The 71,014-nt window shown below is 49.5% G+C and overlaps 1 long non-coding RNA gene across 1 annotated transcript in view; it reads right to left on the bottom strand.

The window, feature by feature from the left end:
- Positions 1–69,423: 69,423 nt before the first annotated feature.
- Positions 69,424–71,014, bottom strand: part of LOC137472869 (uncharacterized) — a 2,610-nt gene continuing 1,019 nt past the window's right edge. The window contains exon 2 of the long non-coding RNA XR_010998454.1: positions 69,424–70,199. This is a non-coding gene — a long non-coding RNA (uncharacterized lncRNA). The remainder of the gene's footprint in view (positions 70,200–71,014) is intronic.

Here is a 71,014-nt window from a genome sequence, read left to right as displayed (position 1 = left end):
GGTTTCTGCAGAGATCCAGGGAGTCACCTGTGGCAGATGAGCATTTTTTACACCCTCTGGCAGTGCTGCAGAGCTGAATTGCTCCTTTGAGGTGGAGGCTGTCCCAGCAGTCAGACGTGTCACGGCTGCCTGCACTAAGTGGGAGGTGATCTGCAGCACCAGTGTCAGTGCAGGCCAGTTCCTGCACCCTCTGGCTAGAATGGAGTTAGGGCTGTCAGCATCCTCCTCATCTCCACTGTCCCTGGGGGAACTGCACAGAAAAGGCTGCAGTGGGAGATGAATACTGAAACGAGTGCCTGTGCTGTCAGCAAGTCAGAGGTGAGCAGATCCCATTGACTCAGTGGAGCTGCAGTGGTTTTCCTTCATCTGTGAGAAATGTGAAAGGCCAGGAAGCTTGCTTTTCAACAGTAGCAAAATATTTTTAGAAGCTTTCTGTTCTTTGTGAAAATGAAGAATGCTTAGTGGCATTAGTTAATCATGGTACTAAAGGGAAGCTTGCAATTACTTGAGGACTGTCAGGTGAGGTGATGAGATCTGGCTGGACATGGCAGAAACACAGGTGGAACAATGTACAAATTGGGAGGATAATGCAGAATTGAAAGTGGAAGGGCAAGGAGAGAGTCAATAAGAGGTCATGTACTTCCAGTAAAAAGATATCCAACTAGAAGAAAAGCTAACTGTAGAGAAAAGAAAATGTATTTAAGTACGTTTCTAAAGTTTTCAGAGCTTCTTCATTTTGTGAATATCCATTGTGCTTTCCATATTCAGGAGAGAAAGTTCTGGAAAACAAAGTGCATGGTCCCCTGAGTGACAGTGCTGCTGAGCCCTAGTGCCAGACTGGATTGTGCAAGTGAGAAGTGAAGGCTGCAGCACTGCAACCTTCCCATCTCCTCTGAGGTGCCACCTGACATGCCAAAGATGAACCAGTAACTTGTGTGAGGGGTTACACAGTGCCCTAATGTACAGCAAACCTCTTACAGCACTGGGATCACTCCTGCTAGGAGCCCCAGAGGAGAGCAGGGTTTGTCACATGCCACACTGAACCTTTTGGCCACGTGGAAAATGCTTTTACTCCAAAACAGCACCTTCCATCTCCAGTACAGGGAGCTGTGGCAACACAGGACTTGGTGACATGCACAGAAGAGACTTCATCTCTTTATGAGCTGTATAAAAATGTGATTAAATGTGCTGTCCACTAAATGGGAGCAGCATCAGGATTCCAGCCAAAGGGTAACAGGATTAATCTCAAGAACATAAAATGTGGTATTTTAGTGAAATGTGAATCCTCCCTCTCAAACAATTGCAACAGGTGTGCAGCTTTTGCTTGTTTCCATTATATCTGCTTTGGCTCCTCTGGCGGACATTTGATTTATTCCAACATATCTAAAATAAATTAGTGTATTTATTTCTGCAAATCTGTTGGCATGGCATGCTTTCAAGGGAACTGCTTTAGCAGGCATATCACTGACTTCAGCATTTTATCAGTATTCTTGACTTCTGTAAGTGAAAAGAGCAAGGGGAAACGGGGAAATACACAAACTGCAGCAGGGAGGTAGAAAACTCTGAGATAAAATGGAAGTTAATTTCCTATTAAATGTGACCAGGTATTTAAAATATTAATTGCCATCTATTGTTGTTTCAGTCTTGGGTGCCCATGGAACATGACGAATAAGAGCATGAATGATAAAAGGGTTTGTGAGAGAAATTAGATGGAGGTGATTTCTTGCTTCATTTTTCCACAAAATGTGTCTGGGGAAAGTCCAGGAATTCAGAGAAGACTTTGACCCGCTGAGGGAATGGGAACCAGCTTGGAGAACTCAGAAAAATCCAAAGAGTTGGCATAAAAAGCTACTTCATAGTTAGTATGACAAAGCTGAAATGACCAATGCCTTGCTGAATCCCATTTCTTAGAACATAGATTCCAGTTTTAATAAACAGACTTTTTAAAAATATAAAGCAACAGTGCTGCTAATCTGGTCATTACTGGAGTTGAATGAATTAAGATACAATTAATAGTGTTATTTCCTGTAGTGATAAATTACCTGAAGTAGTTTGGTTTTGTCTTTATTACAAGTCTGTCCATTTTTAGGGAAAAAGTTGCTCTCCTTTTTTGTTTTTCCTAAAATTGTGAGTTGACAGTAGGTAGTATTGATAATATTTAATGATACTGTCAAGTGCTGCTGCTTCACTTAGAAGGAAGACCTGAAGTAATTCATTTTAATGTGCACTATGAAGTTTTGTTTGTGTTTAGCTGTATCCAGGCTATTCCTAAACATGTCAAAATTTCAATTAAACAAGGAATTATAAATGAGGGGGTGTGTTCACTTTTGCTGTTCAGTAAATTTCTTGCAGAGAAACAAATATGTGTATGACAAGTTGGGCAGCAAAAGCCTTCCCAGGAAGTAGTCCTAAGCCAGCTTTTTCTTCTTCATTTAAAATCGGATTCATTGGGTCTGTCTTGCTGCAATGCCGTCCTCAGGGTGTGTGCTCACACTTCTTAACCTTGGGACAGAAATTCTCTTGTTATAGTTACGATTTATTGAAATATTTTACATTAAAAATAGAATTTCAGGCCAGCTCAGGACAGCAAACTAGGGAAAGCCAAGCTGATGGTTTGCATTCATAGGTAACTTTCTCTGGGTGTGCATACACTCCTCTTACCCATGTAAAGAGGGAAAACAGATGTTCCTGCTCACCTTTTGAGCCATGGCCAGCCATAAAGCACCTCTGCTGCAGTGTTCCCTGCAGAGCTGCAGAGAATGGACTGGAGAAACTCTGTCAGTTCAGCGTGCCTGTTGGAAGAGGTTGCTAAAGCAGACAGCGATGTAGCCACTGGGATCAACTTTTACAATGATATTCAATAAGTCATTAACAAGATGAATGAACTCTAATAAAAAATGCAGGCTCCATGCCACGTTTTACCCAGCTCACTGTAGCTTAAAAATTGTATGTCATGATTTTATTAGGCATATTACTTAATTTTTCTCAAACTGGCCATTTTATTTTGGTTAAAACTTATTAAACAGATTTTTTTTCCCCACGCTGAAATAGGATTTCTTTTTAAAAAAAGACTTTGTATAGTGAAGCACCTTCCTAAGGTCAATAGGTTTGTGATCAGTGGGCTGATCAGTGATTATCAATAGGTTTGTGATCAGTGGGCTGCTCAGTGATTGATCAATAGGTTTGTGATCAGTGGGCTGATTGACCTAAGGTCAATAGGTTTGTGATCAGTGGGCCTTGAGGCTGCTTTGCTGCAGCAGCACGAGGCTCAGATGAGCTCTGCCAGTGGGACGGTGCAGACCTGCACTGCCTTGGAAAAGTGCTGGGAGTGTGAGGGGTGGTACATCCCAGGCACGCATCACCTGGGGAAGGTGATTTCTTTGGTGACTTTTACACTGGGGAGCCCTGGTAAAGCTCTGTTCAGTGCTCCTGCTGCGGAGCTCAGAGTGGCTGTCCCAGGACAGCCACAGAAACACAGCTCAGTGAGCTCCAGCACAGAGGCCCAGCCTCCCAGGGAGGGCAAGCCCCTGTGAGGAGCCCCTCAGCAGAGCTTGTCTGGGTCACAGGGTGTCTCTGGCACAGGGAGAGGCGCATCTCCTGCTCTTGGGAACACTCGAGAGATTTCTCAGTGAATGAATGGGGAGTGGCTCAGGGAAGTCCAACCCAGAATGCACAAACGAGGTGTTCTTTGCCAGTGATCCAGAGTGAAAGAGGCTTGATAACCATGTTCTTGCATCTGTGTCATCTCTGACCTTCTTACTTCTCATCTAATCCATTTTTGTAAGAGTTTTGTCTGGTCTAAATCATTCCAGCTTTGTGCAGCATCTGAGAAGCTGCTGGTCTTCCATATCCTACTGCTTAGTGCTCTTCCACAGAAAGTTTCTCCTTGGGATTTATTGGAGTCCTACTCCTTTCACAAAGCTCTGTAGTCTGCTCTCTCTGAGGACTGTCATTCTTCTAAAATAAACCCTAAGGAAATTCAAGAAGTCCAAGCAGGAGTAAGAAGAGTTTAGTGGAGATAGTGGCCAGTCTTTGCAAATGCAGTTCCCAATCAGTCAGTGTGCTGGGAGTTTGTGATGCATCCTTTGTGCTCCACTGATTCTTCTGAGCAAACTTGATGGAGAGAAAGTGGCCTCTTTCCCAGACCAAGAAAAAGGAAAAGAAAAAAAGAAATACAGGTGGATGAAGGCCTGTTGTTCCTAAGCAGTAAGAAGCACCTTTGGATGCTGCAATGGGCTCCTTTGTTTATTTAAGAATTCCTCCTTCCTGCGTGACTTCTGCCAAGAAACTGCTGTTCAGGCAGTTCCTTGGGGGAATGCTCAAGCTAATCCCAGCTCCATTTTGTCCTATCTTTGCCATGAAATAAACACCATTGGTGCCTGAAACAGAGTCACAAACAGCTGTGCTAATTCTGCTAAACCAGCACCTTTATTTTAGCATTATTAACTACATAGTAAATTGAGTATTTACACAACATATTAAAGAAATGCAGATTACACATATCTCACCTGTCTGGAAACCATTACAACCTATGGACTGTGTAGCTGATAAAAATGCAAGGTCAAGGTGGTCGCTCTGTCAGTGATCCATGGGCTCAGACACACTCCTGGTGCCAGGTACAAGAGTGTAACCTTCTGTAGCCACCATTCCTGTGGATTTCCCCTCTGGTGCTCCACCAAAGAGTGCAGTGTGCACCTCTGCTGCATCTGGAACAGCCACGTGGGTTGAACACATTCAGCAAGGCTGTGGTCCTGCTGTGACCCTCCAGCAACAGACTGGGATGGAAAAGCAATTCTCCAGCAGCACCAGGCTGTGCCTGAGGATCCAGCAGTCCTGAAACCTTTCCTGGGCACTGGGAGAAGAAAAACTTGTTTGCCATGGTAAAGGAACAGCTGAAAGAACCTGCATTTTGTCAGGGCTGATTTCTTCCTCCGGCTGCCCTTCCCTTTTCTATCTCCCTGTTTTGGGTTTTCTTCATTTTGAATTTAAGTTCTGATTGTTGTAGAGTTTTCTGAAAGGCTCTGGAGAAAACACATGTGTTGATTAAAGTTAAGGAAACTCTTGAAAATAAGAGTTTTGAAAGTAGAAGTGGGTTTTCGATCAGTTTTTAAAGAAATGCAGAAGAAAAAAAAAAAGACAATAAAACAATCCCAAAATACAAAGACAGTGTTTTAAGGGCAATTTTGATTTCTTTAAGGAAATTCTTCACTTAGTGATTTCTTTTGAAAACAAGAAAAGCCAGACTTTCTGTTTAGAATAATTATATGAAAGGGTGTTTGAATATACATTTAAATTACTGTTACATATTACTGTTAAGACATTAAGAGTTTTTAAATGCCTATTTTGAAATAGCCTGTACTTTTTTTCCAGAACCTGACCTAAACTTAATTACAGTCAAAGGTGGAACTCCAGCAGTTGATAAAATATGCTAATCTACTAACTTCAGTCGAAGTGAGTACTGGAAAGAAGATTTCAGACCAAAAAAAAGAGCAAATCTCAGCTAAGAAGAAATGTTGGAACTCTGTGGTTCAGAAATGCCTGCATACCAGCACTTTATTATTGCTGGCAACAGTGGCACAGCTTAGGGGTATGAGCCCCTTTTTAAAAGCACATTCCCTTCACAGTGATTCTGAAAGCCTGTCAGAAAAATCAACCCTTTTAGCAGCATTTTCATCTGTACTCAGCCTTCAGTGTCGCTGAAATCTCTGTGGGACTTAAACAAATCCTTAAATGCTGCCCTTAGAGACATTTTCCTGAGGAACGAATTTTCTGGAACATGGTCTCTAAATGCATGGAAAACCAGCAAAGCTTCTTTGTCTTCCCATTTCCCGAACTTCAGATCAATTATAAAAACTCTGATTTTCAAAAGTTCTTCCAAAGGAGCTCTTTTCTTGTCACCGTGTGTTGTCATTCTGTCAGTCACATTTCAAGCCATGGATTTGAAATCTGACCTGCAGAAGCAGCTACCTTTGTCATAAATTTAACCTGGCAGCTTCTCTGTGGGACTTTCAATTAGGATTTTTTTTTAAACGGGAAAAAAAACCAAAACCACTGAAAGTGTCAGTCCAAACCCAGTGAGCAAATGCTGGTGTATGGGAGGCCTACACATAGTGCCTTCTACTTCAGACTCCAGGATGATCAGGAACATAAAATGCCAAGCTTTGGAGGAAAAGAACTTTTAAAAACCTGCTCCAGGGACATAGAAAGAGCAGTTCCTGCTGTTTGAGGGGCTGGGTGGCTCTGAGGCCTGAGGGGCAGCGCTGGGGGCTCAGCCCAGGAGGCAGAGAGGTGGCTCTGTGACACTGCTCAAAATCTCGTGTTTTCCACCTAAAGCTTGGGAGTCTCCACGGAGGAAGTTTAAAAACCCCAGCGTATTTTAATGCTGGTTGCCGAAAGCTTGGACTCTGAGGCGGCGGGAGCTGGTGTGGCTGAAGGAGCCCAACCCTGGGGCCGGGCCGGAGCCGCCTCGGCCTCGAGGGCCAAAGGCCCTCCCGGTGTCCGTATGGAAAGGGATCGAGGTGTGGGAGCTGCCGTCCCTGGCAGCTCTGCTCCGGGCTGCCTCCCTGGAAACCTCATCGCTGTGGACGGGGGAATCCCAGGATGCTGTGAAAACCCTGGCTGCCGTTCAAAGCGCAGTGAGCCCGTCCGGCCCTGCCTCAGGATTGCCGCCATTTCCGCAGCCTCGTCAGCTGCGGTGAATGTTACCGTCCCGCTCCAGAGCGGGAATTTCCCCGTGACGTGTGGAGAAAAAAACATTTAACTGAGTTTATAGCTGGAAAAGTGGTAAAGCTACCCTTGAAGAAGTCATTAAATGTGAATGGACTCAACGATTTCTGCCCGAATCATCAACAGGCATTAAAGACACACAATGTGTGTGTGAGGGGAAGGCAGGAGCCCCGGCCGAGGACTGTTCCTGAAATCCCACTGACGTTGTAGTTTTTGTTGTTTTATTTGTATTTGTCACTGAAACGTGACTGGAAAACTGATAAAAATGCTTTGGATAGACACAAGGGGTGAGGGTGCGAAGGACCGATGATATCCCACACCAGTGTTCCTCATCCACTGCCCCTGCCTTCTGCTGAAGCCGCGACTGCGACAGCGCGACCGCGTACAGGCTGCGTTTTCTAAAGATACTTTGTTTTTATAGCTGTTAATTATGGACGGGCAACGACTGAGAAAGGAAGCAATTGTAAATATGCACAAACTTCAAAGGTTCGTTGGAATTTTTCTGGTCTGTAGTAATTCTGATGTTTTTGTGTGATCTATAAGATGACTGTTTTGCAGTAGGAGAAAAGCTTTTATGGAAGTGTTTCAGGATTATGTCTCCATTCGATGTGGGAGGGTTGGAGGGGGGCCGAAGCTGATGGTAACTTGCAGCCATCAGGTGCTCTCAGCAACTCTTCCTCTAAGTGCCAGGTTTTTTTCTAATTCATGGAATGTGAACTTCAGGTAGCTAGAAAATGGCTCAGGCTGTAATTGCCAAATTGTCTCCCATCCCTAAATCTCCAACAAACAGCCAGTGTAAACTACAATTTAAATAAGGCTGACTAGGAAATAACATTCTCCTTTTGAAAATATCAAGAGATCTTTTTATCTTTCCCCTAGAATTGATGTTAACCTTTAAACCAACTGTTTCCGTATAATATTTATATTTTGAGAAGGGAAGATTTCAAATTGAGCTTTGTAGTGTAAATTCTTGCCCTGCCCTTAGTATGTCACTGTTTTGCAAACAGTGGTCCCTGCTGAGAGCCTCTGGTTGTGAGCCACCATCTCTCCTGGCAAGGCTGAGAGTCACAGGCTGGAAAAAATAGTTTATTCACTTATGAAAATGATTGGTATTTAGGTGAGGGCATGATAAGAAGGTAGAAAAAAGGAGAGATCATTTTTCCCTAAAGAACTTAACACTCACAGAGTGCACTCTTACCCTTTGGGATTTAAGGTTATACACAGTGGGTGTGTATAGTGTGTATTAGTGCCAGCTAATAGTTGGCAAAAAGAGGTGAACACGGGTAAGCAGTTATGTTTGAAATTAACCGGAAACCTGCAAAAGAATCCAAGTATCAAGGAGGACTTTGAAAAGGAGCTAGGTACCTGATTCCTGACTCTGCATATCTTTTAGGTAAGAAATTCAATCTTTCAGTTTCCTCAGGAGCACCTTTGTGGGGTTTTTAATACAGTTGAAAGGAAAATAACCAACAAAAATGCATTTTTATTTTCTTTTGCTGCTGCATTTCTTGACTTTGTATTACATATCTTTACAAAAGAGATATTTGGGGGTATTCAGCTAAGTGATACTTTTCTGTTTGTCTGTAAAACTGTGACAAATGTGAAGTAGCAGAGCTGGGATTTCTGAGTTACAGGATTCCAGCTTCACTTGTTGATACGGAGAACTTTGTGGCATTTTCTGGAAAGGAAAGCAAAGGAGAAACTGGGGCCGTGGTTCTGGGTGCTGTTACCAGAGCCGTGGGACACAGCCGGGTTTAGAAGCGTCTGCAGGAGCAGGAGCCCCGGTGTCCTGGGCTCTGGCATTGCTCGGACTCCGGGCTGGCAGGAGCTGCTGGGAGAGAGGAGAGGGAAAGGGATGGGGAGGGAGGAATTCCTCAGGGGCCCTGAGAGGCGTTTCCCGGCCCTGGAGCAGCTGGGAAGGTTGCTAAAACTGAGGGAGGACGGAGGGCCCTGGGCAGAGGCACTGAGCTGGCACAGCAGAGGCAGGGAAGAGTATTCCTGGTCATTCTGGAAAAGCTTTTATCGGCTCTGCCCTGCTGCACACGTGCAGGGGCTGCTTCCTCCAACCATCCCGGCCGTGCTTTTCCCTCCTGACTGACTGCAGGCCTTAGGCCAGCCGAGGGTGCCTTGGAAAGCTCCCTGGAGCTGCTCTGGAGCCAGGCTGGTTCCAGGCTGTTCCTCAGTCCCGAGCGTCCCGCGGAGCCGGGTGTGTCCGAGGGCAGCGGGAGGGAGCTGCGCGGGCCTCCGCCGCTGTCCCTGCGGGGTTTGTCACCTGTCCCTGGCGGTGCTGTCGCTGTGCCCTGCAGCTCTGCGGCCCGCGGGGGGAGATGCGGCCGGGAGAAGCGGCGGGCAGCGTCTGGTGCTCCCCGCGCGGGGCTTTGCCAGCCACACGGCGATGGTCGCTGTGCCTCTCTGGAATGTGAGGCTGGGGGAGCACGGTCCCACCGCTGCCAGGTGGCCGTTTCGGGTTCTGTGCCTGTGTTAAAGGTTTCCTGCTGCTCCACAGCTCGTCCTCAGCTGCTCCCAGCCCTTCCCTGCAATCCCCGCCTCTCAGACCTGTCAGCGTAGCTGCGTTTGGAGCCCCTCCGCAGGCCGGCCGTGCTGAGCTGAGCTGTGTTGGACCCCCGCTATTAGAAGTGGTTGAGCTGCTGGAATGATTCAGGCAGGGCCGGGCTGGGAGCAGTTACTCAGCCGTTGTTTGACACTTCTCAGTCCACATCCTTTTTGTCATTGCTGGGGCACAGACTGGGGCAACCTCTCCCCTCCCGACTGAGACAGGAGCTGTGGAAGATGAGGGGGCATCGAACACGGGGAGGAAATGAAGTGCTCCTGTCACATGGGAGGCTTTGATACAGGCTGAGAGATAAATATAAACCAAAACCTAATGAAGTAGGTGCAGGCACTTGGAAGCATTATCAGCATTTTCATGTTTACTTAGACTCATGCCTAATCAGTTTCGTTGCTGTAAACTTCTCTCGAGGGAATAAATTACTGAAGAACTTCCCTTTTCAAATATCGTATTTAGTGAGGATAACCAGCAGATCTCAAAAGAACTGCAATAATCCAGGAAAAACTGGCATGTTCCCTGTAAAGGATCGTGCAAAGTTTTTTCCAACAGGAAAGTTGTTTTATAGTGGGAGAAGGGGAACAGCACTCGCGTGTCAGTTTCTCTGCTTGGGTGGGTGCAAGAACTGTTCCTTGGGCTGGCAGCAGTGGTGGGACAAAAGAGAAGGGAACTGTTTGTGGGAGAGCTGAGCTTCTCTTTTACTTCTGTGCGTTGTACTTGGTGGCTGTGTCTGAGCCACGTGAACAGATTTTTTAAAGCTGAACAAACAAACCTGAGAGTTCTTGAGCACCTGGGCTGGGGAGCAGAGGGGTGGTCATCTCTTGGAGCCTTCAGTTGCATTTTCCCTGTAATTAGCTGTCTAATTGCTTGTCCAGAGCTGCTGCTGTTGCTAATCTATTTACACGTGTAATTAATTACAGGTTAAAAGTAATCACACAACCTTTTTAGGTTGTTTGTCCTTTTTTCTTCATTTGTGGAATGTCAAACTATCATGCTGGTGAACGATTGCTGTGTTTATTTATGGACTACATTATGACTCCATTCTGGATGTGTCTGTGGAAGGACGTATGATAGCTAATTAGTTCTCAGGTTATATAAGGAAACAACAAACATGAATTGCAGCTACTTTCAGCATGGTAGCCATGGCAGGAGAACTTCAGGAGTACCTCCAGGGCTCATGCTGGCTGCCCATACTTTTTATTCTGTTTTTTAAATTAAGAAATGGGGACCCCACTGATGTGGCACATGATGTTCAACTTTCTGAAAGCTGAATTTGGAGAGGGAGACAGGGCTTACTCATTTTGTAAGACACTTTGCAAACTGGTGGGAGTGGGTAAAATGTGTGTATGTGCCGTGCGAGAGCTCTGCTGTGCTGAGGGGCCCAGAGCAGAGCTTTGCAGGTCTCTGAGTGGTGCCCGGTGCTGTCACAGCCTCGGTGACACTGAGCCATGGGACAGGGCAGTTGCGTGTCCCTGATCCCCAGGAGCACACCCTGGTGCTGCTGGAGCCGCGGCTGTTCGGGGCTGTGTCTGAGCTGTTGCTTTTTCTCCTCTCGGGTTGTCTCCTCTCATCCAAACTTAAAGCTCTCTGTGCTTTCATGTTTGCTCAGCTCCAGGATCCCTGTGGACGTGCCCTCTCCCCCTTCCTAGCCGTGCCAGAACGTGGATGTCACTCACTGCTCGTTCCTCCCACGTTTCCTCCTGTTTCCTCTTCTGCCAGGGATCTGTGGAGCCACCACAAATCCCAGATTTCCCTCCCTTTGTCTGGGATATCACCTAGGATATCGTCCAGGATGTCACCCCACTCTTAGGGTGGGAAGCCACCTGAGGGGAGAGGGGACTTGACTGGAGCCATGGGAAAAGGTCTGTCAAAACTCCCCTGGCATCGTGTCATGTCCAGTGCACGTGGGAGTGCCATAAACATTGGGAACCATCGGAACAGGAAGAGCTTCACTGGCAAAAGCTTCCCCTGGGCCTTGAGGAAGGATGATGCCTGATGTGTGGTAGTGTGCACAGAGAGACGTTCAGGAAATCTTCCTGTGGGACTTATTATTATCTGGAGAGCCGTGCTTTTTGTTCAGTTGAAGAGTTACAACCCTTCAGTGGCCATAATTTAGTTTCTAAATGGCCTGAAGATTTTCTGGCATGGCTCTGAAGTAGCCACTTCGTAGTGCAAAAAGGCTTTTCCTGTCCTTTCCTGTTGTGAGGGCACTGATGTGGTTTTGGTGTTTGGCATTGGTCCTGTGATTCTCTTTCTGGCTGGAATTGCCACAAAGGGCTTGAGACTTTCAGAATGCCTCAGTTATTGGTTAATAATTGTAAAGTCTTAGTTTTGTGGGCTTTTTGCTTTCAATGTCAATTAATTTTTTTTTAATCTGATTGTATTTTGGTTAGACACAGACCTAAAAGGATGGTGGTTTAGAGATTTATTTTTCAGATTGTAAAGGAAATGGGTTAGGTGATGCTGAAGGTGTGGCTTGTAGCAACAGAGCTGGAAATGGCACCAGCACAAACTGAGCAGCCATCATGTACTGGCTTGAGTGTACATTTTTCATGCCTCTTGGTCAAGCTCATGTAAATGCACCCCAGAATTGTCTGGTTTGTGGTTTCAGGAGTTACTTGAGTTTGAGACAAGAACAGTGCAAATCTGTGTGATGTTTTCCTGAGGAGCAGATGGGTGCATACAGGGAAATCAGCAGACTCCCAGTGCTCCAGAGCAAATTAAGGCAGCACTATTAATATTCTTACCTTTCAGAGGGTGTCACTCATCCTTCATCAGCAATTCTAGGATGCAGGGTAGATGCCATTGTAGTCATTGTATTAGCTTTGTCATTTGTCTGTGCATTAACCACATTCATCAGCCAGTTTGCTCACAGGAACAGGCTGGGGACTACCCTTTACAAGGTGCACTCGTAATGAAACATGAGAGATTCTGTTTTCTTTTGTTTATTAACTCCTCACTGTGCACTTCCTGTGGCAGTTTTTATTCCCTCCCGAGGCCTGCAGTGCACAGAGATAAATAGTTAAGGACATTACTTATTTTTAAGCTGCCCACACAACATTGATGTCTCTTAGCTGAAGCTAGACCCAATTCTGAAACCTGTTTCACTTGAGCCAAACAATTCATAACTGCTCAGCTCACTTTGCAGTGTCTCCATCTTTAGGGTGAGGGTGATGAAGTGCCCTCACTTACCCTCTCCCAAAGGTGCTGTGCACAGGGCAGTGTGAGGATGAAGCGCACCAAGGACACGCTGGTTGCTGCTGGTTCAAGTCAATGCAGGGTGAAACTGTAGTAAATAAAGGAGAGGTGTCCCAGGTATTTGATATGTGCACTCCATGTAAACTTTCATATCCTTTCAATGCCCCAGAAATCAGAGCTCAGGAGTTCAAAGAGTTCCAGCTCTTTGTTTGTTTTTTATCCCCACTCACTAGAAAATGACAACAAACTAAAATATTATTCCAATAATCTTTTTGCTTTTTGCTGTTCAGAAAAGGGCTTCTGGCTAAATGTTCATTACCCTTTTTTTCACATCCCAGCCAATACAGGTCATGACTTTATGGGTGCACTTAAAATAGGACCCATTTGAAAAATTTGAAGGCTATTCAAAAAGCCCCCACATTTGTTGGATAATTGTATAAACTGTATTCAAAAATGCAAATCTCCTCTATTTTTTTTTTTTTTTTCATTTGAAGGAGAATGGCAAAATGATGAGTTGTGGCTAGTGGCGTTTCCCTGTGCTGCCATCTGTTTGTAGTGCACTGAAAGGCTGCACTGGGCACATGCATTCCTCTTTTTCTCATGGCTCAGTTCTGCTGTTTGCATCCAAATCAGCCTTAACCCAGCCGTTGATAATTGCAGCAGCGCAAGGCAGAGATTCATCACAGGAGTGTAATGAAGGCTTTGTTCCAGTGCAGCCAGCTCTGACTCTGCCCTGCCCCAGTGGGACCATTTATGCCCGCGTGGGCAGTTTGTTTCCCTCAGCAGCACTTCCAGGCACAGGCGCGCCTGGGTCTCAGGGATGGGGTTAGATGGGCGGCATTCCAGCCTGAGGGGTGAGATGTTTGTTTTTGTTTGTGCCAGGTTTTAAAAGAGCATTTTTAATAGCCATCTCTTGTTTAATACGCTGTGGAATTCTATCTGAAAGATGCTTAGAACTGTGCTTGACCAAATCACAAATCTATGTATGGCTCTGGCCAGGTTGCTGATGTGCACCTGTGGTTTGGGCTCTGCGAGCTGGAGCAGGTGGAGCCATGGAGCCGACACGGCTTTGCCGTTCGTGCCTCTCGCAGTTTCCATTGCAGGGTGTGTCCTGTGGGGCCCGCAGGCACAGAGGCTGGGGCCAGGCTCAGGGCTGTGCCTGGGGAGGGAGAGGAAGAGGAAGGTGCCTTCCTCCCAGTCCCGTTCACTGAGAGCAGTGGCTCTCACCTCCAGGGTGTGCACACAGCTGGTGCTGAAGTAGCTCCACATTTGTGATGTTCTCTTTTCTCCTCTCCTCTGCTGTACGAGGGCTGCTCAAACAGGACTTTGGCTTAGTTGGATCCTCTACCAGTTACCGAGGTGCAAATGCCATTAGCCAGTAAATTTTGGGTTATTTTAAAGGAATTCAGCAATGTCCTTCAGTGTTTCAGCTAGTGGCATTATGTGCCTGGATTCCTCAGTGTCCTCTCAGAATCTTTCCCCTGCAGCTTAAATACTGAACACTGTACATGAAGTTGTCCTTAATTAAAACCCATCATTGTGGGTAACTGCTGTTCTGGGAGAGGAACACTTTGCCTGTAGAAAAGCAAATACCCAATTCTCCAACAGTTCCTCAAACCTTGCCCTGTGCAACATCAGAGCACAAGCTTTAGTGAATGTGGTGAGACTGTGGTTACAGGTATTAATTCTAAAGAAATCAACGTGGAAACAATTTATTTTTGATGATTCAGTTTATTACCACACACTTCTCTGTGCAGCCAAGCCTAAAATAAGGCTGTTTTGGAGCTTTTATCCATCACTTAGTGAGGATTCTTTGAACTGCCCTTTAGCTCAGCAAAGTTCCCAAAATGCCTCAGTTCCAATTTCACTTTGTGTTTCTATTCACAAGGCTTCACTTTCCCTCCTGCGTGTACTCTCTGGAGATCCTAAACAATCTACAGGAGTTCCATTTTATTGCCCAGGTAATGGTGTTATTTGAGGATTCAGATTGTTTGGGTGCATCCCAAGTAAGATACTTAGCAAGTGCTGGGGCTCTGAAATTGTAGGGAGATGAAAGGCAGGGCCCTTGCTGCTTCTGTCCCAGACTAAAGCTGAAATTCTGATGGCTTTTGACTTTGCTGGCACTTCCCTGGGTTTAGAGTGGTACGGGCAGCCCAAATTTAAACCCAATTCCAGGTTAGAGAGACCTGCAGGATCTCTGCTGCTCCAGCTCAAATAAAGGATGTGGTTAAACTCTGTTCACAGGTACCTTTGTGGGAAATGCAGCAAAACCACTTTTCCCTGGGTGGCCTTTTAGGACAATTATGGCACCAAGTAGAAAACCTGGATATTGATGTGCCAGCTGGGCTGGGCTTTTTAAATCAGCTGGGGCAACTCAGAACTGTCTTAGTGACAGGGTTTTCTTTTTGTCTGTTTGTGTGTGTGCGTTTCAGACCAAGTCATGAGCAATGTCTGTGTTACCAACACTTAACTCCCACTTGTTTGTCTTTAAGGGTTTCTGGTTTAAAGATTTCTGGGCAGAAAAACTCACTGGGAATCCTGAGTTCCTGCTGATGGTCAGGATTTTGTAATGCCAATTTGAAATGTGTTTGTGGGTGCCACATATGAGGAACTGGGAATGGTAATGTTGTTTTAATTCATTATTGAGCTCCTTTTGCAGTGACTCTCCTACAGTTATTTGTGAATAATTTGAGATACTTTCATTTCTGAGCTGTGTTTGCTCACTGTTTAAGCAAGATAAATGCCATGCCACCAAAACCTGCTTGGATCCAGAAATCAAATCAAGACAGAGGATTTGATTCCTGGGAAAGCACAAAACAACTGGGGCTGTACTCAATAACATTCCCCCTGCTGCCTGAAGGGAATGACAGGAAAATTCACCATGAAATGATACCAGTGTTAGAGCATTTTAGAAAGTATATTTAGTGTGAAAGGAAATAAGTATGTAAATGAGTTGAAGTTACTGAACTTTAGGTAACTTATTTTTCAGGTACTTAAATATTGGAAGTGACTGGCAGGATGGCAAGGGAGTGTGTTTTTCAATTCAGAAAAGTGCAGTAAGCCAAATTCAAAGGGTAATGTGTCTTTAAAATACATGGCAGTGAACTGTTCTCAGGTAGTCCATGATGATTAATCCAGGATAAATTGTGATTTTATACCCCGAGGACTTATTGCTCGTCAGTTATCATTTCACACCTGGAATTAAGCTCTGCTTGCACTATGAATAACAAGTGCTCTCACGTAAGGCCACTGTGGGCCATTAGGAACAACTTAGAAATCAAGTTGTAATAATCTTTTATAAAATTGGTATCAGCAAGGCTGGCTCAGCTGAAGGGGTTGGTTATAAGCAGCAGTCCATTGCTCGTTTAGCCTGTACCACTGGGGTGATTAACTGTGGTTCATTCTGCCTCCCACCAGTAGAATGACAAAGTGACAGACGAGATGTTGGCTTGGAGCTGACACCCATTTCCTCCATCCCTGGCTCCTGCATGGGCTCCTGTCCCCCCTCAGTGCCTGGGCCCAGGACACTGCCCCAGAGCTCTGGCTCTTCCCTCCTGCTGCAGTGGGAGCTCCACGCCCACTTTGTTTCCCTCTGGGGTTTCCTAAGGGTGGCAGAGAGATCACACAAACACAGGAAGGGAGTATCCATTTCCTCATCTCCTAGGTTCAGAGATCCCATCTTTGCACTGTGAAGTCTCCTGGCTGCTGGGAACTGGGGGGCACAGAAGAGCAATCTGGCTCTGGGCTTGCTCCATGTCCCTTACACCTGGCTGTTGCCTGTTTCCAGAGGCAGTGTCCTGGGCAGATTTGTGCTGTGAGCTAGGATAGTCTTTCCTCAGCTCACAGGAGCAAGGGCTGAGCTTCTTTGGTGTCCAAGCCCCTCTCAAATCTACAGCAGTGATCCCAAGAGAAACACAAGGAATGTAAGGGTCTGGAAAAAGCTTCAGTGAAAAACGAGTGAATGTGAGGGGTTCTGAGAAAATAGAGCCTTCTATTTCCTGATTTGTAATTATTTGTGCAGGAGGACATCACTGCTGTCAGGGAAGGCCTGACTGAGAGATGTGTTTCAGTTACCTTGCTATGCGTTGGTCATAATAAATATATTTAGGGTTTGAGAAGATTTGCGACCTCTTTAACACCTGGAGGCTCATAGGAGGAGGCAGATCCAGAGTGTGACAGATTTGTGCTGGCTCCTTGTGTCACATCTCAGCCCAGCCTGAGGGAGGTGGTGGCTTTTGCTCCTTTCAGGTCCCCACAGGCAGCCCTGCCTGGGTCAGGGCTGGTGTGGAGCAGCCAGCCCTTGCTGAAATCAGTGATCCACACACTGCACAGCTGGTTTTCCATAGGGAAAAGCCCTTTGTGTTTACCTGAGGTACTGGCTCCCTTTCCCCATGGCTGGCAGGGGTATTACAGTGCTGTTCAGTAAATGTGAACCACCACAAATAATTCATGTCAGGCACCCTGGAGAGCACCTGGGGCAAAGTGAGCTCTGAAATAGAATGGAATGATTCTGTAATGTGATAGGGAATGTCCTCCCCTGGCTAAGGAGCAGGAGAAGAGCAATTCCTGCTGCAGTGTCCATGGGTCATTCTTCCCTTTAGAAAAGAGAAGGTTCCCATGTCTTTGAGGTGACTCGAGTGGCCTCTGTGGTTTTGAATACAGCAGGTAAATCTTCCAGGAAAGCTCACTGTTTAGTGGGTCTTTTGTCTGCAGAAAAGATAGCCTAGCATATTCAAGTGGAGCAACCCAATTTTAAACATTTTCCATAATAATCTAGTACTAGGTGTATTTGTAGGAAGTGCTGACAAATGTCGAGCAATAGTTGGGTAGTCTCTAAAGTAAAGTTAATTAGCATTTGGTATGTAACTGTTCAGTTCAGAGGCCAGAGGTGTGTTCCAAAGCTGTGTTTACTGTGTTGGGACAATCAGGCAGGAGAAAGGTATTCCCAGTGTAGAGGGGCTGTTCTTCCCAGCTGGGCCAAGGGAATGGCCCCTTTTTCTGAGCAGGATTTCTGTGGCTAACACTGGGAGAGGCTGAGGCTGTGAACAGCTCAGGGACCTGGAGCTGGATGTGGAGCAGGCACGAGTCCCTCTGTCCAGGCAAGCTCCAAACATAACTCTGGCACTGGCTCCTTTCCTCCTCCTTTCCTGGCCTGTCCATAGTGGCAGAGGGGCTCAAGGCCTGGCTGAGCACAGCGCCTGCAGCCTCAGGCCACTTCTGCAGGCACAGGGGACAATGGCTGGAAGGGGACAATGGCTGGCAGCTGTAACTGCTGTAGGGAAACAGAATTCCTGGCATAGGACGTGACTGGGACACTTGGCAGGGGCCAGGTGCAGTTTCATGTCCCCACTGAGTAAAAGAGATCCTGGCAGTCTGGGCTCCACTCCCTGCTCGATGGAGCTGTGATCCATTGACACTGTGGGAAGGAGCTGCAGGGACTCCTGAGCCCAGGAGAGATCCCAGAATTTGTTTAGTGGAAGTCTCATGTGCCTCATAAATGCACAGATATCTGGGCACAGACACTGGCTTGGTTCTGGAGAGCTTTTAGTGAATTCAGATTAAAAGAGAGTGTAGTAAAAGAGAGTGTGGCTGGTCCTTGGGGGTGTTGGAAATCACAAAGCCTTTGCACTTCTGTTTCCAACAAGCCCATTATCCTGAGGGGTCCTGAAGGGTGAAAGATGGGAAAGATGCAAAATGGTGCAGATGGGGTTTCTTTTGAGATTGGTTTAACATGAAAATTAAGAATGTTCCTTTTAAGAATGCCAGTGTCTTAATCCCAAGGGAAGCTCAGTGTTCCCAAGGAACAGTTATTTCTCCTTTCATCCCACACGTGCAGCACTGATGGGCATAGCTGGACATCCACCAGGAGCAGCAGTGCTGGGAAGTTCCAGTGGAATCACCCAACACATACAGGAGTCACTGAGCTCTCTTCTCTCAGAGCTTGGGTAAAACAAATGGGCACAGTTAATCCATGGACAGCTGTTAGGGAAGCCTGACACTGATACTGTGGGGATGGGCTCCTGCTTAGTCGGAATCTTTGCTCCTACAAACGTTGGGATATTTGCAGTAGGTGTGTTTCCATACAGGGTACATGCTATGAATCCCTTTTGTGGTTAAGATTGGGAATACGTAGGCTTGAATACGGTCAATCGTGCTCTGAAATTGCGTGTTCTGGAAGGTTTGACTGGAGTATTTATTTTTGCTGTAAATATTTCATTGGGATGAAGCAGCCAGGCCCAAGGAAGCCCATGGTCACTGGTGTGTGCTGTGACCAGCTCCCTGCTGGCTTTGCTCTCTGGTTCCCCGAGGCAGCTGAAAGTGGGGTCTGAAAGCAGCTGGGACCCGCTGCCCTCACTTGGCAGCTCCAGCAGCTGCAGCAATGGCAGGGCCTGAGTCCATCCCACGTGGGGGTTTGGCAAGAGGCAGCAGGACAGCAAGCAGGGAGCCAGTGGCAGAAGGAAGGAGCAGCTGGTGGCATTTAGGTAGGTGGTGCTCTTGGATTTCTCTTTAAAGGTGCGGGCACGTGTGGAGCTTGGGAAAGGGAGGAAAAGTAACCAGAGCTCCTGTTGGTGCATCCCCACTGGAGTCAGTCCCCCACTCCCAGTCTCAGCTTATGCCCAGAAAAACCCCCTGGCTGCTGAATTTCTCTGGAGCAACAGTGACACCTCGTGGGTCAATTTTAATTGTGTTCCACGTGGAAATGTTTGTTCCCACCCCCTCCACCTCTGCCTGTGTGGAAACCAGCAGTTGGCATTCAGGCAGCATCCTCGGCCATCTGCTGGGCACATCCCGAGAGCTGAGAGCACAAGAAGTGCTGGATGACAGAGCTGCTCACAGGCCAGGGTGCCAAGGCTGCGTGGAAATTCAGTTAGCAGGATCATATTGTTGGGAAATAGTGTTTTAATTGGCAATGACTGGTAATTGGATATTGCACATATTTCATTAGGAAGACACAGAGAAAGCTTGGTTGTGCAAGGACAGCAGAAGGCTGAGGCACTTGCTTCCATGCAGGAGTTTAGGGATGGCAGTGTCCTTGTTTTAATTTGGGAGAATGCAATTAATTAATGTGTTTCAGGTCTCCATTCCCACCATGGTAACCTCTCCCACCTCTTTATTTTGGTTTCCATCTCTGAGCATAACTTTTGCTGCTGTGTTTGCCAGTCTGCTTGCAAGACTTTATTTGATTCAGACCTATTTTTTTTTCCTGGCATACTGAATTTGTTGCTCCAGAGGATTTTTCATTCCAGCTGGGCTTCTCAGAATGTGAGTTATTCTCACATTCCCCCAGGCTCTGTTCTGAGTCCTACTGTGATTTGCATTTGTAACCTTTCAATGAGTGAACATCAGAGCTCCTGCAGCTCTGTGCTGGCACATCCTCTCAGTGGCACTCAGCTCCTGCTGATCTTGGGAAAAAACTGGATGTTTTGCATAATATTTTGTATGGCATTCAATTATGGAGATCCTCACACTGGAAAAAACATGGAACTGGGAGAGGAGTGATCTGCTATTAATTAGCTGTCTGATGCCCTGGACTCATGTTGATAATAATGGTTCCCCTTGGCTATGGCTTTAGTAATCCATAGGAAAAGATGCCATTAGAGATATTAAAAATTCATTCCTGAAGAGTACTGGCAGTTTGAAAAGTGGCATTCAGTCTTTTAATTTGCTACTCTGTTAACAGAGCAGTTTTAAACAGCAAACTCCAGATTTGAAGTACTTATTTCCAGCAAACTTGAAGAGAAATGTTTGTGGTAGCACATGCTTTGCACACAGGCACTGCAATGTCTGCTTAGAAGAGCTTTGAGATCTCTGTCACTGAACATACTGGATCAAACGATGGCCATGGATGAGGTTTCTAAAATGAGCACCCAGGCTGATGGTTTAGGTCCTTTCCACCTGTTTCCTCCTAATGCCCAAAGCCACGCCCAGACATTTCTGCACATCCAGGCAAACTCCTTCAGTGGGTTTTTGGAAATGAATGTCAGTGGCCCACATCTGTTCATCCTCTCTCCTTCCTTATCTCCCTGCACCATCCTCATGTTAAAATCCAGCCCCTGCCTTGCCATAAATGCAGTGCATTGGTCTGGATTAAGGACTGTCCTGCATCCTCTGCCTGGCATTGCTTCTCCCAAGGTTTCCCTAAAGGCTGCCAAAATGCTCCTGGTTTGCCCATGCCTAGAAAGAGAAGACCATGATTTTCAGTATCACCCCACATCACCTTTCTTGTAAAATCAGCAACACATTAATCTACAAGGATTTTCTTCTTGGAATCATAGCTTTAGAAGTGAAGAAGTAGGAAATGGAGCCCACAACCTAATAACATCCTTATCTTGGGAAGTGGTAGTTCATCCCAGTGCCATTATTCAGAAACATTATCAATCAAATGCCTTCCCTCTGCCTGTAAGGGTGTCCCTAGCACATTGGTGGGGTTTAATTTATTGAAAAGAAATCAAGGGAGATAACAATCCAGCAATCTATCAGTTCCAAAGCTGCATTCTGTTGGGCATTAAGCATCAATTAATAAAATGAGGCAGGTGCAGTTTGTAATACATTTCTTAGTGCAATCAGTGTTTCAGTTTTGTAAACTTGTAAGGATTGTGAGTTCTGTTTTTTCTCCATATGTGCACATTATCAGGGCAAGGGGATGCCTGTCAGAGCAAGATGTATTGCTGCATTATCCCTTAGAATTTAATCTGCTGTCTTTGAAGGAATGTTATTTTTACCCACAATGCAACTATTGGGTTTTTCACCAGGTTCTTCTGGCCTTATTAGTTTGTATTCATCAATTTTCCTTCCTGCACTTTTGCATGTTTAATAAATCCCGAGTGTTTCTTAGGTGTAGGAGCACCCTTAACCTGTAGGATGTTGTCCCTGGGAAGGGAGCTACTGACTTGCAGCAAAAACCACTTGCATTAGTTGATGCTCATCTGTACTCCTGTTGTGTGAGCTGTACAGGCAGCAGCAGGCTCTGAAGGTTTTTCTCCAAGGGTGTTCAGGTCTCGTACTTTCTTTCCTCAGATGGCTTAAATATGTAACTGAGGAGAATGTTCTTCCAGGAGAGCCCAAAGCAGCTCCTTCCTGCAGGAGCGCTGCTGGCACAGCCGCCGCCGTGTCCACAGCCCTGTGCACAGCAGGTCTTCACCAGGCCTTGCTCTGGCATGAGGGATCCAGCTTCTGAAAGGTGCCTTCCTTTCAGCTGTGCTCCAAGAGATGTCTTTAGTTAAAATCCCTCAAAATGATTAGGAAAGGTACTGCCCAAGTGCTCGCAGTTTGTCCTGAAGGTCTGTCCCGCTGGCAGACTTTCCATAGGTTTGGAATTCTTAGAGCATCAAACTGCATTTTTTTAAATTCTTGTTTTTAATGACTTGAAAGCTAGCTGGAAAATTCAGATCTAAGTTTTTTCTAAACATGAGAGTTTCCAGTTGCACTGCAGTGATTGAAGCAAATCTCAGTGTCTGTATTTTTTTCAATAAGCCTCACACTCTCACCTTCCCATATCCTAAACTTTACTATATGTGGTGCTGAGGCACTTTTCACACAACTTGCCCTGCGCTTCAGAGAAGTTTAGGATTTTGCCTGGTGTAGCTGAGAGGAAAACTGCCACCTACATGGAAAATGCAGTGAATTAAAAGAGCTCCCGATATTTAAAAGAAAAAAGAGACTGACAGGTATGTCCTGAAGACCTTGTAAAGGCTCCTTAATATTTTGCCTGGTTTTCAGAAAATGCCAAGTGCTTGACAGGCAGTGAGGAACGACATTTACCAAAGAGATGGGAAGTGGTGGAGAACCTGGGAGCTCTGAAACACAAATGGTGATTGCTTCTGACTGCACCCTTTCCTCATGTCATCTTATTAAAGATGTCATCAACTGAGAATTTTAGCTACAAAAGTGAGTGACAGAAGCTTCCTATGACAAACTTCAAGCCACTTGATGGCGTTTTGATGAAAGGCAATCCTGAACTGATTTTGTTGCCAAGTGGCAGCTCTGCCAGGGGGCAGCAGCAGGGACATTTCCAGGCTCAGCAAGGTGGCTGGGAAGGTGAGGAGGCCTCGTGCACAGTGCACAGGGATGGGCTAAGAAAGGGAGAGTAGCTCTTCCTTCCCAAAGAAATTCTGGTGGACATAAAAGCTGGAAGGTTAGAAAGTATCTTCCTACAGTAATAGCCATGAACTTCTCAGAGGAAGGCGCACATGGTTTGGTGCGTTTGGAGGCGGTCTGGATGTGACATTCTGGGGGACGAGGCTGCCGGGTTTTTCCTCTTTAAATAAAGATGTGGCATTTGAGGAATGGCAGGTGGGAGGCATTGCTGTGTCCTTGCCGTGGGTGCCAGCTGGTGTCTGCTCCGGGAGCAGAGCGGGAAAGGCGTTTCCTCGGTCTGGCGCTGCAGGCAGCGCTGTGAGCTGGGAGCGGTCGGGGCTGGCTCCGGCCGGGAGGGGAAGCGGACGGGGACTGTGCCTGGGAAGGGCGGCAGCCCCTCCGCACGCCAGCGAGGGCAGCGTTTCACAGCTGCCTCATCCTCTGCCAGTGCTTCCCTGGGAAAGGCAGAGTGCAAAGCAGCCCGGGCTGATGCGTCTGGGGCATTTGCAAGAGAGAGTATTTTCGTCCTTGTGAATTATTCCTCTACAGCTTGGCCGTGCAGACAGAAATGCCAGGATGTGTCTTGAGTGCCACCAGAGATGCTGTCAGCCCCCTTTGGGTGGTGGGACCACAGCAGTTGAATGGGATACTGGCCAGAGGGGCTAGAAAAGGATCACAGCTTGGAAGGTCTGCAAGGAATTCTGCAGGTGTTGGTGGCATGGTGCAGGATGGGGCAGAAATTCAGAAAAGGCTTTGAAGAAATGTGTCAGTCGATGCTTATTCTGAAATAGCTGCTACTCGTTTTTTCATGCTTTCTGGAAGAGGATTTGAATCCAGGCTGCGTAAGCTGGGAGATGAAGAGGAGAAATTGTGGATAAAAGTGAGAAATTGAGGGATTTGTGAGAAAGACAAAGGTGGTGGCATGTTTCAGTTTCTTGGTTTGTTTTGTTTTTGAGGAAGGGCTGATTGGCTTTTGGACAGAAACTGTGAAGCACAGCCAGGGTGTGCTTTATGGCCTGCGAGCTGAATACACAGAAAAATCAGCAGCACCCTGCATCACCCTCCGGATTTGTCAGATATCTGACATTTCAGACACTGTGTTCCTGGTCTGAAGACACAGAAGAAGCTAGGAGAGGTATTGAGACAGCTGGTCCTTGCTCACCTGCAGTCAGTGACCCAGAGATGGAAAACTCTGCTGGGATGTGTGCACATCCTTCATCGAGAGATTATGAAAATCTAGCAAGATTCCCGATGCTTGCAGTAACTTGTGGGAGTTGCCCAGATTTTTTCTTGTTCTTTGTATGTCATGATTCCAGTGTGTTTCATGTATGTGGCACTAAGTGTGGTATAGTAATTGATGTCCCCCTCAGCACTCCATGTGGGCATTTCAGGGGCAGGAACACATATTTCATCAGGCAATTTGAATTTTGATGAGAATTTGAAAAGTGTACAGGTAATCCAGAAGTCACTCCTTGTAGTAAACCTTGTGTTAAGAAGACTTCCTGCATTTTAAAAATCTATTGAAGCTGAAGGATTATGCTAAAGGTGGCATTACAGCAAGAGCTGTAGTAGGAACTAAAATGTTAACAACTGAAATATTTATAGCTAAATTCGCATCTAATACATTTCCCTTTGTAGGGAGGTGAGGGAAAGAATATTTGCGAAGCCAAAGATTTCTTGTGCCGTATTTTTCTGTAAGTCAGCATAAAATCAAAACACTTGGTCTGGACACACCAAATCCACCTCTCTGGGTGCAGATGCTTTTGACAGGTGTGCTGGTTTTGGCTGGGAAGGAGTTCACTTTGCTCACAGCAGCTGGCACAGGGCTGTGGTTTAGATCGGTGCTGAAACAGAGTTGGTAATTGAGTGACTTTGTTACTGCTGAGCAGCACACTCACTTTCACTTTCCTAATTCTTTCCCCCATCGCACTGAGGGGGAGTGAAGGGGGGGCTGTGTGAGGCTTATTGCTGGCTGGGGTTAAACCATGATGTGTGTAAGGTCTGTCTCTTTCGGTACTTCCAAGAGATTTATTTGTTCCTTTGTTACGATGTTACCATTTCTGAAGCACTCTCTGGCCTTTCCTTGCCTGACCCCAACTGCAGCGGTACCTTAATGCCCTGTGCCTCCCACGCAGGGCTCTAGCAAAGTCCCTTTTCCCTCTCTGTTCAAAGTCCACTCATTTCCAAGTCCCTCCTGAGCCTCCAGGCTCCTTCAGCAGAAGGAAGCTCCAGGGCCTCCTCCTTCCTTCCCAGCCTCTTGGTGGGTCCAGTGGAGCCTTGAGCACGGGATAGAGAGCAAAGCTGTGCCATGGCAATCCTGGTGGAAATTCCAGGTGCAGTTTGGAGGCACTCATCAGCATGATGGTCAATGAAAAATAATAATGCCAATCTCTGTAGCACAGACCCACAAGGAGCAAAGATGCCCAGTGTTTTCCTCAGCCTCATTTCTGATTCCTTTTGGAGACTGCTGGTGCCACTCCCTGGCACCTGGCCAGGGATCGTCACCAATCAGGCTCCATTCACTCATCTCACATCACGATGACGGCGGCTGCAGAGTTCAAAGCTGCCTTTGCTGGCTGTGATTTGTCTGCAGCGTCACTGAGGGATGTGTTTGCAGAGACCGAGCTGGGTTGGCAGGGTCACTGAGTGCTGTCAAGCTGCGTTTAGCAACAGGGAGAAGGACTTTTTTTTTGTAAATACTGAGGAGCTGGTCAGCACACAGAAGCACACAGGCTGCTGGTGGGAGGGATCCTTTCTGTGCTGTCTGTGGTTTGCAAACCCCTCCCTCCCACTCAGATCAGCAGCTTGACTCAGGTAATCAATGGCCCCAGACAGAATTTGGTGTTGGCCTAAAGCAGTTATTGCCCTCCGGCTGCTGGTTAAATGTGTAATTTTTCAGTTCCACACAGTTCTTTCCTTCCTGCTAGTATCAGCCTGGCGGCCACTGCAGCGATTTCCCCTCCGTTTGCTCAGTGAGCTCTTGTCCCGGGAAGTCGGGAAGGGCTGCGTCAGGCACTGAATTCAGATCCCATCACTTCTCCTGAGAAGGGCCAGAGGCAGTGCAGGAGCTGTGAGCTGCCCACTGGAGCAACACCTTCCATCCTCTCCTCTCCTCTGCTCCGCTCCCTGCCGAGCCACAGCAGCGCCGTTGTCAGTGCTGGAGGCAGAGGGGCGGGGCTGCCATGGTCGGTGATGGGCAAGGAAATGCTGCTTTTCCCCTTCCAGGAGAGAACACGTCCCAGACAGAAACAGGAATTCTGCCCTGCTCCCCGGGGGCTGTTGAAGGCTGGAGATGCAGTGGCCACGTGCTGTGGCTGCAGGAATGCTCACCACTCCGGGCAGGATTATTGTTCAGCAGGGCTCAGTGAGTGGGGGTGTTTTAAAAGGGGCCCATGAACACCACCACCACTAACTGGGCTGCCTCAGCCTGCACACATTCCACCTGCACACTGGAGGGGACACTGCAGGGAATGCCTGCAGCAGCACTGGCATCAACAGTGCTGAGCTGGGCCACAGAGAGAAATCTTAATGGGGTGGGGCATCAGTGAGTGGGGTTTGTTCCTCTTGGAGCACCAGGCTTTGCTTTTCTTCCCTTCACATTCACTTTTCTTAATCGTCTCCCCATTTCTGGGTTTGTGTTGGACAGTGCCAGCCTGTTGGTGCAGCACCTGGACCTCATCCTCCTCCGGACTCCTGCCCTCTGCCACCCGAACATCTGCACTGCTCCCCAGCCCTCTGTCATCCCAACATCTGCACTGCTCCCCAGCCCTCTGTCATCCCAACATCTGCACTGCTCCCTAGCCCTCTGCCACCTGAACACCTGCACTGCTCCCTAGCCCTCTGTCACCCCAACATCTGTACTGCTCCCTAGCCCTCTGTCACCCCAACTTCTGCACTGCTCCCCATCTCTGTCATCCCAACTTCTGCACTGCTCCCCAGCTCTGCCATCCCAACATCTGCACTGCTCCCCAGCCCCCTGCCACCCCAACATCTGCACTGCTCCCCAGCTCTCTGTCATCCCAACATCTGCACTGCTCCCCAGCCCCCTGCCACCCCAACATCTGCACTGCTCCCCAGCTCTCTGTCATCCCAACATCTGCACTGCTTCCCAGCCCTCTGTCATCCCAACATCTGCACTGCTCCCCAGCCCTCTGTCATCCCAACATCTGCACTGCTCCCCAGCCCTCTGTCATCCCAACTTCTGCACTGCTCCCCAGCCCTCTGCCACCCCAACATCTGCACTGCTCCCCAGCCCTCTGTCATCCCAACATCTGCACTGCTCCCCAGCCCCCTGCCACCCCAACATCTGCACTGCTCCCCAGCTCTCTGTCATCCCAACATCTGCACTGCTCCCCAGCCCTCTGTCATCCCAACTTCTGCACTGCTCCCCAGCTGTGCCACCCCAACATCTGCACTGCTCCCAGCTTCCAGCCCTCTCGGTGCCCTGGGCCCGGGGAGGGCAGTGGGTTCTGGGATCCCCAGGGATCCCGAAGGAGCCCCTGTGCAGTGGCTGCTCCCAGCAGCACAGGGCCCGACATCCCAGCGTGCTCCCAGTGCCCCAGCGGGGCGCTTTGCCTGGAGGAGCTGCCAGGCAGGGTTTGCTGGGTTTTTCACAGCTCTCATTTCTCCATCCCCCAGAGTGGCCTTGCTCAGAGGAAGCATTGATTGCTGCCAGCCAGCACACACACGTGGGCATGGGATTCATCCCAGCCCAGTCCTCAGAATAACTTCTGTGAGCTGTCATCCCTGCTTTTAAATGAGCCTTTTCACAGCTCTGTATTTCCACCTAGCACGCACACACTAAAATTAGCAGAGGGGAAAGAAACTTCCCTTGGCTTGGGAAGGAACTTTCTGTTGTTGTAGGGGACTCTTTCTGAAGAAATGACAGATATCTTTATGCTACATTAATTTGTATGTAAACCCAGCACCGTGTTTATTTGGTGTCAATACAGGGTCAACAGAAACCAGCACAGGCAGCTGGAAATGAAGGTCCTCTCGTCCCCTTACACAATATTAGTGTTAAAAATATCAATTAAAGGCCAGATTCCACCCCAGTAATCTGGCTGAGAGAATAAGGGCTTATTCAATAGGAAAATGCTGCACTCAAAATGTTTCTTTGCACTAGGATTTTCCCAAGTATCTAATTCAGCTTTTGTTAATAGATTAAAGAAAGGGCATTGCATTTTGGTAACCTTTTTGAAGTGTACATATTTTCTCTGTTAAATGGGTGAACAGGAGTGCAAAGCCCTATGGACGAGGGCTGCTGGAGAAATCCTATAAAATTGATTATGTCCTAGAGACCCGAGTCATCATTTTGTCCTATTGCAACGTCTCTTATTCTTTCAGTTCAGTTAAACCTACAGACAATTCAGCCTTTAGAGCTTTAATATTTTTAAGAGACATTCATGTCCAGAAGGTGTCTCAAGGTGTTTGCTCCGTCAGGCTGGGTTTGATATCCCTATTAAAAATATATATGGCTCACTTGATGGGCAAATCTTCTTCAGAGAGAGGGATTTTTCTTCAGCTTGAAATCTGAAATATAAAAGTGAGTATAATAAAGTGAAGAGGCAAGTCGTGATGCCAGGGATAGAAAAGAAAAATGGCTGTGGACACGTTGTACCAAAACTGTTTGGATTTATTGGGAAAAGTACAGCCAAATCCTCCGTTAGTAAGCCAATTAGAATAATTTATTATGTTGAGGGAGTTTGTGCCAGATCTGAGGAAATAACTTGAAGAAGGAAAGTTATTTGAAAACTGCAATTGTAAGTGTTCTTTCTTTGCCTGAGTAATGAAGAGGTGAGCAGAGAGGGTGCGATGACTTTGGGCTTGCGTTGTTCCCGGGAGCAGAACTGCTCCGGCACAGAAGGGAGGAGTCGGAGCTCTCAGGGTTGGATTTGTGCCTGGGCACGGTCGGACTGATGGGCTTTGCTATGGGCAGGCCCCGGTGGCACCGAACCGGGGGGCAGCGGGCAAAGCCAGCGTGGGGGGAGGGAGCCCCGGGCAGGGGCAGGAGGAACCAAGGAGCTGTGCCAGCCGTACCTGCGGGCAGGGCCCGGGCCGGGCCGAGGGCTGCCCGAACGGGATCGCCCCGGGGCCGCTCTGTGCCCGGTGCCAAGGGAAGCGCCGCAAATCCCGGCCCTTGCAGCAGCCGGGAGCTCCAGCTGGGAGCCGGGCTTCGGCAGCGCTGCCGCCGATCCTTTCTGCACCTCTGGGAGCAGGGCTGTGTTCCATGACAGGGCATCAGTGAGGGCACGCGTGTAAAGGATGGAGCTTTGAGATGTTTGTCTTTAAAAAATCTTGGTGCCCGTTTTCCTCCTTGTTGTCACAACTTTGCCCTTAACTCCAGTGGCTGCTGGGTCAGTGGTTTTGTTTGGTGCCTCTGCTTCCTACAGAAGAAATATCTTGTAGCTGCAGGTTTGGCAAGAGTCAATAAATCTGTGTTCTGATTTATTTTTGAAAAAGCTGTGGTTAGCAAAGATTCAAAAAGCACGGGCCTAGGACCCTGCTGTTGCAGAGGTTCCTGGGAGGGATCCAGGTAGACGGGACATGGGCAGGTTGCTCTTCCAGCTGTTGGTGCCAGGTTTTGAGCAAGTAGGGGTGGGAGCGGTGCTGTGACCGAAGCAGTCTGAGCAGGCAGAGGCGACCTGTCTCTGAGTGAGTGCCTCAGTGCTGCAGTGCTGATCTCCATCTCACCTCTGTGACACACTGAGGATGCAGGGACGTCCTCTGGCTGATGGGCCTTTCCTGCTCAGAAAACTCCATCCTGCATCTTCTGTGCTTGGCCCAGAGTCAGAGCAGGGGCAGCAGGCAGAGAAAGGGGGGTGGTGGTGCAGGTTTGGGATACGGTGTTCCCTAAGAACCACAATCAGTGCCAGAAGCTGAAACTCTTTGTCAGGAGCTCAGGCCTTCCCAAGAGCTATGGATTTGGGTGTAGGTGAAATCAGTGCCTGTGGTTTTGTGTTCCAGTACAGGAATTCACAGCTAGCCCTGGGCCGAGGGCTGACCCTCTCCAGGACTGGGGCTCCTATTTTATTCCTGGGTAGAGGATTGTCTTGGGGCCATGGCTTGGTTGGATGAGGAGGTGTGTGATTGGTGTCTGTGGGACACCTATTCAATTTTCAGATTTGACAGTGAATTTCTCTGTGATTCTGAACCAGTGCTGTATGAGCTTTAGCAATAAAAAGCTTGATCATCCAAAGCAGGAAACAGTACATGATCATTCAGCCCATTTGGAAGATGGGTGCAATTAGTCAGATAGACACAGCCAGGACTTTTATCATTCCATTTGATCATGATGGGTGATGATATGAAATAAAACCTCCCCACTGGTATTTCAGTCTCTCATAGATTCTTTTCTAGAAATCCTCTGTAAGGGAATTGTCAAACCTGTGCCCTTCCCAAGCACCACATAATGGGGTAATGGCGAGTGCTGCTTCCTGTATAAAACGAGAGGCTCAGTCTTTCAGTCCCAGGAGAAACAGACTCTGTCCACAGGAACCTGAGGGTGTGTGGAACTCGGTGGTAGCAGAGCAAGCAGAGCTTTTCCGTGCCAGTTCCTGTAACTCTCCTTACAAACTGCCCGAGGCGCACAGCAATCCTCAGTGCCAAGGCTGGAATCTTCCAGGGCTGAGGTGCCAGAGCTGCACGAGGTCAGGTCCCTTTGCCAGGGGAGAGAGCTTTGTCTGCACCACTCATTGTTTTATTGTCCCCTCTCCTTGCAAGCACAGTAAAGTTCACCAAATATATTGGAGTAAAGCAGGGATTTCTTGGTGTTTGCCACTGCTGTTTCCAGAGAACGGGGTCTTCTGGGGGCCATGAGGGGTGAACTCTCTCTCCGGTCTTGGAAACGCTGTGTCACATCTGTTTTGGGTTTCTGATTCATTTTGACAGCACCTGACACATTCCTGCCTTAAAGGTCAGAGCTGCTCCTTGCCAGCGACATCTGACAAACGGGAATATCCGTGACGGGTTAACCTGCTCTTTATCAACTGAGCCTGAGACGGTGCTCTTGGGAAGTGGCTGGGGAGATTCACCATGAGCACCTCTGAGGCTGTCAAAAGCTCAGCCTGAGCTTCTGCTGAACCAGACTAAAAGTGATCGATGTCGTAGCTGAGAAATACTGGGGGATCAAGGCAGATGCCAAGTTTTCCCAGTCACTGAGGATTCCTCTGTCAATGAACCTGCCTGCATAACTAAGTCTGCACCGGTGCCCTCCAGACAGAACGGGTTTTGCAGGACCTCACTGTCAAAAGAACTGCAAAAGAGGTACTCTGTGTTGTTCTAATCTGTGTTTCTGGAGCTGAAAAATAGACAAAGGAATTTTAAAATATTTTGAAAAAACCCTGAACCCACTCAGTTTATTCCATGTATGTGCACAGTGGCACTGCAGGTTTAGCTGGAGTGTTTGGCATAGTAAAATTAGCGTGGGTACAAAGATTGAGAGCAGGGTTGATTGGGCTAAAGAACAGGAAGAATAAATGGCCCACAACACTTGATGAGGAACATCTCCAGGAAGAATGGTTCCCTGTTTCCCTCAGTTCAAGGACTTGGGTCAGCAGCTGGAGTTATCATGTGACAGATTGAAAAATGAGAGGTCCTTAACCCACTGAACGTGGCAGCAGAGAGTGCTGCTGATGCAGGAAGCTCTCAGGAATTCAAAGAACAAATCAATCAGGCGTTCATGGGCAGGGGAGAAAAAGAAGTCAATACTTGCTAAACAGAATTTTCTGCCGTGGCCCAGTAAATTCCCAATAAAAAGGGAACTGTAGCCTGGGAGAGACCAGGCCAGTCCTCAGAGTCAGGTGATTTTAGCCTTAAACTCTCCAGATCTCTCCTAGGAGCCCGTTCTGGACGCGTCCCTGGTTTGGGCAGAGGCAGTGCTGTGGCTGGCTGGTTTTCCATGCTTCTTGTGGCTGCATCTTACTGCTCTGGTTTAGGATGGTAGAAGATGTCAGGTAAATTACAGCTTTTGTGTAGGAACACACATGCCTTTTATACTGAGCAGAAAATAGTCCATCTGTTGGGGGAAAAACAATTGTAATTTACATAACCCCCCCTAAAAGGTACTTTCTCTACATGCTATCTGTTTGTCTGGATTCCTCTGAGTTTAGGACTATGGAATCATAGAATTATTTAGGTTGGAAAAAACCCCTTATGATCACTGGGTCCAATGGCGAAATACTAAATGGGCTTTGGGCTACCTCCAAAGAAATTATTGCCTTGGCTCTTGGCAGCGCCGTGCGCTTGAGGCTGTTCAAAGTTGAGCCCGGCTCAGGAGTGATGTGACACATCATCCTCTACAAAAAAATTATCTCACTCTGTGGAGGTCCAACCTAAAACTGATACACAGGAAAACTTCACTGGGCCACTTGATAGATAAGGCTAAAGCAAACGAGCCATGCAGTGAAATGACTTCCTGTACGAGAGCGTTCCGAGGAGTTCAGCCGCAGCCGAGCCCCGCCGCTGCCAAAGCCCTCAGCGCCGAGGCTGAGTGCTGGGTGCGGTCTGTGGAGTCCCTCTGCTGCTGAGGTGACACCCACACAGTGCCGTGCCAAGGAATTGCCGCAGCGCCAGAGCCACCTGGGACCCGGCTCCTGTCCCCTGGCAGCAGAGCTGTGCTGGAGCTGCAGGGACACCCGAGCAGGTCATTCCCGCCGTGCCACTCCCCGCTCGGCCCCTGGGATGTGACGTCCCAGCAGGGGAACGGGAACTGCCGGGGGAGCGAGGCCTCTGCTCTGCCGGCTCAGAGCGACAGGCAGGGGCCCTGTGGGAACAGCAGGGGCTTCTCTGGGAGAGGAGACACATGGAAAATAGGGAAGGGCACCTTCTCAGCAATTCCACAAAGGTTCCCTTCAAAGGAGCGAGCTCAGAGGGGCCCAACAGCCCCTCAGCCGTGCCCACTGGGCTCCAGAGGTGCCAATGGTGGCAGCGCAAGTCACCCTGCCAGTAACTGGGCAGCACTGGCAGTCCAAAGGGAATTCCTGTCCTTGTCCAGGTCAGTTCAGTTGATTTGAATGGGGAGATGAATTCCTCCTGTGAGTCCTCCTCTGTGCAGTCTGTCACAGTTGCCCACAGCCTGTGTTTTGTGTTGCTTACAGAAGTGCCAAAGGTAAAACCTTGAGGAACAGACCTTAATCTGACTCTATAAACAGCTTTAATAATCTCCTCCTTTTTTTCCTTTTTTTTTTTTTTTTTTTTTTTTTTTGGGAGGTGGGGATGAAATCCTAATTGACTTTGGTTTTCTACAGCCAGAGTTAATCCAAACTCTGTCTCTTCAGGCCACTTTCTGGCCTTGCCTAGATCATTACACACTTTTTTCCCCCTTTAATCTTTCTCCTTGCTGGTAAGGAAATGAAAGGAGTGGGAGATGATGTGAGAGGAGCTCAGTGAAGGGCAGTTGCAGAGTTCCTCGCTCTCACCTTTGGAATAAAGAGGGGAGCATTGCCCAACAGGCAGAGGATGGAACTGGTGGAGATACCTTGTGAGGAAGGTATAGGGAATTAATATCTGTAGAAGCCAGGTGAGTGCTGAGGGTGTAGCTGGGAGATGCACAACAGACATGCTCCCAACAAAGGGAAGAGGCAGTTTCTCATATTTCTGGGGAATATCGGGGTGGCTGTTACTGCTGTTACCACTGTGACACTCAGCCCAGGGCTCAGGCCATCACCAGCAATAATTTCTGCCAGGTTTTGGGGACTGCTGGATGTCTCCTTTGCTGCTCAGTGATGCTCAGCAGTCTGAGTTCTGGTCAAAACAATTTCAGTGGGAACTATGAGGCATAAAAATAATGAGACCGATTTTCACAAGGACACCTCTCCCTCGTGAGTGCAGGGTGCAGTCCCAGCAGAGCAGGAGCAGCTCTCCCTGGCTGTGCTTTCTCTCAGGACCTGACCGAGCCTCAGAGTTTGGCAGGAAAGGGGCTCCAGTAAGGTGTCTCCTTTCTCCTCTTAGTGGAGCCCCAGCTGCAGAAAGAACGAGGCAATGAGGTGAAGTAATTGTTTAAAATTACTGGAAATGGATCTCGATCACAGCCTCAAACCCGAGAGCCGCGATCATTGCGTTTGCCTTCTCCTGAAGGCGCGTGAAGTTACCGCCGTGCCCCAGAGCAGATGTTTGTGTGTCAGCCATACCAGGCTGAAGTGTTGCAGATATCTCAGTGGGCAGGAATGGGGTGCCTTGGCTCACCTGCTCCTAACAACCGGATCCAGTATCCAGGGATGATTTTCCAGTCACCGCGTGCATCAGTCCCGGTCCTTAGGACAGGCTCCCAGCCCCCAGCTCTGCCCTGGCAGTGATCCAGCAGCTCTGGGATGCCAGGGGTTTGGAGCAGCCCCGCTGACCCCTGGCAGTGGGTGCAGGGCTGGAGGCTTCCCTGGGCCAGGGTAGGGAACCCCTGTTTGTTCACGGGCGGGAATTCCCGGGTGGAGCACTTAGGAGCCGTGGCTGATGGAAGGGGACAGGAGCTGAAGGGAAACAGCTCAGGTGAAAGCAGCAGCTGCCGAGGGAGCTGAGCCAGAGGCAGCCCGGGCGAGGCAGAGCATGGGAATCCTGAAAGGTGAATGTGCCAAGACTGGCAAAGGGCAGAAAGCAAAAGTCTAAGCAAGCAAAAGACAACCTAAACCATGAAGATAAAAAGACTCTTTAATTTGCCTTTTAGTAATGAAATAAATACAGTTGGAACAACATAAATAAAACCAGTTGGAAGGGTCATGCAAACAGGTGGGGTTTTGCTCGCCTCTGCTCTGCTTTGATTGCACCACAAGAGATCAAGACTTCTCAGAAAGATCTAAATTAACACATAGGTTGATCCAAGAGCAGTGAAAAGTGGGAATAAGACACTTTTAGGCCCGTGAATGGCTCTTCCCTTGTGTGCTGAGAGAGCTTCAGCAGTAATACCTGCTTTGGTGACATTTTACAATGATGTATATTTTCTGCAGGGGAGGACTTGAAAAAAAGCAGCTCCATCCACATTTAGATCATGTTGAGAGCTGCTCATGAGTTTCACAGCTCCAGCTCCCCAAAAGCTGTGCTATTCATTGCAGAAAGAACAAGATGCAATTTGTTTTGCCATTACCTGTGCGATAACAACGTGTGCATGCAAATGTCAGGAGCAGAGATGGCAGCAGGCTTTGGTCTGAAAAGCAGAACAGGTTGGATTTAGGGCATCCTAATGAGATTAGAGTGAGACAAAATCCAAGGTAATAGGAGCAGAGGAGCACGTGGATCCATCCAGGGATTTCTGTGATGGGAAGCTAGATATGCAAAGATCTGGCATCGGGTTTAAATGACGACTGTCATCTTTCTGCTTCTGCAACCTAGTCAGTGGCATGGCATTGGCCAGAGTTTTAAAAAGAGAATGGCATCAGGTTTTATTAATCTTACCTACGTGTAATTGCATAAAAGAAGAAAAGGAAAGCAGCGTTGTTTATCTCGGTTTTGAAGCCTGCAGGCATCGTGGCTGTTTTGCATAATGCACTTTGGTATCGGCTGATGTGTGATAGTCTATAAAATGAATATTAAAGCTTCTGGCCATCCCTTAATCCCGAACACAGAGCAGGTTCTCCCATCGGGACCAGCCCTGTCGGCTGCCAGAGCCAGGCTCCAGCCGGGCACTCCCATCCGTCTCCTCCTCCTGGCGGAGGAGAGCAGAGACCCCGCGTCACCGAGTCCCTGTGCGGGAAGTGAGTCCCGGGCTCGGGCACGTCCCTCTGCTCCCGCTCAGTGCCAGGGGCTCGCCGGCTGCTGCCGAGCCCCGGCTGCTGGGGCTCCGGTTCCTCTTGCAAAGCACACGCCGTCCCTGAGAGAGGCAGGGCAGCTGCCACGGCACGGGAGCGCGGTCATCCTTGGGGAGCTGCTCCTTCCTGGCAGCGGCAGGTGGGAGCTCCCTCACCCTGAGCTCAGGCGCTGGGCAGGAACGCCCGGATCGTCACCGCTGCTGCCCGCTCCGGCCTGGGCAGCCGGCAGCCCTTCGGTTCCGTCGGGCCGAGCGGATCCGTGGGTGTTCCCTGCGCCGCGGGAGCGCCTGGAGCCACGAGCGGCATCGCTCGGTGAGCGGGGGGCGGCACAGCAAACCCGACGTGGGGATAACGGGATACCACATTGCTGGGGTAACAAGGTATTGCAGATAGGCTACATTTTATGGCTTCTTTTCAGGGGGCGCTTCCTACCTCCTTCTCCCACGTGTGTTTTTTTGCTAGTCTGAAGCAGTTCTCACGGAAGAATCAAATGCGTGAGAGGTCCGTTCCCTGTCGCCATCTGTGAGGATGTCCACAGTCAATTCCACGACCCTATGAAGTGAGAGTAATAAATTGGGCATTTTTCCGGTCTCAGAATCGGAGTCTTAAGTCCTGTGGTTTTTTTTTTTTTTTTGGTGGTGGTGAAGGTGAGGAGGGCTCAGGGACAAAGTCCTCCGCCCTTGGCACTTGGACCCAGTCCCATGTGGCCAGGCCTAGGGCTGTGGAACTGCAGCGCTGCGATTTGGGAGTGCAGAAGGAGGCTCGCCCAGGCCTCGAGCTCAGAGCCCAGGTGCTGCATTTTGGGGCCCAGGGGCCGAGCCCAAATCCCGTGTGCGAGTGCTCGGAGCACGGAGCCCCGGCCCGGCGCTGTCCGGGCCCGGCCCTGGGCTCACGGGGGCGGCTTGGGGCTGAGAGCAGCGCTCAGGCGCTCCCTCGTGGGGCTCCGCAGCGGAGCCGGAGCTCCGGCCGAGGCTCTTCCCGGAGCCGGGACACTCGTGGGGCCTCTCCCCGGTGCCGACGGGGCGGTGGGTGACGAGCCGGGAGCGCGGCGTTCGGGGGCTCGGACCCGGCCCCCGCCGCGCTCTCAGGTGCTGGAGGCGCCAGGGCCGTTCCCGGGGCGGGCAGGGAGGTGCCGGGGGCAGGAGGCGGTGCGGGAGCCGCGGTGTCCGTTCCCGGGCCGGGCGGGTCCCGGCCGGTGCTCGGGGACCCCGATGCGGGCACCGCGGGCCCGGGCACACGGTGCGGGGGCGGCCCCGGCCGGGGCTTTCCAGCCCGTTCGGCGACCCCGGGCCCGGCAGAGCGGGGCGGGAACGCGGGGACAGGGCTGCCGGTTCCCGCTCCCCGCCCGCGGCGCCGGGACACGGAGGGTGACACCGGGACGGGGCTCTGCGGGCTCAGGAGAGGCCGGGACGGGGCACGACAGAGCCCCGGGACCCTCGGGGAGAGGCGGCGCCGGCCGCGCCCGCGAGGCGGCGCCGGGCCGGGAGCGGCCCCGGCTCAGGGGCGGGGCCGGCTCAGGTGCGCGGGGCGGGGCCGGGCAGGTGCGCGGGGCCCAGGGCGGCTGCGCGGGGCGGGCCCGAGGCGATTTAAAGCCCGGAAGCGGCGCCCGTCGCCATTTGCTCCCCGGCGAGCGGCGGTGCCGGCAGCGGCCGGGCCGGGCTCCCCGCCGGGGCCCAGGTGAGGCGCGGGAGCCTCGGCTTCCCACCCCTGCTTCTCTCTACTCCTTGTTTTCTCCCTTCCTTTCTCCGCCTTACCTCTCTCTCCTCCCTGCCGCCCGCAAAGCCCCCAATTTTCTCTCCCCCGCTTGCTCTCCTCTTGCTCCCCGCACCTGGTCTTCCCCTGTCCCTCCCCTCCCTGCGCACCTCGACCCTCCGCTCTATCTCGCCTTCTTCCTCCGCCTTACCGCACGCCCTTTCCCCTCCTGAGCCCCCACTTCCCTCCTCTCCCTGTCACGTCCGCCCCGACCCCTCCCAGCCCCCCTTCCTTCCTTCTCCTTCCCCCGGGCACCCAGCCCGACCGCCTCCCATTCCCCCTCTGCCTTTCCTACCTGCACCTCCCTCCCCCGCTTCTCTACAAACGCCGACCCCGCTTCTGTTCCTCTTTCTCATTCTCCTTCCCCTATCCCTAACCCCTCCTGACCCGGCCTCCTGCCCTCTCCTCTCGCTGCCCTCTGCCCTCTCTATTCCCTCATTCTGTCCCTGTGTCCCCTCCTGCCCTCTCCTCTCGCTGCCCTCTGCCTCCCTGTACTCTCTGTGTCCCTCTGTCCCCTGTTCCCCCTTCCTTGTGTCCCCGCAGCCGCGGGGTTCGGGGCGCCGCATAATAAAGCCCCGAGGGCCGGAGGCGGCGCCCCTGGCTCGGTTCAAAAGGGCCGGGATCCGCTCTGCGGTCCCCCCTTGCAGATGCCAACACTGCCCTACACTGCCGGGCTCCGGCTGTCCCTGCATCACACGGGGGCCAGGGCGGGCCCCTCCTCAGGAGGGGTCCTGGGCTGGGCTGGGTTAGCGGGGGCTGGGGGAGCGGGGGAGCGGGGCTTTGGGACGGGCCCCCTCATTAGGAGGGGGTCCGGGGGGTTGGGGGGTGGGGAGGGCAGGGTGGGGGAGGTGGGAGGGAGGGCGGGAGGGCCCCCTCCGGAGGAGGGGGTCCCGGGGAGGGGCGGGGGGCGGGCCCCCTCCGGAGGGGGGGGGTCCGGGGTGGGAGGGGCTGGGGGGGTCCGCCCCCCCTTAGCCCCTCCCAGCCCGGACCCTCCCCTCCGGACGGGGTCTGCCCCGGCCCCCTCCTCGGGACCCCCTCCTCCGGACAGGGGCCCCCGGGGGGTGGGGGGAGGGGGCGGGTGGGAGGGGTAGCAGAGGGGGTCACGTCACTCTGAACCGTAATTACACATTTGTGTCAAACGACAGCAGTCTCCCTCCTTCCTGACCCCCCCCCCCCCCCCGGGGCCCCTGTCCGGAGGAGGGGGTCCCGCGGAGGGGGCCGGGGCAGACCCCGTCCGGAGGGGAGGGTCCGGGCTGGGAGGGGCTAAGGGGGGGCGGACCCCCACAGCACCTCCCACCCCGGGACCCCCTCCTCCGGAGGGGGCCCGCCCCCCGCCCCTCCCCGGGACCCCCTCCTCCGGAGGGGGCCCGCCCCCCGCCCCTCCCCGGGACCCCCTCCTCCGGAGGGGGCCCGCCCCCCGCCCCTCCCCGGGACCCCCTCCTCCGGAGGGGGCCCTCCCGCCCTCCCTCCCACCTCCCCCACCCCCGCCCTCCCCACCCCCCAACCCGCCGGACCCCCTCCTAATGAGGGGGCCCGTCCCAAAGCCCCGCTCCCCCAGCCCCCGCTAACCCAGCCCAGCCCAGGACCCCTCCTGAGGAGGGGCCCGCCCTGGCCCCCGTGTGATGCAGGGACAGCCGGAGCCCGGCAGTGTAGGGCAGTGTTGGCATCTGCAAGGGGGGACCGCAGAGCGGATCCCGGCCCTTTTGAACCGAGCCAGGGGCGCCGCCTCCGGCCCTCGGGGCTTTATTATGCGGCGCCCCGAACCCCGCAGCTGCGGGGACACAAGGAAGGGGGAACAGGGGACAGAGGGACACAGAGAGTACAGGGAGGCAGAGGGCAGCGAGAGGAGAGGGCAGGAGGGGACACAGGGACAGGGACGGAATAGGGGAATAGGGCAGAGTGAGGAGAGGACAGGAGGGACACAGGGACAGAGAGGGAATGGGCAATAGAGAGCGCAGCGGTTCAGGAGGGGAGCGGGGTAAGGAGGAGGAAGAAGGAGGGGTAGAGTGGAGGGTCGGGGTGTGCAGGGAGAGGACGGAGGGGAGCAGTTGAAGGGAGGGAAGGAGAGATTCAGGAGGGGAGAGGGAGCCGGGTAAGGCGCAGGAAGGGGAGGAAGAAGGGGCAGAGTGGGAGGGTCAGGGTGTGTAGGGGAGCAAGGACAGGACGGAAGGGGTGTTCAGGAGCGGAGAGGGAGCGGCGTGAGGGCTAGGAGGAGGAGAAAAGAGGGAGAAGACGGGGAGACCTCACCTGGGCCCCGGCGGGGAGCCCGGCCCGGCCGCTGCCGGCACCGCCGCTCGCCGGGGAGCAAATGGCGACGGGCGCCGCTTCCGGGCTTTAAATCGCCTCGGGCCCGCCCCGCGCAGCCGCCCTGGGCCCCGCGCACCTGCCCGGCCCCGCCCCGCGCACCTGAGCCCGCTCCGCCCCGCGCACCTGAGCCCGCCCTGCCCCGCCCGTGTCCGATTCCCGCCCCGCCCCGTCCCTGTCCCGCCCCTGTCCCGCCCTTGTCGCGCCCTTGTCCCATCCCGCCCCGCCCCTGTCCCGTCCCGGCCCCGCTGTCCCGGGGCCATCTCTCGGCACCGTCGCTCTGCGCTGTGCGGGCCCCGGCCCGCGGGGGTCGCTCTCGGCGGGGAGCGCTCCGAGCCCGGGGCGCTGCGGCGGGGCCGGGCCGGGAGCCGGCGATTCGCGCCCGGCTCCTGCCGGTGTCGGCCGGGGGTCCCGAGCGGTGCCGGCTCTCCCCGGCGGGCGGGGCGCGGGTCCGGGACCGGAGGACCGCGACCAGATTGAGGTTGGGATCGGCACCGGCACCGCCCCGTGCAGGAGGAGCTGCTCCGGGCGGGCGCCGGAGCCGAGTCCGGCGCTGCCGCTCCCGCTCCGGCCGCGGGGAGCCGGGGCTCTGCCGGAGCCGGGGCAGCCCCCGGAGTCCCGTGCCGAGCCCGACTTGCGGGGCTGGGCTCTGCCCCGGGCTCCAAACGCGGGGCTCTGAAACCGTCCCGGGCCGAGCCCCGAAACGCGGCACCGGGGCTCCGCCGCCAGCCCCAGAGGCAGCTCCGAGTCGCCGCCTCGGAGCTCTGCACGGGGCCGGGTGAGCCCGGCACCGGGCTGTGCCCAAGGCAGCCCTGGAGCTGAGCGGCTGCGACTGACGCTGGGCCAGATGAGCCCGGTTTGCACACCAAAGCACGGCATCGGGGCTTGACTTAAGCCCTCCGAACTCAGCCCTCAGCCTCTCTTGGTGACGCCCAAGAACCGATCGAGTGAGTCTGGTTCTGAGCTCCCAAAATACAGCCCGGCGTCTCCGTGAGCCCAAAGCTGCAGGACTCGGTCTCAGTTCCGAGCCCCCAGAGGCAGCGCTGGGTCTCTCTGTGAGCCCCGGAGCCGGCCCGGGGTGGCTGAAGCCCAGCCGGCAGCTCCGCGCCAGCAGCAGGACCGGGAGGGGCATCGGAGCCGTTTTCCTGGCTCCTGAGGCAAAGCGTACCAAGGAGGAGGATCTGAAAACCAATCAAAACTTGCTTTTACGTCAGCTTCAGTCGGGACTTCTCATTTCTGCCAATTTCAACTTGGTTACTTCATCACAAGGGGCTTAGGAACGGCTTCTCTCCGTGCTGCACGGCTCTGGGGCTGTCCACGGCACAGGGAAACCCACGCTGCTGCTTCCTGGGGAAGCTGGGCTTGGCCCCTTCCACAAAACACCGCCATCAAACTTGGGAATGGCACACAACCTTTATTGCATAAAACGTGACGCCAGAGAGCCCCAAGGCCCAAAGTTAGGAACAAGCACAGCCCACAGAGCAGTCAGCTCCCCGGCACGGGCGCCAGCCAGGAGCGGCCCCAGCTGTGCAGCTGCCCCTGGTGCTTCTGGTCAGGAGAGGGAAAAGATAGGGAAGAAAGAAAAACTGAAAATAGACAGGAAAGCAGTGAGGGTGAGAGAAGGGAAAAAACCCCACAGCAGAAAACAAATATTTTAGAAAGGGGAAAGAGAGGGGAGAACAAATAGTAAAAAGGGAAAGAGAAAAGAGGGGGAAAGTAAAAGAAATCGATAAAGTCCACTAGCTGCTGCCACGGAACGGCTCCCAGCGCTCCCGGGCGCAGGCAAGCACGCGCCTCCGTGCCAGCTCTGCCCTGGAGACAGCGCTCCTCTGCTCCTTGCTCCCAGCTCTCCTTGCCTCTGCAGACACGTGCAGCACCCGGACCAGGCCTTAACCACTGTCGGTTCAGACTCCATCCTGGGGGGAAAAGAGGGGAAAAGGGTCTCTGCCGAGGCTGCAGAGCGGCAGGAAAGCTGAGCCTTGGGCCCAGCGATCTGCTCTGAGGGGAGCAGCTGCTCCCCAGGGGAGCGCAGGGAGCTGGGCACATCTGGGGCAGGGGGCTCTGCGCAGTGCTTGGATGTCCATCCATCGCTCCAGATCCGCTCACCAGGACTCTCCCCGGGCACACTGCCGAACTCCTCAAAGCCAGTTAGGTGCCTAAATAATTAGCAATCCCAACAGAGCTGACAGCACGTGGAAGGAGCCCAAAGGCCTTGCATAAGCCAAGAACTCAGCGAGGCTCAGGGCAGAGCCGGTTGCTCCGGCCCCTGTAGCCGACAGGAGACTGTGGCTGGGGTTAGGATTGCTCTCTGCCCAAGGAACGAGCTTGGATGGTTCCAGGATGAAGGAAGCCTTGGCACTGCTCTCCCTTGCTCTGCCGCGGGACCACGCAGGGCAAAACCAAACCTCAGTCCAAGGTAAAAGGACTAAAGAAGGGCAGAGTCACCTTTTCTGCTCCAAGGCAGCATTTGCTACAAACTGAACCAATAAGGGTTTTCACCATTCTGGGAGCTGTTGGCTGCAGGGTGTGGGACAGCTCTGCTTTCTGTGTTCATTCCATTGCCTTCAGAGTTCAGGAAGACTGAGGGAACGACTGCCTCAAGATCACTGGGTCTGTCTCATTTCTGGCAAAGGCTACTAAGGTGGTGGGGTTTTTTTAGCTCTTAATTTAGTTTATGACAAGGCAGCAGAAAGCATCTTTCTCCTACAGGTTTATCAGTTTTTAAAGCAATTGAATCTGATATTTCATCTCGTTCTTCTTTGGCCCTTCCACGAATAGGAGGCAAAGCAGAGAATTCCTTTCCTTAGGGTTCTTTGGGAACACCCTAACCCATGAGTACAAGCAGCAGAGATCAATCCAAAGCTAAGTCTGGGGCTCACCTACTTTTTCAAGGATCCATGACAAACGCACAAGTGGCATTTGTTTCCTGCTCTGCTGTCCTAAGCTTTCTTTTATTATTTTTATGTCCTGTGCCAGCAAAATGGAGTCTGTCCAGAAAATAAACGCAGTGCAGCACAAGAGACACTCCAAAGGTGGGGAAGTGAAACAGAATGTGGAATACTGGTGGTTCAGTTCTACAGAACCGACATTAACAGGAACAGCAGTTTGCCCGAGTGCTCTTTGTGCAACATTAGCTTTTCCTAGGGAGGCAAAAGGGGCTGGAAGTGCAGGTGTCTCAGGTGTAAATCTGGGCACATTCCCTGGCAAGCACCCCTAAGGTCAGCTCTTTTATTTCTGCCGGGGTAGATGTGCAGTCAGGGTTTGTTTTGTGTCTGAAGCAGCTCCTCACCGTTACTAGGAAATGCCTCTTCTTACCTAAAGCCAAAGTGTTCTCTCCTGGCCTCTGGAAGTTTCCACCCAGCAGCACAGAAATGCAATGAAATCCAGGTGTAAGCAGTGTCCAAGCCCCATGTAGGAAATGTCTGTGCCAGCTTTAGGATTGCACAAGGAAAGGGAGAGGGTATTTGCATCTCAGGTGGAGGAGATCCTCAGGTGGCTCTTTGACTGCTGCTGTCATCCCAGCAGAGAGAACTGATGTGAGCAGGTTTAATGCTGGCAGTACCTCTGACCAGCCACTGCATGAACACGTTACACTGTTCTCCCTTTAGGGCCATCTGGCCCTTGACCAACCTTCCGGTGGCCGTGAGGATAAACTGCAATGCAAGTTGTGCCAAACAAAATCACAGGGCCAGAGTAAAACTCCTGTCTGCAGAACTCTTGATTTGTGCTTGCGGCCATCTGGTGTTGCTGTCCCAGGCAGCAGTGACCTTCCTCTGCTGCCTCTGTCGGGGTTTCATTCCCTTACCTCTTTGGCTGCCACGCTGGCATTGAAATGCTGCCTTCTGGCTTTTAACTCCTTTCCCTTTTTTCTCTTTATTTCTCTCTGTACGGAGGCGTGCTGGAACAGAAATTTCTGTCACAGCAGCGTATCTGCTCCTGGAGACATAACACAGTCCCGCTCACCGATCTCTGAGTGTGGGCAAGCACCCTCAGCTCCAGGGAGCTGTGGAGATCGAGCGTTGATCCCTTAGGGGGCACGGAGTGATCAGCCCCAGTGACAGGAAAACACAGACAAATGCCACGGTCAGCCCTGAGCAGGAGGATTCAGAGCCAATGGCCTAGAACCTGCCCCAATTCTCTCTATAATTGCAATGGCATTATGGTGTGACAGTGCAAGGCTGCAGTTCAGAGAGTGCAGCCATTCCACCGAGGCTGGGGACGTTACTTAGGGGGTTTTGTGTCAGCCTCATGTGTCTGAGCAGCATCAAGAACTAAAGGGAAAACTTTGCAGAAATGTTTTCAGAGGGATTGCTCCAAAACCTGGTGCTGCTTCTAGGGGGACAAAAGATTGAAAAAGATTTCTGTTGAATTCCTGTCAGAAAGTACAGACCCACTGGTTCAGCTGTGGAAGGGGTGGATATGAGGTACCACGGAAAGAGACAGAAGCAGAAAGGTAAAAAGGTCTATCTCCCGTCCTTCCCCGAACACACTCCAAGGAAAAGGTTTCAGACAGTGCAATAAGAAAGAAGTGGTTCCTACCTCTGGAGTTCAGTCCTACATTTTGTCAGAGTGCTGAGTGAGATGACTGCTGCTGCTGCTGCTGTGCAGTCCTCATCAGAGGAGACTCCCCCTAAAAAGCTGCCACACGTCAGGTGGCACCAGCCGCCTCACCTGCGGAAGCAAGGTCCAGCACAGAGCTGCTCTGGAAGAGGAATCACCTCTGAGCACAGGAGACAGGAGCTGCCTTACCAGTCCTGCCATGGGTGCTTCTGCCCCTGTGGGTACATCCATGGCCTCACGCTGCAGAGCACTGTGCATCTCTCATTTGTCATGGGTGACATTGCAGACACTGGCTTAAGTGGTGTCACGTGCTTCTCAGTGTGTGGTACCACATCTACACCCCTGGAATAAAAGCATTGGCATAGATATTCTATTTTATAGGAGGGTAACTATATCCTGAAGTCATGCAAACATGGAAAAATTACTCTGGTCACAAAAAAAAAAAAAAAAAAAAAAAAAAAAAAGAGGAAGCACTGCCATTACTGTAAACAGTACAGAACATGAGGGTATGCACCTCACCTGTCAACATCTAAAGGTCAGAGCATTTCCATCCTGGAATTGCTTCCCAGATGGATCCTCTGGGGATTTACAGAAGCATGCTGGAGCAAAATACAAGCTAAACGTATTTGGGGTGAAAGGACCAAAGAAGGAACAAAGACAATTATTCAAGTTGAGCCTCATCTAGTGTCAGTTCTAGGTCTTGGACAGATCTGGTGAAGGCCCATTTCTGCTGCAATCCTCTTTCTGCACAGCCTGACGTGGCATTCTGTGGCTGGCTGGAAACTCTGCTCTGTTGGGGAAGATGAAATACGAAAACCTTATAAATATGATTGCCTGGCAAAAGATTTGGAAAATACAGACATTGAGATGAGAACTAGATTTGAAATAACAAACCTTGACTACTGAATAACTAGAAAACAATAGTATAGCCAGGTTAAAAGCAATCCCCTTTTCTGATTAAACAATGCCCTTTACCTGCAGATAGGTCCAAAGGTCAGATGGAATGCTCTGTCTCACCCCCAATGTATGGTTCATCCCACACCTGTAACCCTCCCCTGAAGTATCAGGTATCTGTGACTGCTCCTTCTGGGCTTCGATGGAAACACTGCACAGTGTGCAAGGCAGCAGAGATTCATCCGGAGACTTGTGAGTTCTTCCTGCTCTGCTGGAAGCTGACATTCCACTGACAGCCAGCTCCTACCTGCTCTGTACTCGCAGCTTTTCAGTTTCTCCTCTGAGGACACAGACCAGAGTGATGCTCTTTTTTCCCCTGGCTTGCGTTCTTTGTTGATTTGTGAAAACATCTCCCAGGGTAGTTGATAACTTTTGGCTTTGTGCTGCAGGCACAGTTTTTCTCCTGGTATCGGCTCCTTCAAAGCCTGAAAGATGAACTTTTTTTCCCTCACTTGCTAACTTAATGGAGGTCACCTTCCTGCTACTCAGATTGCATTTCTGCCATGCTGGAGAGACAGGAATAAAAAGGAAAGGAAGCAGAAAGAGCCCCCAGAACTGCCACTATTTCCCATTTTTGGCACCTCACGTTGCTAAGAAATCAATTCCCATAACTCCCATCCTGGGAACACCTAAAATCTGAGGTTCATCTAAGCTCCACTGAATGCGAATTAGAAACAGGGAGTTTAATTTTAATACAGTTTTAGGATTGAGACATAGGCTGAACTTAGATGAGTCTCATTGTTTTGAAGTTCCCTGATGCATGAGCCTTGACTCTTCATGTGACACGAAATGTTGTCATTGATCTTTACTTCTGTATTTTGCCCTTCAGCCACTTAGGTACTACGAGCTCCAAATTCCAGAACTGCAGATTTTTGCCTTAATTTCAGGTCACCAGAATGATGCTTCAGCCTCTGACTGTTTAGAAGAGGTTACTACACAAAATGAATGCCACAAGTGCACGGGCAGAGCCAGAGAAAGGCGAATCAAAGCATTTCATCTACAGCTTCTCCCCTTTTACGAATCACCTTGGAGGAATGCCAGTCACCCTGCACTGCAGTTCACTTGTCTCTCAGTTTCTGCCCCATTAAGCAGCACTGTGTCCCTTGAATCTCTTCCAGTTTCTTACACTTTTCACTCTTCCTTCCTTCCCCCTCTGTCTGGTAGAACTCCACTCTTGTTGCTCCCTCATTCTCCCTGACAGACTCCTGCCTGCAGCTTTGGCACAACACTGCTCTTTGTGGCAGTTCCTGTGATGATCTGTTTTGGTGCCCAGAGTGTCAGCTTGTTTCTGAAAAGACAGATCTGACGAAAATGAAGATCTCCGCTCGCTGAATTCCTCATGTAAATGACTCAAACTCTGCCTGTGGAGGGACTGGGAGCCAGATCTTCCTCTCCTTTCTTCCTTCACTGTGCACGAAGGAATGTGGGTGCCTGACTCCCAGAGATGGGGAGACAGGGACAGGTTTGTATCAGAGCAAGGAAAAGGAAGGTGGGAGGAGCAGAAGACTCTTCCTGACCGACCGTGGCTGGGGCCCGTAGAGCGCGCTCCCCGTCAAAGCATTTCTCTCTCCGATGAGTCTGAAAATAAACGACACGGAAAAGTGGCTGTGATTTACCTCTAAATGTGGCAAAATATTTTAAATAAAGGGCAAAAGCCTGTCTGCTCTTTTTATTGCATAGAAAAAAGCAGCGTGAATAGATAAAATGCTCAGGCACCAGATGAGAGCAGACAGAGCCAATAAAATGAGAAATAAAGAAGGTGTTTTATTGTGCTCTGTGGGTGGGGGGATGGTGTCTCTGAAATCTCTCTCCCCACCTCTCCCTGTGCACGGGCTGGATGCCAAGTAGCCCTTTCTGTAATTGCTGCCTCGTGCTTGCTGAGCAGTTTGAGACAGAGCAACAGGGTAATGGCCTCTGTAAAACCCCCCAGTGGCCTCTGTAAAACCCCTCCCGTGGCCGTGTGAAGCCCAGGACTGAGGTCTCTAACAGGGCTTTAACGACCGCAGGAAGAATCACAGCACATTCGGGCTGATCCCAGGACATGCAGCACGCCGTCCATAAAACCAGCCACGTGCCAGCCTCTTCCCAGTGCAGACAGATGAGCGTCCCAGGAAAAGGACACAGGGATTATGCAGAGTAAGAGATTCTCTGGGATCATCAGATGGCTTAGGCTCAGCCCCTGTACAGCACATGGTCAGTAACCCCAGCGTGTGGCCCTGGAGTCCATCCAGGCACCTCGTGTCAGATGGGTGCAGCAAGGCACCGAGCCCTGCTCTGGGGTCCCTCAGAAACGAGCAATCAGACACTGCCTTTAGAGTGGTGTTTTGGGGATAAAATGTGCATTGTTACCTCACGCTGAATCAATTCGGGAAGTTTTGAAGATCCCTTTGTCTGTCTGAGACAGCAAAACACTGCAGGGAACATGCAGTTCACCCAGTGAACTTGGGTGTTCAGGCCTTATTGAAAAGGAAGAGCCCTGGGAACCAGGAATGCTGATTGTTAAAAGGAGCACCAGGACTCACTTCAGAATTGATTTATCCTTCCTGAGATCCGTCTGCAAGTGGTGACACATCGTCCTCGGGAGGACATCCTGCCCAAAGAGAGGGAAAAGGAAAAGGGATTTTTATGAATGCCTACTCTAAGTTTTAAGAAAAGCATCATCATATAAAAGGAGTAATACCAGGAGAGTAGGGAATGTTCTGGGGGGAAAAAGCAGAGATTGTGCATTCCAGGCCAGACACTGTCAGAATGGACTTGCCCCCCGAGTTCAGCTGCAACTGCAGCAGTTGAATTCGCTGGATAAAATCCACTGTGCTCTTCACACAGACTTCTGACAGAGTTTGTGTTTTGCTAAGGAAAAACCCCCAGCCCTTGCCATATGAACTGCACACACGTCATACACGTATTTTGTAAACATATTTCAGACCAACGTGGAAGAGCAACAGTTTTGGAACCTGAAGTATCAACAGAGAGCAATTTGTACAGCCAGCCTGCCCCTCTGTGAGACTGCACAGCCGGGGGATGCCCCAGCTGCAAGTGCCCCGATGCTGCTGAATTTCGGTGTGAGCGCAAGCTCAGCCCAACAGTCAGGACGTGCCTTTTTAACTCCTCCTCTCAGGAATGCATCCATTCACCACTTCCAGGTTGCGACTATGGATGTTCACGTTAAGGAAGCACTTGCTTCCTAAAAGGGGTTATATTAAAAAGATGCATTTGGGGTGCTTTTAAAATACTCATATTACCACTGAATAATTTATTAGCCTATACATTCATTACTGATGTCAAAAGACAGAGAAGAGATTGATGAAGAATTGGATTGGTCCAGCAGAATCCAGTGGCTGCATTTCCAAGTCCCACTGGAGGGTCATGGCTGTTGACATTTAACCCACTTGATGTGATCTGGCGTGGAATTTTGGCCTCTGCAGCAGCAAAGCCCTTCGCAGGTGCAGGTTTTACCCTGTTCTGCAGCAGCACCTCAGGTGAGGTGAGAGGTTGTTGGGACATGAGGTTGTGTTTGCTGCTGCCTGCGAGAGCGCAGCCCGCATCCCCGAGGCTCCAGGGACACACGGGGAGCTGGATTTGCTTGGGCAGTTCTTCTGGAACAACGCTGTGCTAAAGGTGGGGGCTTGCCAGAGCTCTGGCATGTGCTTCCATGAGCCAGCAGAAAGGAAGTAGGCCTTCCCAGACAAAGCGCCCAAAAGGGCTCCTTCCTGTCGGGAGCTAACACGCAGTGACTGCGCTGAGGCTTTGTGGAACGCGTTTGTCCCCAGCCCAGGGCTGAGCGCTTGTTCATCCTTTGGGCTCCTGCCGTGGATCATTCCCCTTCCAAGAGCCAAGGCAGCAGATGGCCCATCAGTGACCCTTCAGTGACCGCTGGCTGGGCAAGGGTGCAGCAGCCCTGGGAGGAGCTGACCCACTGACACCGGCCAGGGCTCCACCAAACCACAAACGCTGCCTCAGACAGAGCCCTCCCCCAGAACAGGTCAGGAGCTGTGACAGGAACCACCTCCTAACTCAGGCACCGTGTAACAGTGCTGGGGAAAACAGCAATCAATGAGTTAATTACCGATCACCCGGGAAGAGTCTGCACAGACAGAGGCTAACCTAACTCATGTTTCACTGCTGTTCTCCCTTTTCCACATGGAGCGAGGCAAATCTAAATCTGGTGTAGCTGCCAGATGTGAAGAGAAGCTCTGAAATGCTGGGTTTGTGCAGGGCTTTGCTCACAGACTGCAGGCTGTGCACCGGCTCTGAGCTCAGCTCAGGCTTCTGCTCACTGATTCCCCACAAACATCCCAGCTTCTCAAAGTGCCACTGGAGCAGTCAGAATGTCTCAGTCAATCAATAAATCCAAGCTGAGCAACAAATTTCCATACTCACGATTGCAGAAGGGGCTTGGGCATTTTCTGATCATCTGAGGAATGTAGAAACTCTTGGTAAATCTCCCATTCCTGGCAGGGCTCTCAGAAATGAGGAATCGCTTCTCACAAGTTATTGACAGGTGCAAAGCTTTCCTTTGGCAGGTCTCTGAAATAAAGCAGAAGTCAGGTTACTGTGATGTATAAAGCAACATTTAATATTAAAGCAGAACACGAAACTCCTTGTGTTTGTTGAGCTGTCAGATGGAAAAACTCTGACTGAGCTCTACTGAAACAGAAGACTTTGACCATTTTGTAACACCTTTGATGCTTCTGGAGAACAGATCTTGAAATGACAACTTAGATGTTCTACATCTGATATTCAGAAACATTTTATTAAAAACATGTAAAAATCAAAGATTCCTTAGTAACTACTGAAAGGATTTGTCCTTTTTCATTAATTCTCCATTTTTTTTTTTTAAATCTCAACTCAAAATGCTATGATTGCTATCCAGAAGGAATGTTTTTTGGTGTCTGTAAATAGCACTTTAGTACACAACAGTGCTGAAGACAGTTTCCAGCAGTCTTGGAACATGGTAATCTTTTTTCCTCAGATATTAAAATAAACACACACTGAGTTATTTATATCTATATGTATGTGTGTGTGTGTGTGTGTGTGCTGCTGTGCCAGATTTCACAGGCATTTAGCAGCCAGACACAGCACATTTTGTCACCTCACACCTCCCCTTAAAGCAGGAAATCTCATCTGACCTCACTCCTGTCTAACACAGTTACATCCTAATGGGGTCAAAATGTGAAGGAAAACTTGGACCAGTAGGAGAGGAAAACAAATGAAAACATTCTTTGAAACTCTCCTACAGGGTAAGGGCAGCAGCTCAGCTACTTGACAGTTACCTTGCCGTGGGAGACACTGTGGGTGAGGCATTGGTCTGGGCTGTCTTACTTGGAGCTCCGTGGCTGATCTGTAATTTAGAGCAAAACCTCCCAGCCTGGGAAGGCAATTCCATGACCTGTGCTGGTAAGAGTGTGGTTTAACACCAACGGCCAGTTCCGTGCCACAAACCAGGATGCCACATCACAGCAATCCCGAAACTGAAAATCCCTACTGGCAGGAAAAGGTGCTCTGTGCTACAAAAAATTCCCTGTCAAATGGCTCCTGCTGAAAGGATGCCAGGAAAACTCAACACAGTGTAAACAGAGCATGACCTGGGAGTCCCTCACTGCGGGATGGATTTACCTGGACAGGTTCCAGGGAAAAATAACAGTACACAACACGGCGTATGGATACATCAGCCTGCTGCACTTAGCACATCTTGCATGGAGTAATTCAAAACTAACCCCTTGTAAATTGTGCAGCAGGAGTTTTGTACTGAAGGAATTAACGTGCAGTTTCACAGACTCTTATATCCTTGCTTTCCCAGTAGCTACAACCTAGCAGCACTAAGTCAAATGAAGATGAGGAGAATTTGAGTCCTTGCTGTGTTTCCAAGGTGGGCCTTCTGTGTACAGAGCTGTTGGGAGCTGGGCTGCTACTGCTTGGTAGGGAACTGATGTTACCAGGGCAAACAGAAAATACGTACCAAAAATAACTTTTCATGTCTGTTTTCAGCACCTGCCCCCCGGGGATGCTAAACCTGGCGGCTCGTTGTGGCCACACCTAGAAAGTGCCTCCTCCCCTCCTCTCCTCCCCTCCCTGCCACATCAGTGTAGGTGCCCTGGCTTTGTTATTTCTGAGCTGTACAGAGAGGAGTGAGAGCAGAGCCACTCCCCAGGAGTACAGGTCCAGTTCAGGTGTGGGCTCGTGCACAGCCACTTATCCACAGGAGTTACCTGAGAGTCACGGATACTCCGGGTGTCAATCCAGATGGGACCCTGCCTCCCACCTGTGAATGTGCTGCACCTCCTGGGAGGAGGAAATCAAACCTAAAGACCTGACAGCCTCAGAAAAGCATTCCCATCGTGACATCATCTCCTAGAAGATAATAAATCATAGCCTATCTTTTTGCAAATTGACCTGTAAGTGCCTGGCAGCAAATCAATAGGATACAAATGAAAAATAACAAGGCAGCAACAACGCTGTGTATTATCCCAGGCCCCAGATGAAAGCCTGGGGAAGGATCAATATGATAAAGATTCAGCATGGCCACTGTCCTACAAAGGAGTGGCAAAGCAACAGACTGATTTCAGAAGGCAGCTGTAAAACACACCAACCCCAACTGCCACGAGATGGAAAGAAAATCCCAAATATAAAACACTTCCTTGTTTGTTTGCCTGTTTCTTCTCCCCCAGACTTCCAGTGTTTTGAACTGGAATTTAAGGGAGTGATTTTTTTGTTGCTGTTTGGAGGAGAAGCAAGGAAGGGAGAGAATCATCCATTTATCCTTAGCCCAGGAAGCTCAAAGACAAAAACTCACTAGCACGCCACAGGAACGTGAAAAGGGGAGGTTTTCCCCCGGCACCTGCCTGCACCTTGTTTATCTTTGATTTTAGAATCAGTTTTAACTGGCTGGGGGCACTCAGCACACGAGAGACAGGCACGCCTAGGAGGGTGGCCCACGTGTGACACCTCACTGCAGGCTCACAGGGAATCATTTCTGATGCCAGCTGTGGGGCTGCCTTGTGCACAAGCCAGCAGAGTCAGCCCCAAGGCCAAGAACTACGAGGTAACTGATCAAGCAATGAATACCTGGTGGTGTTTATTTCTCCCTGTCAGTTTGCAGCCTGCCCTTTGGACAGGCAGCAAAGCAGAGACTTCCCAAGTCAGACAGTTCAAGGAGGGCGGATGAAGGCAGAACTGAGGGAGAAGAGGCAAACCCACTGAGGACAGCAGCTCTGCAAACAGCCCTGCCCATCCAGCCTGCGCTCCTGCCAGAACAAGCTGAGCAGCTGCCTCAGGCATTGGTCTCGGCGTCTACCCACAGCCACCTCACTGGGCAAGACTATAAATGAGAGCACGAAAAGGTGATGGCACCTTGTGCCAGAATTCCCAGAGCTGTGTGAAATAACTTCCACAATCAATGCCACACGGCCATGGCAGTTACCCTTCCATCTCACTTAGATTTTCATTCTGGATTACTGAGCACAGGGTGAAAATAAAACGCCTTTCCTCAACGGCAGCCAAAAGCCAAGGTTTTCAAATTCCAGTTTACGTTCAGAGCTTTATCACAATTTCATATGAGTAACAATTCATACAAATAAGTTCCTAGCACAGAAATTTCCACAATTGCTTCAAGGTGCATTTAAATTCATTTATGTCCATATGGGTGCGTTGCTCTCAGAACTTTAAGACTTCCCTCAGTATTAATCCACAGGTTGTGGTGACAAGGACAGAACAGAGATCCTCACGTATCGTCAGCCCCAAGACAGGCCACCACCTATGGCAGGGGTGACAGGTGACAGTTCCCTCCTGATCCCATAAAACCACGAGCACTGCAGTTACTGTGGCCTTCCAAGTAAAGGGTGGAAGTCTCACTGGATGTGATGACTTCCAGTTCCTGTGGCACGTCGGCCAAGGGAGACGTTGGAAAGCGCTGCTGGAAGGCTCTCTCTGTCAGGGTACGGTCCCATCCTAATTCCGGGGATTTTTACCAAACTCTGCTTGCGTGGAGTTTTTTACCCTTTACAGTGTCCATCTCCCTCTGTCTTTTAAACAGCATTTGTTGCAAATCAGAACCACCTCAGAATTGACAAATCTCGCTGTGGGGATTATCTATAAAAACCAATCAAAATTCTATACAGAAATAAGATGAATATTTGCAGACAGCTGCAGCTCCCACCTGTTTGCAGCATTTAGGGAAAGAAACACAGAGGTGTTTTTCCCAGATGTGCCAGAGTGATTTCTGCATTCCTCAGTCCTTCTGTTCTCCCTTAGCACGCTGTCACCGTCAAACCTGCGGGGATAAGTCTAAGGGGACGCTCCTCCTGAGCCCACAGAACAGCCCCTTTTCCATACAGGCTGCCAACCGAGCCCATGGCACTGCCAGGAATACCCTGTGACACCCCGGGCAGCAGCAGCAGCGTGTTGCCATGCCCTGCTGGGCAGCAGTGCACCCATAAAAGTGCCAGCACCAGCCTCTGCTGAGGCCTGTGCCAGCCCCTGCCGTGCCTCGGTGCCCTCTTCCCGCAGGGAAACCTGCCCCCGGTGCCTCTGGAAGAAGCCTGGGTCTGGAGGAATCCGTGGCTGGAGCTCGGGCCTGTGGAAGGAAAGGGATCGGTGCCTGAGCCACCCCAGCGTAAGGCTCGTGCTGCAGATGTGGGAAGGGAACAGGGATTGGTGTCCCTTTCCCTTCCTCCCGCTCCCAGCCCCTCCTGGCACAGACACAGGTGCAGCACTGCTGGTTCCTGCCCCCCAGCTTGAAATAGTGAAAGAAGAAAGGCTGCAGGCTAGATAAGGAAAAGTCTTCCAGTGGTAGCGACCCGGTTTCCATTTTAAAAAGGCAGGAAAAGATATCCTACAAATACTCTTTTCTACAGTCAGGGCTGCTTATTGCCTTGAATGCTAAATCAGAGCTGTATGTATTTTCAAAGATCAAAACCAACTCTCTTCCTCTGCCATAAAGCTAAACAGAATTCTGCTTGCTGTTTCCAAGCAGGCTGGTAAATCACACAAAGTATTGTTTTTCCTGTTTTTTAGCTGCTGTCCTTTTTTTCATATGACTCATGGGCCCTAAGAGCAGCCTCAGCTCAATGAAACAGGCAGTCAAACACTACACAGCCCTCACTGAGAGGAAACACAATTCATTTTGAAATTTCCTATAGGATTTGTAATGATCAGAACCTGATTTGTACAGCTGAGGTGTCCCAGACCTCAGGTATCCCACCTCAGGAGCCATGATGCTTTAATTCAAGCGGAACAGCTTCTTAATCTTGATTTCTTTTGTGCTAAGGTGTTGGTATTAAAAGCCTACTTAGTCATAACATGAAGGAAAACAGGGATAATTCAAATCAAGCATCTAAACCCAAGGAAAGTCAGAAGGGAGAAAAAAAAAGATAGGGGATGAAATATTTGGAATCAGTCCTCAGCCTTGCTGACTTTAGGAGAGGACACAAAAACACAAGGGTAAAAACACACCACATGTAAACAAACAGCTGCCTGCTCTAGTTAAACACTGTGGAAGGAAACGTTTCCTTGCTTCACGTGTGCCCTCCTTTCCACTGATGAAGTCTGGAGCTCTGGAAAGACCACATGGTGATCTGCTGGTCCAAAGGGCTCTGAAAGTAGAACCCGCACTACTGTCCTAAAAATAAATACAGCTTCTTCTTGCCAGCATCCATTCACCCTTTTGTGTAAGAAAAATGGGAGTATGCTGGCTGGATCTTCAGACCCCTACCCTTAGAAATGAACATCCGTACCTTGAACACAGAACTGACAATTCACCTGTGGAATGTCTTCCCGAGGTAGGAGGGGACCATCCTGGGCTGCAGCCGTCAGTCACCGAGTGCTGCCCGAATCAGGAGCCTCACCAGAGAAGAAGGGATGGATCTCTGGAGAGCTGAGAGCCCCAAGGTGAGCCACAAAGCAGCCAGCTCCATGTGGAGTGCCACTCGTCAGCCTCACCATTCTGAGGGAGCTGAAAAAAAAAAAAAGTTCACGTTTAGACTAGGAAAACGGAAAAGGGAAGGGCAAGGGAAGATATTTGCTGAAACCATTTTATATTTTGTCCCCAAACACAGGTGAAACAAAAGTGCTGTGTAAAAATCACAGTGTGAAACGAAGCCCCAGAAAAAGAGCTAAAGGCTGCGCCTCCCTTCCTTTAGTTTATTTCCAGAGTTATTCAGCATGCAGACACTTAATCCCCAATGTAAACCTGCAGGCAACATTATTTATCCTGAGGAAGACCCAAAGGCTAAGGTAGTTCAAACTGCGATTTTTGTCTTTTCCTTGTGTGGGGTGGGAAGGGAAGATGGATTAAATTGCTTTCTGCAGATATCAGTACGGAGTTTAAGGAGGTGGAGGGGCTGTGACTCCTTGGAATGACTCAGGTACACATTTGCTGTCTTCAAGGAAAGGAGGCTTAGAGTTTACAGTGGAAAATGACAGAAATACGATCCCATCGTGTTGGGTCTGTGGCATTTGGGCCTGTTTTTGTGAGGCACCTAAAGGAGGCATTTCTTTACGGCAGGGCATGAAGCAACAGCTGAAAGAACCAGGTGTGTGTGTGCAGCAGCAGAGGGCTTTCCTGCCTAAAGGGTGACTTTATGCCACAAACGAATGGCCATAATGAAAATGAGTCTGCATTCCTTCATAGTTATCACATTGGATCGTTTTCATCCTTCTCATTAAAAATCCTATTAATAAGAATGAAACTGGCCTCTAAAGCATTTCATCACTGCTTTCAGGAAAATGGATCAAGGGGTGGTGCTCATTATTTTTCCAGACTGAGAAGAATACATTTTAATGAGGCTGTTTTAAGCTTTACTCCCTGTCCTTTTTCTGTCTGGCTTCTGCCATTCCATCTCAGGGCATTTCTGTGCTGAGGTCACAGCTGCCTTAGCAGTAGTAAAAGATGGGATGCAAATAGGCCTGAAACACGTTATCCTCCCTTAGAACAAGTTTAAATTCTAAACTTGTCGGAATGCGCGATCCCAGTACCTGGCACAGCTTTCTCAATAACCTTCCCACAGGAAAAGGGAATTAAAACACCCATCGGGAACAATTCCAGCTCCAACCACTTTGCTTCTGCTCACGAAGCCGACACTGTGTGGCGGGTGCCGGCACCTGGAGCTCCCCAGGGCGAGCAGCCTCCAAAGCCACGAGTCCCCTGGCCTCTGCCAGGGCTTCATCCACATCCTGGAGAGACACAGGGCCGGCCCCGGGCAGACGGGACCACGGGATGGCGGCTGAGCGCGAGCACAAGGACACTGCAGCCCGCAGCACCCTCAGCCCGAGGCGCTGCTCCTGCAGCTCCCTCTGAGGCTGCACGTGAATTCTCCCTGCCAGAGTCCTAAGGGGCAGCCTTTCCTCGAGGTGAAGAGAGGAAAGGGCCGGCCTCACGCTCGCACCCTGCACTTGCAGTGCCTGCTGCGCCCAGGCCTCGATACAAATGATCCTTCCCGCTGCTCACCGGGAAGTGTCCTGCCAGCACCATTTTCCACGCCACTCACTTCTTCTCTTTTCCCTGTGCCAGCTCCAGCTTCTCTACTGCGTTAGGTGAAAGTTAGTTATCCTCACTTTACAGGTTCCTTGGCATTCACTCGCCACTCATTACCTCTCACAGAGGATCCAGGGAAGGACCCGTGCACCCCTGCAGCACCCTGGGACAGCAGCCCACCATTTTTGTCCTGTCCTTTGGCTCTCCTCCATGCTGCTGGCACAGGGGAATGGACAGATGGCCCTGGAGCCAGTGCTGAGGCAGTAAACCCCTCGGAGGGGACGCAGTCTCCTGTCACAGGCCTGAGAAGTGATTTGCACAAAGGACCCGCAGCCCTTCCGAGCTAAACAACGGAAGGAAATAAATAACAGGGAAATGAAGGAGAGGAGTGGACAAGCAATATGAAATATTTCCCGATTTCTGCGGAAAATGCTACCCCAGTGACACCGTGCACTGACGAATGAGAGAAGTAGGGCAGACCAGGAGGTTTTCTCCAAGCCTTTGGCAGCCATCAGCTGTCCAGAGCTCGGAATGACACCCTTGGAGCAGCTCCTGAGGCCGGGGCTTTCTGAGCCACCCACACAAAAGAGGAATCCTCAAACACCACGCGCGGGGGACAAGAAAAGGAGCCCAGCACAGCATGCCTGAGATACAAATGGATCCATCTGTCAGCAGTGACTTTACAAGTTAATTACTCCCAGTTATGCTAGGAACAGCTTTTAATGAAACATGGATTTAAAGCACTACAGAGAGGAGGAAAACGTGCAGAGGAAATTCCTGATGTAATGAAAATTGAAAGGAGCGATGGATTCTGCCGTTACCGTTGCAAAGGGGACGGAGGGTTTGGATAGAGGCGACAGTGGAACAGCTTTTGGGGTGCAATTTGGCTGGGACAGCAATCTTCTCATCATGTGTCCAGCCTGTCCCCAGAGGCCATTTCCAAGGTGCACATTCAGATGAGAAATAGCAGTGCTATGTGACAAGTTTCTGATGGCTGCAAAGCAATGTTCACTACGTTGTCTTCTTGCCACAGAAGGGACCAGCCACGTGCCAGATGGTGGGGAGGGTGTCAGTGAAAAACTGGAGTTCAGGTACTCTGAACCGAAATCCTTCGCACAGCCCTCTCTCAGCCCTTTCTCTTATGACAGGAAGTCAATGAACCCATAGCAAGGGGCAGGCAAATTCCTTCTCTCCCCAGTTTCTTCTGGGTTTTGGTGAGAGAGAGGCGTGGATTGCACAGGTGGCCCCAGAGCTGCTGAATCCAGACCTGAGGGAGCGTGACACATTTCTCTGGGCAATCTCTTGAAGCTCTCCCCACAGCCTGGCTGCTGGAACACACCACGTTTGTTGGGCAGGCCCAGTGCTGCAGCCTCAGAGAGGGGGTTTAATAATGCTGAATTTAAAGTTATTAGAAATAGCATGGCTTTCTCAAGTACACAAATACTGAATTATTGCATCTCTTTGAGATGGGCTGGATTACGAGTAGTGCTTCACTGACTGATTTATGCTGGAAATCCACATTTACAGATTATATTCACCCATAAACTCGGTTTAGGTGTGACACAGAAGCTATTGCTGTTACTTGGGAAATGTTTTCTGCTCTGCCTTTTGTTCCTGGGCGTGCTGCACACCAAACAATGAACTTCCCACAGCAAACAGCTTCCCTGAACATCTGCTGCCAGAAAGTTTGTCTGGAACTTGCCATGATGGATGAATTTCTGACAGGTAATTGCAATTCAGATCAGATGCAGACAGACTTAGTACCAGGAAGCTCCCAGTTTATTAAGATCACCATTGATTTATTCAAGCGCCCCCCCTCTCTTTTCAGCACGATTCAGAAATGAATCACTGGGGTTTGGTGCTCAGGGCTCATCCAGCTGCTCATAACATGAAATGCATCAGCTCAGCCCAACTTTATCTGTCTCTCAGCACTTCTGAAGGACCCATCACCACAGCACCCAGTCACCACCAAACCTGCAGTTAGTGTACACCAAAGAAATCCTACAACTTGGATTAGTTACACGCTTTAAACTCCTCAGGCTTACTAAAGCAAACTGTCAGCACTATTCATCACACCTATGAAAACTGTGTTTCTGTTACACAGAAATATAACCCAGTACAGCTGTTCTGGGCTCTGCCAGCTTTAGACAAAGGGAACTTGGCATTAACCTCCTTAGGTTCCAGACAGAAAAGACTGATCACACCCAGACATCTGATTTTAAATCCACGTTGATTTGAATAATGTCATTGGCACGTGGTGCTTCCACCAGTCCTCAGTGCAGTAAGCAAAGATTCACTGTAGATACTGCACTCAGCTCTGGCTGTTCCCAGGCAGATTTCCCTCAAACCTTTTGGAAAGTCAGACACTCACTTTCTTTGCACCTCACATCTGTTCCCACAAAGAATTAGTTACGCACGGAGGGCAGCCATATGACCTGCAGCTCATTTTCTTACACCTTTCCCAGACTAAACAGAGCTAGGGAAGTGTGGGACGTGCTTGGAAAAGAGCCACAGAGAGTTGAGGTGAAACGAGCACGGCAAACGCAGACACTGAAAGAACCTCTGCCTGACTTAACCCAGAACTGGCATTGCAGTTCATTCAGAATGGCCACTGAAGTGACTCAAGGAGAAGAATGGCAGACGGTAACAGATGATATCATGCCTTGAAAATACCCTAAAAAATCACGCCTGGCACAGCTGCTCTGAGATCCCAGCATTCTCTCCTGCTGGGGGCACAAGCAGGCATCCAAAGCCAAGTGGGACAGAGCAGTGGTGCTCCTCTGAGTCCTGTTCCACCTGCCAGTTACTTCCAGCCCAGAGGGATTTCTCAGCCAGATGTAATTCTGTGCACTTAACTGTCAGAGGTAAGTACCCTTTGGCTCATGGGGATACAAGTGTCTGCTCCAATTTGTTTGTCATTTCCAGTCCGTTTGGGACGCTGCTCTTGCCCTAAGCCATGGAGTGTTTCTTCTATTATTCCGTGTGCCAGTAAGTGGAATAACTTAAAGCAGGAACCTGCAGGCATGTCCACTTTGGAGCAGGCAGCATGACCTCTTGCTGAAAACGGCAATCAGACTGGTTTTAGCAGTGACTCTCAAACTGGTTTAGCTCTTTGCTGGAGGGAGTGGTGGCCACACCAACGCTCTTTGTGCCCGTGCACCGGTGAATGACAGAAACGTTAATGCCCCCAGAAAATCCATGTCGTTCCTGCCACCACAGAGCTGTGGGGGCTGCCCTTGCCATCCTGCCCACGTCCCTCTGGCTGTCCCACACCCTGGATTGAAGTGGCTGGGATTGCTCCATCCCAGCACCCATTCCTGGGCTGGCTGTGACTCCCACAGGCTCTGTGTCCCAGGACCTGGTGCGACTGTTTGAGCCCCGTGGCTCTGGTTCCTTGTAGCTGACCCACCTGTCTGTGCCAGCCCAGCCAGGGGAGTGCAGCTTTGCAAACTGTGATCACTCCTCACCCTCCTACACTGAGCAGGAGAGGAGAGTAAGGAGTCATGTTTTTACCAGTGGTCATCCTCTCTTTAATTACACGGGCTGCTGCAAAGAAGCCATTCTTCTGCCAGAACTTCCCAGGTATGAACGCTCATCTGTCCTTTAATGATTTTAGACAGGAGATGTGGATTCTCTCTCTCTCTCTCTCACTTATGAACAGTGGCTGAAATTCTTAGTAAGCCAGTATTTTAAGGAAAGAGGGCCCACAGTGTCTCTGACAAAGCTGATTATAGAACACCAGAATGAGGATACACCTCTCTTAGAAAAGGTTTTATAGGGAGTGAAGATTCATAGTGGTGTTCTGCTGATTCATGAGGAGTAGATATGGAAATGCATTTCTGGCAGCCACTCAGGGATGAAACATGTAGCACATCATGCATTTGTCTGTAGGACAAATACGTGTGCTGGCTGATGCGGAAAGATATACGAGCTTCTGAAAATAAAGAGGAGGAAATTATTCTCAGGAACAAACCAGCTAATTGTAAAACCAACAGGAAACAGAATGTGGCTGTTGAGTAACCACAAGTTCTGCTAAACAGGAAACTTTCAGTATTAATTTCTAATGAACTTCATATGCAACTGGCCAGTTTAAACTCTGAATATTTGGAAGGCACCCCTCTGCTGGTTCTAGGCCCCTGTCAGTGTCCGTGGCACAGCAGGCACAGACAGGTGGGTCGGGGTTTTTTGATTACTTTTTTTAGAGTTACCATCAGAATCCATCAATCTAAGAAACATTTTTTTCAGAAAGAGCAGTTCAGCTTCAAGCATTCAACAAGTGATAAATGAAGCTTTTCAAAACCAGAAGTGCCTACATGTGTTGATAATATGTGAATGCTGGTGGATGAATGTCATCTGCCTGGGAATGCCAGATTTCAGCTTGTCCTCACATGTAAATTATTTGCATTTGTACAGATGTGCTGATGTTACATGCCTTCTGGAGAAGAAAATAGAAATGCTAAAAAACAGCTTCTTCCTATTTATGTTTAAAAATAAATGACTCCGTTGCTCTGTCAGGTTCAGAAACTTGAAGCAATTGATGCTGTCTGAGAAAAAATATCAGGATATAAATCATCAAGCTTATAATCTAAAATTTCTGAAGTCCTTTTGCAAAAACAAGACCAAACTGTGTGATGGCTTCAGGCACAAACTCCTGAGAGATGAGGGCTTTGGAATCTGCAGATTTCCCTAAGACTTAGTGGTTCCAAACATATTCTCCCAAGTTTCAGCTCTGCTAAAAGGAGAGACAGTAGATCCAGATATGTCTTTTAACTCAAAAAGGAAGATGGGGTGATAGCTCAGAACTGACAATATTTTGTATTTTTTCCCCGGTTCTGCTGGGTTTAATGGAAGGCACAATGTTCAAAGGATGTTCTGATTTTCACATCTCTTTTCTGCATTCTCTCTTCTATCCCTTAAGGAAAAGGAAGGAGAAGATAAATGGCAAGAGGGAGAGGGAGCGTTTGTTGCGCTGTGGCGTACAAAAGAGAGGGGAAAAAAGAAGCATAACAAGGAACACACTGAGAAGAGTTGTTACAAATTTCTGTGAAGTAGAAGCAACTGATTTTAACAACTGCCACATAAAACCCTCTATGGTGTTCTCTTTGCTCATCCATCTCTCTTTTATCTTGTTAGGATGGGATATAAAACCACATGGTGCTAACCAAAACTACAGAGCAGCAGAGCTGCTGCATTACATTGCATTCACTTTCCAGTGAAGAATTCTGAGCTCACTGCAGCCTTCCAGGAAAATTCCCAGTGGCAGGGCTGGTAGCAGAGCCTGTCCTCCTGTGTTGGGGGAGGATACTGACCACAAGGAGGTCCAGGATGGGACTGTTGGCTGTTCCTCACCTCTTAGACTGCAGGGGACAATACTCAGCTTGGAGCCTGCCTGGGAAGCCGTGTGAGCACAAGCCTGCAGCGAGGCAGAGCAATCCCAGGTCAGTCCCAGTTCTGCCAAGAGCTGCACCAAATCCATGCTCTGAACATCCACGGTCATGGGAGCAGGCACTGTTCTTTCAGCACAGGCAGCCATGAACTGAAGTTATGCATTACTTTGACCTTTCTCATCTCCTGACATCACATTCTCCCCCCCTTCACTTGTTCATGAAGCTGTTGGCTGACCCCCTCAGCCATGGCCAGGGTCACCCTTTGAGCTGCACTGCCCTTTGCAGCTTCCCCTTAATTTGGTCCCCCGTGTCCATTTTGGAAAGTTCACACCCAACAATCCTGTTTCCTCCTCAAATCACGGCAGAGTCCTCCTGCACAGTTGTTCACCCACGACTCCATTCAAGCCTGGGACTCGCCTCTCCCTGGCTCTTAGGCATGAAGGATCCCTGGGACCAAATCCACTTGGGCAGCGTTTAAGTGACAGCTACTCCAGGGAGGAGGAAAGGGCAGGACAGAGCAGGACCAAACGCCTTCAGTGCGTGATGGTTCCTATACCTGATAAGAGAGGTCACAGGAGTAGGGTGCAAACACACAAACCCAAGGATTTCTCTCATATGGAGAATTTGCTGTTCACCTGGTAATTCTTCCTCAGCTTCTTAGTAGTGGGGATTAGAGGATGGGACTTCCTAACTGCACAAAACTCTCTTTGTTACACAAAATATTTTAGGTCCTTCATTTAATAGAGTTTTACTCTCTTGGTTCATCTACTCTGAGAACACTGCATCTGTTCCATACCCCTGGTTGGCACCCTCTGGAAAATATGAAAATCCAGCAGCAGCAATTCCCTGTGTCACACTTATGGTCTCCTTTCAATAAAAACATTAAAGCTGTGCCAAAAACTTACAGAAGCCTGGAATAAGATTTCCGTGGCACGCTTCATTTCTTGCTACCGGGAGCCCTTGAATCCTGCCATGCTCCTGGAACCATCCACAACCACTGCCCAGGATGGGCAGCCTTGCTCAGTAACTGCATCCTCTTTTCTTCTTCTTTAGCCTTGCAGGGATTGGATGGAATTATCCAGCCTAATTATTATCCTGCAGGACATCCTACAGGAATCCCATCAGATAAAGAAATTGTTTTAACACCATAAAACATTAACCACAAAAATATCTGAGCCCAGGGCAGAGGTACAAAACCACCTGTGCCTGCACAGACTCAGAGTGCTTTGGTTACTCTGCCCTGCTAAGGAATAAACTGATTTTCAGTTGCATGAACTGAAATAGGGAACTGAAGGAAGGAGATGGTTATGCCAGAGCCAGCATGGATCAAAGTTGAACTCACCATTTGTATGATTCTCCTTACACATACAATAAGAACAAATGTAACAGCCCCACCCCCAATGAGAAATCCAGTGACCTAAGCTGTAAAATCACAGGAAGATGCAAAGGAATTCAGAGATTAATCACAGGCAGCTAAAGCCCATCAGCCTCAGAGACAGAACCAGACCCAGTAACGTGCCTTTACCACCTCACCAGTGGGCTTTGCCATCAAGTCCTAAATGGGAAAGATTTAAGAAGAGGTTTAAGTTGAACAATTTGTACCACAAGGAAGAAAACCTAACCAAGGTTTGCGAGTAACATTTTTATATCCATAACTCTGTTTTAAATATCACTCCCCTTACGACTCTTACTTTACTGCAAAGTGCATTTTTTCCAAGTGGAAATAAATACTTAAACAGACCTGTTCTTACTGAGAAGATGGTTTGATATCTTGAGACATCTGGGCTGTAATTTACAGAAAATAGGCTACCTAATAAAAACTCATTACAAAAGTAACAGGATTGGAAAGGAGGAGAACAGGTCATTTCTCACAAGGAAGCGATCCATTACAGATTCTAATGATGTTAAAAAAATCAATAGTTTTCTTATTTTTGCCTTTCCTAGGCTGACAGATTGCTAACACTTTTTTCTTCCACCTGTGCTTCCAGTCCCCAGCTGATGCTGAGGCAGTTTCCCCATTTCCCCTGGAATTTGTTCCCCCTTTGGTGCCACCAGGCAGTGGGGGGGGATGCAGGGATGGGATAACCTGTGCCTGCCCCAGCTGTACCCCACAGTCTGCATGCAGGGCCCACCCAGAGCCATGGAGACAGCTCAGTGCTCTCAACTTTGTCTCTTCCCCAGGCTTGGTCTCATTTTACACATGGCAGGAACAAACACCTGCCCCGTTACCCATGACCCACGTCCTGCCAGCATTCCTCAGTGCCACAGCCAAAAGGCCTTCCCAAACTTACATCAGAAGGTGTCAGCAGCTGTGGGAAAACCAAAGGACCCTGCTGCAGATGATACTCATTTCCTCCAGCACTGTAAGGCACTGGTAAGGATGGAGGAGTTTTAGGGTACTGCCTGTGTTTCACACGCTGCCAGCTGTGGGAAGGAGTAAAACAGGTGACCATGAGATGGTGTTTGTAGCAGGGACAAACAGAACTGAAGAACTTCATAGGGCTTTACATGAAATCTAATAAAAAGCCTCAAAGCACAACAAAGCCCAGGTACATTTACTGCCATTGGAAAGGTTAGCAATACTAGAAGAATTATCTAAAAGGCTAATAGAATCTACTGATGCCATGTGAGGTGCCTCTTGCAGCTTGTCCTTTACAACTCAGCAGCATCACAGATTTGGAAGGTCAGGAGGAAGAAAAAAGGCCACGTGTGACTCAGCTCCTGTTTGTTTCCCATCTCACTGCTCCCTGGTTTCTCTGCAGTGACCTGCTGAGAGACATCAGCCTGAAAAGTGAACTCAGACTTCAGAGTCAGGATTGCATGGGGACGGAATCCCAGCTTGGGTTTTCAGTTTGCAGTGACACCCAAGAATGAAGCTTCACAGTCATGGGAAAGAAGAAGGAAAAGAGCACAAGGTCATGACTAGAAAATGAGCACTTCTTGCTCGCTACAAACTTGTTCATCAGGCAAGTATTTCTCCTCTGGTAAAAATTAATACCTGCTAAATCTACAGGGAGTGCAGTTACACTTCATCTATTGCAAATACTGCCCCACCCCTACTCAATAATGTCACTGAAACCAAACTGCAACATTTTACATGAATGCAACTTCAATGAGCAATCAGCAGCATGTGGTAATGTTACATCGAGGAGTCACCATAAAAAAAGATGATTTTTTTCCACACAGAGGAAAGATTAAGCACATCTTTAGCAGCAGAATCATGAGAATGCCTTGACCACCCAGTTTAAATGCAGCCCAAACACATTTGAGATGCACAGCTGAGCAGGCCAAGGCCAGTGGGTGAAGAGCTGCCTGCAAAGGGGCTGGGTCACCCCTGCACACAGGTGAGAGTGTGAGGGGCTGCACAGCCTCACTGTCTGCAGGGGCTTGTGGAGGCACTGTGGGTTACAGGCACAGAAATGCTCCTGGCACTGCCCAAATACTTACTGTTCCAATCAGTGACAAAGCATCGGTGAAGGCCCGCAGCAGTCCCCTTCCTAAGCACTGCGTGAGGGTGGGATCAAGAAGGGACTTTTCTCCCCTGTGCTCCTCCTTTCACTTGGACAAGATGTGCTGCAGCTGCCAAATCGATGAAGGGAAAACGATCCTAATGGGCAAAATGCCCAAAGCTGTGAATGACAAAGAACTACATTGGCTTTTGAAGTAGTTGGGGAACTATAGGAGGAGAAAGACCTTCATATTGAGGGAGTTTAAAATAGAAAAAAACCCTGTGTATCATCACTAGTAACTATTCTCAGAGCGGTTACTGGGGGGCAGGAGAGGGGAGGAAAGCAGAAGGCCCCAGCAGGAGCTGAATGAAGGGTAAGAACTATCAGCTCCTGACCTACTGAAAGATTTGAGGTGAAGCAAGCATGAATTGCTTCCCTTTCTTCGGCCATTCCACCACTGCTCCAGGTGTTCCTTGTTTTCTCTTCTGTCCTGTCCATAACCACACTGTGATAATACAAAGAGCACCTCGTGCACAAGTATGGTACAGCCCTTATTTCTTCAGATTTTCTTGCATTTATGTTTTGAAAATCAGTCACACGTTGCTTCCATGAATTTTCTTTTTTTCTGACAGCTCCTGATTAAAGACAATTCCAACTTCTCTGGGTTGCTTCACAAGGCATTCTCCCTCATGATCTCATGTGGATTGTGCTGTGAAGTAACAGTGTAAATATGGCACCTCATTTAGAAGAGTCTCCAGCTTGTTCATTCTTCATCTCTTTCTCCTCGATTTTTAAAGAAAGCGCTCACTATAACATCAAAACATTTGACAAATGACCAGATACTAAAAAATGCCAAGTCCTGATCCAGTTATAATCACTATAATCCCACAGAAATATTCCCGAAGCTTTTATAACAATGCCTGAGTTCAAGGTGAAATACTTAAACAAAATCCACTGTCTTCAGATGCTAAAACCTACACTATTTGATAAATAGGGATTTAGTTCCAATTAAACAGATGATTAAAGAAGAAAAAGCTCAGGGAATAATCAGCACTAATTATACGACTGCTGCTAGTGTAATTAATCAGTTTTGTGACCTGAAAAATTGAGCTAAGGAGCTACAAGATGTGGAGATGAAAACTTGCTGTGTAGAAACTAAGGATCATCATTACCCAAAACAACACATCAACACTAATTGCTCCTGGGGATGGGTTGTGTTTGGCCCCCTTTCTCCTGCCTGCTCTGCTCTCCCACTCTCCCTAGCCCGTGGAGCTGAGGCCACTTCAAATACCTGCAGGGACCTAAAGGGACAAAGAACATTAACCTAATGCTGGCATCCACAGCCCTGTCTGTGCCTCAGAGAGCTCCTATCACAGCCTGTTGTTGTTTATGAAGCTGCTTTTCAAGAGCATATAAAATTCTCTCACACCACGCGCTGGTAAAGTAAACAATAAAAATAATTTTACAGTGACATGAAAACTGTAAATCACAAAGACAGAAATTAGTGGATGCACCTTTAGCCAAAATGCTGCCCTTGAGCCCTCCTGGTGAGCATTTCATATAAGAGTACAGCACACAATCTCCAATAATCTCTGATTTTACATGTTAGCTGTAAAGGGATGGAATAATGGATCAGTAAATACTGTTAATCTCAATTGTGTTTCACCACCAGTTTTAAGTTGTCCTGGCCCCAGGGGTTTAGAAAGTATCCTTAGCACTACTTCAAAGTAGTTTTGGTGATTTAATTTCATATTTATGCCTTTACTCAGCTGCAAGAGATGCTTCCAATAAATAAAGGGAGCAGCTATGAATCTTCCATCCCAGCTATGAATCTTCCATCCCAGCTGTAAATTCTTGCAGCAGACACGGTTTTAGCGACGCCAAGGCTGGCGCTCACGGGCTCCCTCTTGATAAATACATCAATGTCTGTCTGAAGCCCCTGGTGGAAATATGGCTTCCATTTTTTCTTAAAAATACGGATCAGTCATTGCCCTTGCCTATTCTTTTCTGTCAAACGCTTCAAATGTGCGGCAGTGTCTGTAGAAAGTTTGAGCAGCACTTTGGGTACGTGCCTTATGATCCTGTGGTGTAACATTTACCTTGGGTGCAGCTCTTGCTGTCTTTGAGCTGCACAAGGAGCTGGCTCCCACTCGGAGATCAGTGTGAGTGACGGCAATCCAACAAGTCCAGCAGATTCCATCGAGCATTGGAAGGGCCTTTCCTGCCTGCAGAGCACCCTGAGACCAGGATCCAAGAGCCCCCTGTGCCCTTGGGCTCTAGGTTACATATTCTGTGTCCAGGGAGGAAAGCACGGAGTGTCCTGCCAGCAGACACAAAGCAGAGGAGGTTTACACATTAAATCAGCTTTCTAATTTGGTAACATTTAGAATTTTCAATTAGGTGAATAAGTTAGAATTAAATAACTGCCAATCTACTTTAGTCAAATTTACAAAGTAAAATTTCCTGGCTTACTGCACTGGCTACGAATGTTTGGGCAGTTTCTTCTTTTTTTTGTTAGATACGTCACCTGTACGAAAAAACAAAAGCAATTGCAGAGCAAGGAGATTACTGGAAAGCCAGTAAGAATTAAACACTTCATTGTTTAACATGGTGTTTGGGTCTTGCTCCCTAGCAATGCAGGAGAGCCAACATCTCTTCTGATGTCCAAGTCTCTCATCAGAGCTATATCAGCCCTAGCAGCCGGATTAAAATGTAACTCCTTTGAAACTCCAGAAGTTTGTGACTCACTGGAAGGAAATTTAAAGGACAGATGGGTGGGAGGAGTGAGCTTCCCCTCCTGTGAAGTTTGCTACTTGAGCTTGTGTGCCAGTGCCACACTCACATCCACCTGAAATGTAACATGAGCAAGTGGCTTTGATCCTTTCTCCCTAATGATCTGCTCAGTCAGAACCCTGTCATGAAAATGCGACACTACCATCTTGTTAATGCTCACCCTCTGGAAGAGTTGTTCTTGGAATGGAAGTATCAAAGATCCTCCCTAATCTACTTTATGGGAAAGTCTCCATGTTATGGGCATATGCAGTAAAAAGTACCAAACCCCACAGTATTTCAAGTTCCAGCATTGCATAGCTGAAGCTAGCCCAGTATAACCCTCAGTGACTGCTGGGACATCCTCAAAGATCACAAAACCTGACAAAAACTGCAAAGCATTGCTATCAGTACTGCCTTTTCCTCAAGAAAAAGCCCAGACTGATTTTTTAATGAAATTTCTCTGGACTCATTAAGAAGCCAACCCCAACACTGTGAGCAGGAACCAAGAGCCAGTGTAACCACAAGGTGCCCAAAAAAGGCCTGTGTGCACTCCAGTGAAGCACCTCCTGAAGGAGACGCCCTCCCTGAGGCAAGAACCACATCCCAGGGAGCCTGAGGGAACCCCTGCCTGCCTGGCACGGAGAAACAGCTCTGGGAAGAGACCCACGGGCCCACCTGTACCAGGATCTGGAGAGCTGATGGCCTCACATACTGCTGGCAGGGCTGCAGCACACTTCAGTCCAAGGGAGCAGGGCCTGGCTCCAGAATTCAGCAGGAGAGGCCAGGAACTTGGCTTAGCAGGAGAGCTGTTAGCCCGTCACACCCTGCAGAAACACCATTTGTTCCCAAGCCACAGACTCCGGACACCTTCAAGGATCTCCATGTAGTAACAGGAAAGTAATGTTCCCTTCCCCTTCCCTTTCCCCTTCCCCTTCCCCAAAGCCTGAAGTCACTCCCCAGCCCATTTCCAAGGAGTGATGCCCAGGCTCCAGGACAGCAGGACTACAAGTCAGCCTGAGAGGCCGCTGGTTTTGGAAATGAAGCTAATTTGGGGTGGGGAGCTAAGGGAAGGGAGCACGTGAGCATCTGCCTGCAGATGTTCTCAGTGCCCCGATGCAGAAATGCCAGTGCCTTGTGGCTTGTTCTAACACCCAAAACGTACCCAGTAACAAACAGGCACCTCCCACCAAAACCTCATTTCTCACCAGACACAATCTGCCTGCACCTTAGGAGCTGTTCAGTGATATACACACACAGAGAAAGACTTTAATTAAAAGAAAGATGCTGTGAAGAATGGAACTACTGCTTTACTAAAACAGCAAGAAATGAAAATAGAGATGCCAGTTGATGTGGTGCTTGTTGACTTAAAATCTGTCCTCAGTTAGACCTGGAAGGAGCACAGCTGCTGTAGGGGAGCAATGAGGGCAGATTTTGGATCACATAAATTTAGATTTTTTTCCTCTTAGCAACTTAGTGCTCATGAAATTATATAACAAATCTGTAAACCAATTACCAAATGTCAGAAGGTGCCCTGGTTAAAACACACACATCCCCTGGAACGTGCCATATTCACAAATTAGCCATGTGTTATGTATAGCTCCTCAAGGCACAATAATGAAGAAAGTGGTAATGAAATCTGAAAGCCTGAATATCTCCCGCATGTCAGAAAGCAAATCCCACAAGACCCATCTGCAGCCCAAACTGGGGGAAAGAAAATACCCTGTCTAAAGCAAACAAAACCATACAAACAACCTCCCCCGTCTCTGCAGTTTTGTATTTCTCGTTTCATTTTTTAAATTGAGCTGCATATTCAAACCCTACCATCCTAGTTCCATTCCTTTAATCATAATGATACCTGGAAATTCTTTATTTTTATTCTCCAGCAGCACAAGGTGCATCCCAAATGCTTCAAAGAGACAGAGTCCTCTTTATCCCCCCTGTTTCTGTCAAGGGAAGGCTGAACTCATACGCACACCAACTCCTGCCCAGGTATCATGGTGAGATTGAGCTTTAACTCAAAACCCTGATTGCTCCACATCCAAAACCTGCATATTTACACCTACCCTTGTTTATTTCTTCACTGGTTCAGTTTTCAACATCCACATCTCAGTGTCTGTAAGGCCTTTGCTCGGTGGTCTCTGCCTCTCTAAAGTGCCAAAAATTACTTTTTTCTGAATTCTTTTGGCCCACATTTTCTCTGTCCATTATTGATCAGAACTGTTACTCTGCTTCCCATGTGTGTTCTCCCTCCTTAAAAATAATGTATTAATGTTATTTTTTCTTCTTTACTTGTGGTCATCTGTACATCCTATCCCATGCAGAAAAACCTATTTGAACAAAGCTGTGGCAATTACTGCACTGAAATATTTGACACTCAGCCAATTTGGTGCAGCCAAGCTGTAGCACTTTAAGACACAATGAATTCCTTGGGTTGGAATGTGAGTTCCAAGCAGCACAGAACAAGGATAAATGAAGGACACTGCCTCTTCTTCTGGCACATGGAGCAGTTATGGGGAACGAGTGGGGCTTTTTCATGACAGAGGCAAACACCACAGACCTGCCAAAAACATTTGAAGGTCCATCAGAATATCTGCATGGCTCCACATCCATACTGATACAATAATCACTACCACTGCCTTTCCACCCCCAGTAACATCCTGGCCTTTCCATCCATCCATCCATCCATCCATCCATCCATCCGTCCGTCCGTCCGTCCATCCGTCCATCTTCCAATAACAATCTATTGGCTTTTTCTCTCCTTTTTTAAATCTGCCTCTCTGGCCCCCTGCATTCATTGCCCATTTTCTCATATTGTTAAAAACTTTTGGGCAGTTGAAAAATTCTTGGACGCATCTGAAGGGGCAAAAAAATCAGAGCAGAACAGGAGTTGCACCTTTCTGTTACTTGTGCAGACCTGACTCTCAGCCAGGGGGTGAGCAGATGGGCCGGGGTTGTCAGAACACGTTCTGAATTCAAACAAAATTACACTGGCTCTTGCTGGCTGCTGCAGTAGCACAGGGACCTCTGGAGCCATCTCCACCTCTGCCCTGTGCTCAGAGGTGAAC

Source organism: Anomalospiza imberbis, chromosome 4 (genome assembly GCF_031753505.1).
Source record: "Anomalospiza imberbis isolate Cuckoo-Finch-1a 21T00152 chromosome 4, ASM3175350v1, whole genome shotgun sequence".
Classification (NCBI taxonomy): Eukaryota; Metazoa; Chordata; class Aves; order Passeriformes; family Viduidae; genus Anomalospiza; species Anomalospiza imberbis.
This window is presented reverse-complemented; position numbering and strand designations above follow the sequence as displayed.